Here is a 56,198-nt window from a genome sequence, read left to right on the forward strand (position 1 = left end):
GTTGCACTCACTTCTTCTACATGTAATCTGTGATGGCATTTTAGGTGTGTGTGTGTGTGTGTGTGTGTGTGGTGTGTGTGTGTGTGTGTGTGTGTGTGTGATTTATGAGCACAAATGTGTGTTTACAGATCAGGACAGAGGTTTAATTACAGTCATCAGTGTCACTCTCCAAAGAGGATGTAAGGAAACGTGAGTTTGACCGTTTTCAGCTGTTTGTTTGTTTCGCTGTGTTCGTGTCCACGTCACCGCTCTGCTTCTGAACTCATTTGAAGCTGTGGTTACATTCACACCTCGCTGCTGCCAAAATAAAATATTTCTTTGACTAAAGCACCTCAGCCTCTCTGACTCAGATGGGCTCATTTCATCCTGCTCGTCTTCAGCGTCCGGTCTGTTGCGTCGGATGTTTGACCCACACACAGAAATACCAGTTACATGAATCTAAGAAGTGATGAATAATGAAGTGAAACATGGTTTAAATGTCAGAACTTTTATCTTTTATTTTCATATAAATATTCTTGGTGGTCAGACTCGGTAGAACAAAAACACTGAATGCATGAAGGTTTAAAAACGATGGTGTATGTACAGTTATAAATACTCTAACATATATTCACAGAATGCAAACACACAGAATATATTTTATAAAAACAGCAGATACTCCCCGCTGAGCGTAGAGAGAAACAGCAGTGCATTAATCTGCTCCAAAAGATCCTTTTACTAAAAACTGAATGATTTAGACAAAATCATTCAATAGAGAAAAATAATGTGTAAGGAGCACATGTCTTATGCCTACGTGATGAGTTTAAGGTGTCGTACAGTTTAGATTTAGGGACAAATGAATGAAAACATCGGAGGTGATTTGTCTTTAAATTTTAAAAAGCAAGATTCAAACTCAGAGGTTTAGAAACGAGTTAGCACGTTAGATACGGATTCTAAATAATTCAATATTTTTATGCATTACAGACAAAAGAAGGTTGTCAGTAGTTGAAAAGTGCAAAAACACAAAGTGATGGCAGTAAGTCAGGTCACGCTTTAGGCCTCCTCGATGGGTGGGCTGTTGTAGCAGCCGTTGGGGATGGATGCCAGGATCTCCCTGAGGTTAGCGATGTCTGCCAGGATGGTGTCGATGTCGCGGTTGATCGAGTTGAGCTGACGCATGTGCGCGGCCTCCTGCTCCTCCATGTTTCTGAGTCGGGGGCTCAGATTGCCCTCCACAGCTTTCTTAGCACCAGCCAACGAGTCCTCCAGCTGCTTCACCTTCTTTAAATCCACAGCACTGGACTGGTCTGAGAAAAGAGAGTAGACGCGGTGAGGAAGCAGCTCGTGCTGCCTCAGAAGGGCACTCAGGCCTTTCTGGAGATTGTGAAGCTGACCCCGTTAAAAAGCAACGTCTCCAGGAAAAGAAATCTCCAACAGTTGATTCTGTTTCCCACAAACGCTACGTCCAGATGAACAGAATCAACTTTTGGAGATAAAAAGCAACGCGTTGCAACTTCATAAATAAAACAGGACTTCAGGTTAAACTCCCAAAGTGTGAGTCAGATAAAAAGTGTACGTACTGGTTTTAGCCAGCAGACCCTGGACCTCTCGCAGAGTTTTCTGCACTTCCTCGCTGACCAGCCTGGCGTTGTTGTAAGCTCCACCCGCTCCCAAAGACGCCTGCAGGGGAAACATTTACATCTTTAACCCCGTGTCCATCGTTTTATACGAGTGCGTCTGTGCGTCTGTGACAGGTTACTTCAGTGTGGTCAGTTTACCTCCTGGGCGTCAGCATGCAGGTTTTCAGCTTTCTCCAGCTCGGAGGCCAGATCTCCAACAACGCCTCCCGCCGTTGTTTTCAGGTTAGTCGCCTCTCTGTTCAGTTTGGTAGCTTCTTCCAGTATATTGTCATGAGCCGGCAAAGATGCAAATTCTCCCTGAAGGGTAAAGACAAAAGTCTCCGTTCAACTTAAAAAATAACCAATCAAACACATTTGTTTAAAGAAATTTCACAGAGTCAATTCTACAGCTGCTTTCTTCAACAAACGTAAACTTGTCCCTGACGTCTCGCCTGTTTTATCATTTCCAACATAAAGAATGCGTCATAAAGTAACGCCACAGTATTCATGCTACCTCCAGACCAGTGACCACGTCCCCGAGCTTGTTGATGTTTTCCAGGGCGTTATCATAACTGTCCTGAACATCTCCCAGGATGGACAGCGTTGCATTATTATTGCCAGCAGCCTGCTGGATGGTGGTCTTGATGTCAGGCAGACGCTTGATGGCAGCGTCTGCCTTTGTTTTGCTGCCTGCGATCTGCTGGTCGAAGCCTGAGAAGAAAGAAGAGTGGCATCAGCCTGCCGCTAGAGTTATGGTGGTGAGTGCCGCCCCATCGCTCGGTGAGTGCCGCCCCATCGCTCGGTGAGCCTACCTTTCAGGGTTTTCAGGGCATCTTCTAGCTCATCACTTTTGCTGTTGATGAGTTTGATGGCTCCTTCGGTGTCAGCTTTGGCAACATTGACTCTGTCCACGAGGCCGTTGTACTCCTGCAGCGAGGGATTGAGAACAGAGGTGTTGATTGTTAAAACGTCCAACGTTACAGCAGAAATAAACATGTTTACTGATACTCAAACGATTTTGGTCATTTAGCCATTTCCTCCTTTAACTGGACGACATCTGCTCACCAGAGGTGAATCTGTGACACTTTCGTACCTGCTGGGCAGCTTTGCCGTTGGCCAGCAGGTCCTCAGCGACAGCCTTGTCTCTCAGTATGTCTTGCTGCAGCGCATCAATGCCTGCGAGGTTCTCATCCATCGCCTCTGTCACTCCATCCACCCTGGAACGCATCGCATCAGTCGCCCCCTGTGCATCATGGGAGAACAAAGGAGGTTAGAGACACTGAACAAGTAGATGATAATAAAAAGAAGAATCTGTCCTCTCCAGCCATTACCTGCAGAGATGGGGGGAGGTTTTGCTCCATGTTGGCGATGTCTTTCAACATGCCGTCCGCCATTTTGCTCTCCTCTATGGCATCGCTGCTTAGACGTTTGGCTTGGTTCTCAAAACCCTTCACCTGAGCTGAAGTCTGTTCATACCTGGACACACACAGGTGGCTCCAGTTTAGTCTTTAGGCACCGGGTTTAGATTCTGCTGTCATTAACAAATCTGAAGCGTTTACATGCAAAGTGCACGTAAATCAACAAAGTGGTTGATTCAGAGTCTAAAAGAGTCTTTGTCTCTGAAGCTCAGAGGAGATACTTACATGGTTTTCAGGTCTCCAATCAGCTCTTTCACTTTGTTCTCTCTGTTCATGAGGTTTCTGACCAGAGTCAGACTCTGCTGCGAGTCACTCAGAGCCTTGTTAGCGTTTCTTTCCACAGCGTCTGCGAACGTCTGATGACTGGAAGGCAAAGGCGTCGGCGTTAGAGACGGTGGGTAACATGGACCGGTCTGCGTGGTAGCCAAAAAACGTCTTACTGATTTGTGAAATCAGCACTTACTTGTTAGCCAGGTTGGTAGCCGTCGTCACCAGCGAAGACAGGTCGTTTGAACCCAGCGGAGAGTCGCTCTGAGGTACATCCTGAAAAATAAACAGAGGTTAGACAAGAAAACATCGTTGCCAATTTGTCAGCTTCTGTTTTCCCAAAATTTCTTGTCTTCTCTAAACCTTTGCCTGTTGCCTCTAAATACACGCACACCCAAATACAACACAACCCCTCTAAAATAAAATAATGATTCTGTCAAACACGACGTGTTCATCTCTGCGTCTGTCAGCGTGGAGCCTTACAGCGAACTCGAGGTCAGGTTTGGCCTTCTCCAGCTGGACTTTCATCTCCTCGATCAGCTTCTGGACCTCCCCCACCTTCGTCTTGTACGTCTGTTGCTGCAGTTTGATGTCAGCGGCTGCGTCCTTGATGTTTAGGAGATTCTCCTCCTCGTCCAGCTGCTGCTTGCTGATGAACGACAGGCGGTCCTGCAGCCTCTTCTCCACTTCTGTTACAGACAAACAATAAGAAATCGACTTTATTTTAACCAATGAAACCTTCTCCAGTACATCTGCTATGGAAACCTGAGCGAAACCATTCGGCTGCAGGTCTACTAAGTTCTTCTAAAAACTGCAAGTTCACTTAACCAAGTTATTGAGTAAAAATTTCTTATTAAAGCTTCTACAATGTGGATTTTTATTTTTACCAACTGTAACTGTAACAAACAGCAGCTGACTGATCACTTATAAACATAGGAATTAGTACATTTTCCCATTATACTCACATATTTTACTTTTAACATACAAGAAGTCACAACATGTTCAGCAGTCACAGGTTTAGTTTAGTGTTTGGCAAATTGGTACTGGGTCCTAAAAGCCTTCCGGTGATGGCACAGATAAGGTGCTGTCTTACTTGTGAGTTGCTTGGCGTCTTCCATCATGTCGTCCACCTGCTCCATAGCATCTGTCAGAGCGGCCTCTATCTCCTTGTTATTAGCTGGTTTCAATCCTCCGTCCGTGTCAGAGAACAAAGACTCCAGGTCCCTCAGTTTGGCAGCATAAGCAGCCATCTGAGCCAAAAGGAATACGTTTAGATGCCACAGTGTCTTAATAAGCAGATGAAACTTCAGAGTTTCTATAGGGTGATATTGTGATAATATTGTTTTATTATGATGATCATAAACTGCAAATGTAATATCTCAAAGCCTCAGGTGGTATGATATGGAAAATATAGCATCCACACAGCAGGGGGCGCTCTGTAAAATAAACGTAACACTTTCTGTGTATGACAGCAGGCGCCTGTTACAGGTACCCCACCTTTGCTTTGATGGGGGTGAAACAGGCGGGGCAGCTGGATCGTTGGCACCTCAGACCCTCGAAGCCCGGTCTGCACCGACACTGCCCGGAAGCATCGCATTGCTCGGACTCCGAGTGCTGGACGTCACAGTTACACGCTGACGGGAAAACAGGAAAAAATGTTACTGCTGGATCACATCTGGGAAAACCGTCACAGCACAAAAAGTGTAATTAAAAGGTGCACCAGCAGGGGGCAGCATTCCACCTGTGGGGGTGTTGAGAAGTTTCCAGATGTGGGCCAATGTTTTGTGCTTTAAAGGTCTTTGAAACTTTAATATAAACTAGCTTTGCTCAAATTAATGATCATGTTGTTTTTTAAACTTGGTTCAAATTTAAATTCAATTTTCACTTCACTGTTTTCTGTAACTGATGCTTATTCTGCATATTCATTAAGTAAATGATCAATACAGCACCAAAGAAAAACAAGATTGAGCTTAGCGTTGATCAGCTGATACACTTTAACACATCGAGGTAACCGCAGCCATGTTTAAGCTGTTTTAGCTGCACACAGTTGCTGGGCAGCTGCATGCTGCTTTGCAACCCAACACCACCATCAAAAACCACAATTCTGATGATTTTCTTTGCTGTGAGCTTAAAAGATTATTAAACAGCTTCTCTCTGAGCAGCTCATGAAACTGAAACATGTCAGTTCTGTTTGTAAAAAACTGTTTTACTGCTTTCTGACATCTAAGATTCAATTTTACAGTAAAGAACACAAAGATTTCCCTGCAGATGAAACCCAGAGGTCTACATCAGAAACTCCTCTGACTGTGCGTCGTTCTTACGTTTGCAGGCGTCGGTGGACTGCCTGTGGTAGAAACCTCTCACACAGTCCTCACAGTGCCGTCCCTTCGTGTTGTTCACGCACTTCAGGCATTCGCCGCTGTTGCGGTCGCAGCTTCCCAGCACTCTGACGTCGATGTGACCATTACAGTGGCAGGGTATGCAGGGACGCTGCACACCTCCGGTACCCAGGGGGTCGCCATAATAACCTTCCTGACAAACGTCACAGCGAGGACCTGAGGACAGAGACACACAGTCAGGTTAGAATATTCTAGAATTATTCAAATTCAACTAAAGACGTTTAAGAGCTGAAACAAAACATCAACTAAACATCATGTTGTTGATGTCGTCTCACCAGAGGTTCCTGATGGGCACCTCTCACAGCGAGGCTCCAGAGAACCAGGACCCAGTGAGCAGGACACGCCGTCCGCGCAGGGACACCTCACGCAGGTCTCCGGCCGCCTCGGGTCTCTGTAGAAGCCCTGGGAACAGCTCTGATCCGCGGGCGTCTCATCGGCAGAGTAACAGTCTCCAGTTTGCGGGTCACAGCTGCCTCCTCTGCAGCTGCAGGGCTCACAGGGGCTGAAGGCTCCATCTGCGGGGTCTCTGCGTTTGAAACCGGGCGCACACCGCTGACAGAACTCGCCCTCATGACCCGGCGGGCAGCTGCAGGTGTGCACCCAGCGGGCCGGGACGCCGTCTCCACGCTGCGCAGTCACCAGCTGCACGCTATCGAGGTAGCCACGTCCTGAAAAAAGAAACAACAGCTCATGAAACTGTGTGCGAGAGCCGCTCATCCTTCACTCTTTGTTGTTCTTTTCTTGGATTTTATCTCTTTCTTCTCTGTGGAAGAGAAGGAAAAGGGCTCACCGGTGTCTCCAAACGTGGCTCGGATCTTGATGGCTGTGAGGTTCTGCAGGAGCGTCTGGAACTGCAGGGCGGAGAGCTGAGGCCTCCACTTGCTGCCGGGCCGCTCGTCCAGTCTGTTCAGAAAAAGACAGAAGTTCAAACAATGTTTCAGGAAGACGACGTCTTCTCCCTGCACTGTCCTTCAACATGGAAGCTCATGAACCTCCGAGAAAACAGGAATCATTTTGATGTGTTTCTTCTTATTGCTTTGCTAATATTTGGACTGCAAGTGACTTCTTGACTAAATCAATCCAGATGTGTAGCCAGATGTGCAAACAAGAAAGAATTTGGTATCACGATGACATTAAATCTCATTAAATGTATCAGAGTCTGAGAGAAATTCTGATTCGGCTCATTGCATTCAGCTCCGAAGGTCCATCATAGTTTCACCCACGTGTGCATGAGGAGAGAGGCATGAAGAACATCTGCAGGTCAGACCCCACGTTTATTGGAGCAGTGTTGTTCCACCCACTTTCTCCACATCGCTCATGCAGTAAATCCCTCGTAAACACAGCCAGGTACTAACGGAGTGCCTGAGATTCTTGCTGCGTCTCTACTTGTTGTGATTAACAGCCTCGCCTCAGGAATGTTCACGCCTCAGAGAAGCCTGGCTGTCTGAACCTTTGATAGCTGGGCTGGAAACGTTTTCACATTCCTGCTGGACAAATGATGTCACACAGAGATGCCAGTCACAGTGTAAGTGGGAGCTATTCTGCCTCATCAAAACACGACACCTGATATTTCAGGCCAGTGTTCTCAAACTGCAGAGCTGCTGCAGGCGGCTGGAACAATGCATTAAAGTTCAATGACTTTCACTAACATTCATTTATAGCAGAAACTGAGGAGAAAGCAGCAGTGACAGTCCCACTAATGCCCACCAGGGGCTCCAGCAGTGAGTCCCCACAGACTCCCATCCATCCATTCGCTTCCGCTGATCCTTTTCAGGGTCGCTGGGGGTGCTGGAGCCTATCCCAGCTGTCATAGGGCGAGAGGCGGGGTACACCCTGGACAGGTCGCAGGGCTCCCACAGACTCCCGTGGGAGTTAAGACTTAAGTTTTAAAGTTTGCATTATTGTGGGCGTGGCCTCTTTGACTGACAGGTGGATGGTGACACAGGTGGCTGTAGCTGCTAGCTGGACCTCTGAGCCTTTTTACTCCAATTATCTGACCAATAATAACACCCGACCAATCAAATCTGTTCTCCACGTCATGTTTAGCGCTTCAGACAAAACCATCAAACTTTCAGCGACTTCACACCGTGGATTTTCTGACCTGAAGCTGTAGGTGATCTTCTGACCACAGGGGACCACAGATCGCAGGTCACCCAGAGAGGCAGCGACTCTTAAGCCGCCACCTTCCAGGATCACGTCGTTGACGGACGGGTATCGGACGCCGCGGTCCAAACGCAGCGAGAAGGAGAGGTTCTGGCCGTAACTCAGCAGCTGGTTCCCGAGGTAAGAGTCTGTGAGAAAGGAGAACATCAGTCATGACAGGAATGAAAAGAAAGACAAAGAAGTGTGGGTGGGGCTATGCTGTTAGAAGAGGTGGGGCTTGACTCACCTGGGGCATACAGGTAAACCGGCAGGCTGTTTTTGGAGATCACCTCCACGTCCTGGTGTTTCGGTGACCAGCGGAAGTGAGTATCGGCTGGAGTCTCACCTTGCATCGTCCCCACCTTCCAGTCCTCCACACCTGAAGCACACCAGAGTCTGTCACCTCACTTATTGTGCACTTTTACTTTGAAATGTAGGAAATGTTAGGGTTCTTTTATTATGAAGGTAACGAAGGAGAAAGGTTTACCGGTGGTGAAGGTGGAGGTGATTTTGTGGACCGAGTAACCGGATCGTGCTGAACATCGGCTGCTGTGGCCGTAACAGAAACACGGCAGAGTCAGACTCTCAGATTCCTGCCTGGGCTGACGGCTGAAAACGCAAGAAACAACAGGAAGTGAGCCATGTACTATCAAAATAAGACAGGAGAATATTTCTGTGAACTAAAAACTGAAAAATAATGCAAAGAAGGCTGTGGAAGAAGTGGGCTGTTTAAAACTGCTCAGATGTGTTTGTATTCATCTGAAGCACATAAAGTACTTAAAGCTACTTAAAAACCTGTAATGGAAAGATGGAAGCCAAGCACTGAAATCAATAGAAAAGAGCTGTGGGCTGAAGTTAAGGACTGAAAACTGTAAAGTGACTGAAGACAGAATTCAATGTAAACATTTTTTAACTGCAGTTACAAAACCATTCATCAAATAAAAGACACCAAATGTAAGCAATGACATGCATTAAAGTGCACTGAAGGTGTTGAGAATTGAAGCATATGAGGTAACATTTGTCTCTCACCTTTGGGGGCAGCCGTCAGCTCCGATTGGTCCGTTGGGGCAGCGGTCACATTTGTCTCCTGTGACGCCTTCTTTACAGCTGCAGCGCCCCGTGCTGTCACATGACTTGCTGACAGAACCTGAGGAAAAACAAGCCCGGGCAGAACAACTCAAGTAAACGATGACATCGGTTCGTCGTCAGCCCCAAGTGGCCATTAAAGGAACTGCAGCTTCATTTTTCCACAGCAATGAGTTAACACATTGAAGCAAAAACGTTCAGCCTCTCATGTTTGGAAACTGTGTTTTATGAGACCGGGAAAGTAAATGTGTCGTCTCTAAAGACGTGCCAGGAACACAGAAAGGTTCAGACAGTTTTGATGAGGCATGTTTGAGGTGTAGTTTTCGTTTCCAATAAAAACATAATGAACTTACAGGATATGTGGAGGATTGTATCGATCTGATCTGGTGCCAGCGTTGGTACTGATACTATGGATATTTGAATTGATCCTCCCACCTCTGCTCTCTGGTTTGTACGTCTAACATTTTCCACACATAAGGGTTTTGTGAGACTTGCACTCACCTGTAGGGTTGCAGCGGCAGGGCGAGCAGCTCTGTCCCGCCCCCTGCAGGTAGAAGCCATCCTTGCAGCGCTCGCAGTTGCGGCCTTCCGTGTTTCCCTGACAGTCGACGCAGTGTAAACCCAACGCGTCGTGCAGGCAGTACTGAGATCTCCCATTGCACTCACAACGCATTATCGCTGCATGAGAAAGTAAGAGGTCAAAGGTCAAGTTTATTTTGATTTCTTTTAAATGATTTTTTGTACAATAACTGTTTGTAGATGCACTTCCATGTATTTTTGTGGCTTCACAGGTGTTGGACTGGTGCTTTTCCAGTCTGACCACAGGAAGTGCTTGCATTATTGTAAGGACTGTGGGAGGAAGCTGGCTGTTTACATTTCAGTTGTGCACTTTCTTCTGTTCTCCACTTTCCCTCCAGCTTGCATGTGAATTACTTGTTTTGTTCGTATTGTGATGGTGAAAGAAAAGAAGGCACATCCACAAGCTTCCTGAGCTTTAATCTAACAAACAGCAGCATTAGAGATGTTTACAGAGTGTGAAGCGTTTCATATGGTTTGTGGTTTGTTCTGAAATCCCAGCAAGAGCCTGCACACAAATCATCACAATCTGACCAGCCCCGCCCAAAAAGCCAGCACCTCAGCCCCTTCTGTGTGCAGCGAGCTCACCGGGATCACGGCTCAGAAAAGCAGCCCTGAAAAGACTTGCACCCGCTCCTTTAAAGCTTTGATTGAAACTGAGGGAGAGTTTCAACAGGCTGCTGCTTGTTCCTGCTGTTGGCAGAGAGGGCCGATCTCCCCCGCAGTGAATGCAGCAACAGCAGTTTGTGGTAAACCAGAGCAATGATGAAAAAAGTGAATCACAAGGCAGCCTGCAGCCTGCAGGGGCAGCCTGGTACAGAGCAACATTTCATGATTTTATTATTGCACCCTTTGCAGTGACCATCCTGGCAATGCAGCAGAAAGGGGACGACCACCAAACTGTTCTCATCCAGGAGGATATGATGTCACTGCAGCCACAGGATATGATGTCACTGCAGCTAATAAGCTGCCGCAGATCTTTTTCTGTGTGTTTTGGGTCTGTTTGGTGTTTGTGTGTTAAGCTGTGCCACTGAAGCATTATTGCATCAATATTTGCACAACACACGTGCGAACGTTCGCCCCTGACCGACATCAGGGCGATCGGGAGTCTGACCGACAGCTGGGATCAAGTTACAGAAACCAGGTTTACCAAGTGACCATGAAGGCCAGAGATTTCCCTCAAACTTCAACTCGGACTCGCAGACTATCTCCTGTGTGTCAGCGTCAATAAGCCACGCTTCTCTCTGTTGTTCTGCCAGGAGAATCCGAGCTGATGCAACTGTGGCACCAGCTGTTTACTCAGGTGAGGTGACCTCAGTCACAAACATCTCGAGCCGCTGGACTTAATCAGCATGAAGTTTGGAGGCAGAGGAAATGTTTCATGTCCCTGTGTTACTGTCCTGAGCTCAACGTGAACCTCACACAGCTGATGAGGAAAAACTCATTTTAAACAGGGTTTTGGGGTTTTTTGAAAGTGTGTTGAGAAAATATCCCCCAGCGATCGGTGGCAGAGGGCTGCCCCCTCCCAGGTTCTGTTGGACGTCTCCTCTTGTTCCTTCCCAGCGTCACCAAGTGCTGCTCATAGGGTGTGTCTGACTTTGGGGGTTTTCTTGAACACGTCCTGTCCTGGCAGGAACATTTTAACCTCACTGTGATGTTTTTTCTCCCCGTATGAATCTGAATACCTCGACAGTGACTGTAATCAATTTCTTCTTTGATGTAAGCGCTCAGAGGGAGGCTGAGGTGTGTTTGTCTGACTGTCAGATTCAGCAGACGTGAACTGCTCGTTCTCTACAGTTCAGAGTGCATCACACTGACTCACTCTCTTATAACACTTATTGTTCACCTGATTGCCTCCGGCAGCGGTGAGCTTAGGTGTTGTGTCTCTCATTGGACAGTTTCCAACTTGTGCGCCTCTAAATATTCAGCCTAAAGAAACATTTTCTCTCCAAAGGGAACGTGTTCACTGTGTCATAACTCTGCTTTCTTTTCCCCGGAGGAATGAAAAACAACAAAGACACACCTAGAGACGGTTCTTCTTACATCACAGTGTCAACTCCGAATCTGGTTTCATCTTTAATCTGAGGTTAATGCTTTAACAAATAAAAGACTAAAGCACCGTCTGTGCTGTGAGCACTGACTCATGTCATGATTCAGCTGATAAAACACTGCACATGTCAAACGTCTGCACTTGGTGATGCTTTTTTAAGCTTTGAACCAGTTTGTAGAAAAGTGCACTGCCTCCCACCTTTAAGTTGTTTTTTGGGGAATAATTTAACTGCGTTTTTGCTCCTGCGGGTGATGACGTGGTTTTCATCACCAGTCACTCGCAGTCTGTCCTGTATTGAGCACTGACTCAGCAGCAGTAAAGGCCAAACAGCCCAATATAATAAAAATAATCACTGCTTATCAATAAATCAGAAAATAAAGAGCTGCATGTATCTTGATGAACAATGCAGGTTTTACATTTCTCTCATTTTGGGTAAATAAAACGCCACAAAACGCAGTATTTTTACAGCAAAGCCGGTAAAACTGAGATATTTCCATGTTTCCTTAACCCGGCTACTTACTAACTATCTATCTATCTATCTATCTATGGTCTCGTCTCAGCGTATGAGGCTGGATTCTTTTCTTCAGCACATCAGTAAAAGTTCAGCAGATAATAATTTCTCTCCCTGAGGGGCAGGCGGTTCTCCTCTGACAGCTCAGGTTCTCGTGAGCCTCACCCATGGGTGTCTCCCTTTTTCCACCAGCTAGTCTTTGTTATCTTTTAAGACAAATTTGAAAAATGAAATGATCCTAATGAAAAGTTATAGAAAGCCTTCCTGTTCTGACTCGTCTGTGTGAACGGGTTTGTTAAGCTGCATGTTGTTGTTCTTTTACTTTCTTTAAACGTTTTATTTTGTCCTGAAGTCACAGCTTTATAGTCACAGCTTTATAGTCACAGCTTTATAGTCACAGCTTTATAGTCACAGCTTTCTCGTAATTTAAGGATCAGCCTTCGTGTCTATTTAAACTTCTTTAGTGAGATTTCTTAATTCAGCTGTTTGTGTCTTATTGTTAATCAAATCTGAGGAGCAGTTTACTTAAAATGATTCAGGAATCGTACTTCTGGGCTCTGCTGTGTTTCCTCTGACTCATCGCTGAAGCTTTATCTGATCTGCAGCTGTCCCAGCAGCTTCGTGTCTGCACCGGCAGACTTTCAGACACGAGTGACATGAATATGAATAACTCACAGTCTTATCTCATATTATCTTCACACACTTCATTAATATCACAGCTGCCTCCCCTCTGTGATTTTCTTTGATTCCTTTGTTTGTGCGCTGAACACATTTTTCAATAATTAACAAAATCACCAGACTGAGCCTTTAAAACAAACATATTAAATCCACAGCAATAAATACTGTACTACCTCTGAAATCAGTATTTAATGATTATTGTTATTATAAAATGAGGATCAATACGTCGTTTTTTAACGTCCCATCTTACCGACCTATGTTTGTCGTCTTGATTTCATGACGTTGTTGTTGCCTCTCCTAAACATTACCACAGCTATTAGCAGGCTGAGCTCAGGTATGTTGGTTAGAGTTTAAAGAAGAGAGTTAAAGGATCTTAATGTCTTTCAGCATCTTGCTGATAGCAGTAACAGAAGAAGCCGAGCCACTTACAGTAGTATCTGTAGGTCGCCCGGACGGCGCAGACAGCAAACAGAAGCCCGCAGAGTGAAATCCATCCATTCCTCATGTTGTGTGAATCCTGAAATCAGATCCGAAAGCTGCAGCTGATGGAAAACTCCTGCACAGCTCCTCAGAGTGATGCTTTTTAACTCCTCTCCTGCTGCAGGTCCGTACACGCTGCACGTACAGGCCACACTTATTCACGTGTGATTCACAAAACACACACGTCAGTCAGAGGATATGACGGCTCCAGTGTGTGTGTGTGTGTGTGTGTGTGTGTGTGTGTGTGTGTTGTAACAGTGTGAGCCGTTGTCCTGGAGCTTCACATTTGCATTTGTACAACACAAAGACGTCTCACAGGACGGAGAATTAAAAATCAGATTTCTGTGAATGAAGTGAATCTGCGCTCTGTTCCAGATGTGGAAAACATGACAGATGTTTCCTGAACATGAACTCTGCATGCAGCTGCTGAGAGTTCAGATTAAACCAGCAACAGTGCAGAGGCTGACCATTCACAGCAGCAGTCATGTCAGAGGGTTTTACAATCTAATGTGTGGACCTTAGAGAAAACACAAAGCCCTGTGACTGACCTGTCCAGGTGTGCCCCACCTCGGCCTACTGCGGCTGGGATGGACCCTGACTGGCAGAAGCAGAAGAAAATAGACAGGTGGCGTCCCCCACGGCTCAGTTTTAGGCCCGGTTTATGTTTTTGATTTCACCAGTCAGCAATATTCCTGTTATCATTACATTTAACACTGCATTATTACATCGATCCTATAATTATTATTATTAACTTTTAAATAACCAGGGAGTGAAACGCAGACACCAGCTTTAACCAGTGTTTCTTATTTTGGTTGATTCCTCTCTGGACTTTCTTTTATTTATTTCAAGGATCATTTATTGAATTTTGACCTTTAGTTTCTGAACTTAAAATAAATCGTTCCATTGTGCTTGGATTAATGCGCGTTTTACGGTATGTAGCGGAGGTGGCTGATATCCAGAAATCCTACCAGTGGCTGGACAAAGCTGGACTGAAAGACAGCACAGAGGCACTAATCATGGCAGCACAAGAACAAGCTCTGAGTACAAGATCCATAGAGGCTGGGGTCTATCACACCAGGCAAGACCCCAGGTGCAGGCTGTGTAAAGATGCCCCAGAGACAATCCAGCACATAACAGCAGGGTGCAAGATGCTAGCAGGCAGGGCATACATGGAACGCCATAACCAAGTGGCCGGCATAGTGTACAGGAACATCTGTGCGGAGTATAACCTGGAAGTCCCGAGGTCAAAATGGGAGATGCCCCCAAGGGTGGTGGAGAATGACCGAGCTAAGATCCTGTGGGACTTCCAGATACAGACGGACAAATGGTGGTGGCTAACCAACCGGACATAGTGGTGGTAGACAAACAGAAGAAGACGGCCGTAGTGATCGATGTAGCGGTTCCGAATGACAGCAATATCAGGAAGAAGGAACACGAGAAGCTGGAGAAATACCAAGGGCTCAGAGAAGAGCTGGAGAGGATGTGGAGGGTGAAGGTAACGGTGGTCCCCGTGGTAATCGGAGCACTAGGTGCAGTCGAGTGGATCCAGCAGATCCAGTTTGTAACATCTCTTTATTACTATAATCATTGTGATCAGTTAGTTAAAAGACTAGTTGGGATTATATAAGGAATTTGAATATTTTTAATACAACTTAACAAAGTTTATGTTAAAGCTTAGCATAACTTAAATGTGATAATTCATGTTAAACCATGTGGGAAGCTTACATAAAGCACATACAAATATGTATAAAATTAATTCTATATAATATATGAAAGATATCACATTAAAGAAAATCTGAGTACTAATATTAAATATTTACTGTTTAAAGTATGTTTGAAACAGTAAATATGAGGTCATCTATCAAAGTTGTGGAATAGTTCTGATGAGGAATCGAGATTTTTCCAAGAGGAAAAATATTTTTTGTTCTTTCCTTTTAATTAAACTGTTTACTGTAGTTATTATCGCCGTGGTGCGTTCAGGGAGATATAAAAGGTTCAGGATGTGCTCGGGGTTAGAGTTTTATTCAAAAACCAAAGACAGCCACAGACGTTTATTTGCAGTCGCCACAGATTAAAGCACATTTCACCTCCTGCTGAGTTTGGAGCAAACACAGTGTTTGTGTTTTGTGTTGTGGAGCCCTGACTCTCGCCTGCAGGCACGTTTTCTCCTCCTCCTGCTGCTCAGGTAGTTTCCATGTGTAAGATGTGTCCTGAGGCTGCAGGTGAGCCAGCAGACACACCCTGAGCCTCAGACACACACTTACTCACACACACACATTATGATCCATCACACACACCCTGCCTGCTTACACACAGAGTCGCACCCAGTTTGACTGTGTTGCCGTACCAACACACCTTAACACACACACACATTTAGTTTATTGAGTCATAATAAATCTTCAGTGCAGATTTTATCGCCAAGTTTGTGAAGAAATTGCAAAACTTTCTGGTTTGATTTCAGCGCTGGTTAAAAAATCTAAACAAGAAGCTGAACTCAGTTAAAGAATCTCCTGGTTTAAAGCAAATACTCTAAATATTATTATTATAAACTGTGAAGTCTCTTCTGTTGGAACAAATTAATCATCAGATGTGATCACGCAGTTTGTTGCTTTGCTGTTAATGTCTGAACAGCTACAATTTCTGTAGTTAAATGCAGAAAGTTTCAATGTCCTGAACCAAATGACTCAGTTTTGTCTTTACGATGTGAAAATACTATTTTAGTTTCCTCTTTTTCTGCCTCAGATGCCCTAAATTAAATCAAGTTCCCACTGAAAATCCATTTGTTTCCTCAAAAAAAGAACATAAAACACTCTAAGAGATGCAGGTAGGGCTGTTAGATCATTTTCTACTATTGTTTTCAGGTGATCTATAAATCTTATTGAGCTCGGTCCTTCAGGTGCTTCAGGTTAAATATCTGGTGCCTTCAGGAGAGGAGCTCAGGTTAACACAGACTGATGGATGACAGAAGTTTTATTTAAAGTCTGTCATGTACAAGAAACATCATCTTTAAAACACTCCAGATCAGCTGGTTTCACGGGAGTTAATGCCTGAATACAAAAAAATATCAATTCGGTATATTTTATCTATTCTGTTCTATTTTTTATTCTATTCTGTTCTTTTATACTTTTCTAATACTTATACTAAATATAAACTAAAGGTTTATAATGGCCTGGCTTTAAAACTTTCACTGTTTTGATCATTTATACTTAACAGGCATTTATAACTATGGAGCTCAAATCTGTTTTGCTGGTGTAAAGATGACTGACCAAAGTGTTCATGAAAAGAGGAACATGGAGCACAGCTTTCGTGTATTCTCTCCACTGTGTTAGAACAATAAAGGCAAAAAAAGATAGTAAAAAAAGAAGAAGAAGAAACAGAACTTGATGGAGGCCGATTCTCCCTCCGGCCTGAGGGGGCGCTGAAGCACCGGGAGTTACGTTTATTTTTAACCGAAAGTGAAGCGTAACCGGAGGAAGCCAACGCTGATAGTCTGCCGGCGCTTAGCTGCTGAAGTGTGGAGCAGCTTTTGCAATTTTCTGCCCTGGCTGTAAGTACAAATACTTCGGATTATTTTCCCCCGCATTTCTTCTTAATTTAATCATATTTTTTTGCGACGCGATGTGAGTTGAACTTCCGGTGATAAGTAGCTAGCAGGGGCCTAACGTTAGCCTGCAGTCACGCATTTATCAGAAACTAATTTTTATATAAATTGTACTGAAAGTTTAAAGATAAGTGACTTAAATTCGTGATTATAAGTCATCAATTTAATTTTACACTTTGAGGCTAATGTTAAATGCTAGCCAAACATTACAGAGTTGAATCTAATGAATGCTAACAGTGTTTTATGAAATCCAGCCCACAGTAAAAACAACCCGCTGTGCTAATGACGCTGTTATCGTTTGTATCCAGAATCACCGCAGACAGCGGGATTTATCCTAGCGGTGGGCAGTAAATGCATCCATCAAGACTGGGTTTGAGTTACTTCATTTAATTTGCATATTTATGTTGAGTAAAGTGATCCGTACAGCCATGTTTACATAAGTGAGTCACTATCAAAGATCCGTTTGTGTTCAGGCAAGACCAAAGTTCATCTTAAAAGGTGGTAAGCAGACAGCAGCAAGGCTTCTACCAGAGTTTGGCCAGTTAGTTATTGCAGTAATTTCTTAGATGTGATATTATCCGTCCTCAGTTCAGCAACATTTACTGACTTTCATCCCTCTGTGACTCCAAACCAAATGATTCACAGTAAGTGCCAGATCTAAGCTAAATATCAAGGAGTTTGACAGCAGTTTGTTTCTCAGATTAACTGGTCCACGGAAGAGAAGGACCCTCCTGTCAGTCCACCATGGCAGACATCAAGAACTTCCTGTACGCCTGGTGTGGGAAAAAGAAGCTGACTCCAAACTACGACAACGACATCCGAGCAGCGGGCAACAAAAACAGGCAGAAGTTTATGTGTGAGGTGAGCGTTCATTCTGACATCAGGGGGTTTCACTCGGTGAGGTTTTTGTTAACCTTACACCGTACTCCCTGCAGGTCCGAGTCGATAGCTTCAACTACATTGGGATGGGAAACTCCACCAATAAGAAGGACGCGCAGACCAACGCCGCCCGCGATTTTGTCAACTATCTGGTCCGAATCGGAGAGATGAACGCAGCAGAGGTCCCGGCCCTCGGGGTCAGGAAGCCGTTCCTGTTTTTCCTTCTGTTTTTTTCTGTAGAGATAAAAACTGATTGTTTCTCTCACTTTGTCTTTTTTTAAATGAGTAAGTACGTTTTCTGCCATCAGGCGAGCGCTCCCATCGCAGATCAACCTGATGCAGCTGCAGATGCTGGCTTTGGAAACCTCCCTTCTAGCGGTCCTCTACCACCTCACCTGGTAGTGAAAGCTGAGCAAGGTACCGGCAGCATGGTGGCTTTAACGACTCCAAACATCACAAGTTCTTACTTTAATGTGGTGAGGCGGGTCGGATTAAACGGGTTCAGATATTCAGCCGGCTTCTTTCTGCTTCTCCTTCTTTATTGTTCTCAGGGGACAGCAGCGTCAGTGGGCCGGTTCCAGGAGTGACCGGACTGGGTTACGCAGGAGCAGGAAACTCGGGTTGGGGCAGAGGAGGAAGTGACGGAGGAGCTCAGTGGGACCGAGGAGCCAACCTGAAGGAGTATTACGCCAAGAGAGACGAACAGGAAGCGCAGGCGGTACAAGATAATTCCAAATTACAGTGCAGTGAAAAGCATTGGTGATGTTAACATTAAGCTCCTTAACAGGAAGTAAGCTGCTCCTAAGTTACAGTCGTCCCCTAAGCTCAAATCTGAACCAGAACCTTGGACAGATTTACTAAACTTGGAACAACCAGCCAAGTTTACACTCCGAGGACTCTGCTTTCATGAAGAAAACTGGCACTCGGGGAATACGTTTCTACTTTTATTTTTAAACTTTGGCCATTAATAATATGCAGATGCATCATTAGAACCAGAATGAGTTCCCTTATTTGTTCTTCAGGTTTGATTTCTCTCCCTCGCTAAACGAACTCCCGCCTGTGTTTTTGTTTGCAGACTCTGGAGTCGGAGGAAGTGGATCTGAACGCTAACCTTCACGGAAACTGGACTCTGGAGAACGCCAAGGCCCGTCTGAACCAGTTCTTCCAGAAGGAGAAAACCAGTGCTGAGTATAAATACAGCCAAGTGGGACCGGACCACAACAGGTCTGGAATCTCAGAGCTTTTAGACCGGCTGGAAATTCTAAACCAGATCCAGTCTGAGGGGTCACAGCTGGAGCCGAAACAAACGCTGATGGTGTGACTGTGATTTTAATGAGCTTCAGCTGCTTAATAATTCTCTTTAGCTGAAGAAAAATCAGAAGTATTTCCTAAAAGCAACTGTGATTTTGACCAAAGGACTTGATTTCTCCATTTGAAGAGATTGATTGAATCTCTGCTGGAAGTGTTTGTCTTTTGTTTCCCTTCAGTTTGGATTTGGTTTGGAGTTCACAGCCGACCTTCAGCCACACACCTGTTTTATCTTGCATGTTCAGACATTCAGTTTCTGATTGTACTGATACGTTCTGATAAACGCTGCTTATTTTAGTCATTCAGCTCACAGATTCTACATAAATGTATCAAATCCATTGGAAATACAATAATGGCAAAGATTGGCCCCGCCCCCAAAGAGCCGCTCGGCAACCAGACTGGGAAACACGAACTAATCATATTTTTGGCCTGAGCTACAGCAAAGCTTTACAACAGCTTTAGTTGTTTTCTCAGTAAAGATGGCGACGAATGAACTTAACATGGCGTTTCTTCAGTGTTGTGGGAGGAGTCAGAGATGGTGGCATCTCTAGACTGAGCTGTTGTGGAACTTTGTGCATGTGCAGGAGACGTGTGAGGGTGTAAGCTGAAAGTGTTGATCAACAGGGTGGGGGCGGGGCTTCGGCACAATAATCGAAGCTCCGCCCGGAGAGCGAGCGCTGTCCTTGAAGTGACGGGTGGTAACGCTCAGAAGCGCCTTGAGCCGACTGTTGTTGTCATTTGGCGCTTTATAATAAAATTGAATTGAATCTTCTTTGTAAAAAAATAAAAAAATTGCCAGTTTATGTAAAACGAGACTTGGAATTTCTGATTATTCTAAAATAATTTCCTCCAAAGAGCAGCGCGAGGGTTTTACAGGACGTGTTGATTTTATGTCCTCCCCTTCTTCTCCTGCTGTTTCTTTCTGTTTCCTCTTGTTTTCATCTCCTGCTTCCTTTTGATCTTTTTACATCTTTCTCTTTATTCCTGCTGCCGTCTCAGTTCTCCTGTTATTTTCCTCGTTGAATGAAATTCTTAAAGGTTATATTCTCTTTCAGCACGCACCAGCTGGGTCTCAGCTCAGCCGTCATCGTATTCCCAGACACCTGTAAACACGTCTTCTTTGTCTTCGTGCACATAAATGTGTGACAGTAGCCTGAATATGACCCAGCTGGTGTGTGTCGCGCTGCAGAGCTGACGTGTGTTGGTTGGTGGTTGATGTTCAGGACGTTCCTGTGTGTTTTCTGCTGGACTTGCTGTAAACCCAGAGACCTCCAGAGTGTGTCGGCTACACCAGAGAGCTCTCACTGTTCGAACTGAGCGCAGACACCAGCTAACTCGCACTGAAACAAGAACAACTAGAATAACTAGAACCTGAGCCCGACAAACCCAGACTGGTTTGAGTTGATGAATTGTTGTAATGTGAGAAATGAGCTGTGATAAATGTCAGCTGGTGAATTGGGCAGGAGGTTACTTTCAGAGGCTGGAGTGAGTTTCCTGCTCCATCAAAGAACACCGAGGTGATGCCAGAACTCACAACCACACCAAAGGAAGACATGGGACAGTGTTTAGGTGCACTAAAGCTGTCCCATGGGTGCAGCTCAGGGCTTGGTGGAGTCTGGTTGTGATTTCTGGTGTCGCTGTTCACCGCAGGGCAGAGCGCAGCCAGGAGAATCAAAGCTGTTGATTGGTCTTTAAAAATCCCAAAGTCTGGCAGAAAAACATGCAGGCTTCCTCCTGAGAGTGCAGCAGGTGAGTTCAGCTCCTAAGTCTACGTGCAGTTTGATGCTTTTGTTCTAGAAACAAGGAGTGGAAGCCGTGACGTTTGTCTTTGTGTCTGCAGGAGCTTCATAGCAGAGATGCAGCTTTTTGTGAAGCAGCTCGGCAGAAGTAAGACTCCAGAACATTTCCTATTAAATGCTGAAGTTGTTTTAGATGATCAGCAGTGAAAGAGGTCAGAACAGGACGCAGAGAGAGCGCTACAAACCAAAATGGCAACCACACCGGACTCTGTGCGAGCGTGCCCGAGAAGAATTTGATTTTTAGTAACCTGTTCTCGGATTAACACTGGATGGAAAAGTTGCAGAAATTGTGATAAATGTGATCAGAAACCATGAAACACCAGTTGCTTTCTGTTGTTCGTGTGAGTCAAACGTTGCCGGGTTTGCTCTGCAGGGATCACGGCTCGAGAGCACGGCTCCAACAAGAAGCTGGCGGCTCAATCGTGCGCTCTGTCTCTGGTGCGACAGCTGTATCACCTGGGAGTCATCGAGGCGTACTCCGGGGTCACCAAGAAGAAGGAGGGAGAAACTGTACGTTTAAAAACAGGCAGAGACTGAACGACACATCACGCAGCTCGTTTTTAAAACAGGATTTTGTTATTTTGGCACAGTTGGAGGCGTTTGAGGTCAACGTGTCCCCAGACCTACAGCAGCAGCTGGCCTGTGTGGTCCAGGAGCTCGGAGTCAGCGTCCCCCCACCGGTGAGTCGCATGAAAGCGTTCGCACTTGCTGTTCAGTGTCTGTCAATCGAACCCACCCTTCAAAGGCAGCACGTAGCAAATAAAGCAGTGTGCTGTGACGAATCTGAAGTCTGTCGCGCTGATGTTCGTGGACGTACGCATGAAACCAGTGAAACACTCTTCAGTGCACCGGACTGCAGATGTGATGTGGTGATGCTCTTCAAAGCAAACTGTCATCGTCAGAATAAACGGAGCGTTTACATTCGATTCAGTAACATGAAGGTTTTTATGTTCCAGCCTGCAGACCCCAGCAGCCCGGTGTCTCTGGTTCAGGGGAAGCTGGCGTACTTCGAGCCGTCACAGAGGCAGACCGGAGCCGGAGTCGTCCCCTGGTCGCCGCCTCAGGTCAACTGGAACCCCTGGACCAGCAGCAACATCGACGAGGGGCCGCTGGCCTACGTGAGTCTCACGAACCCTGAAACCCTAAAGTAGGATCAGTTTGTGGCTCGTTGATCTTTATTAGCAGGTATTCAGAAATCATGTTATTAATTCGAGTCCCACAGGCTGTGCAGACACTCGGTGTCTTACAGTCATCAGAGTCGTGCAGCTCTTCCCTCTGTGCTTTGTTTTCCTGACAAAACTCTGATTTCTAAATCGGAGCGAGTCGTGGTGAAAGCCTTCCGTAAAGACCCCCGTTCTAACCCCTTCAGTGCCCTCCGGAGCAGATCAGCGGCGACCTGCACGACGAGCTGCAGTACCAGCTGGAGCATGATGAAAACCTGCAGAAGGTCAGTCTCCTTTACCTTTACGTCTGCGTTGATGAAAGCGTGCCGTGAGACTTAACGATGCTGTCGTTCAGATCCTGATGGAGCGCGAGCAGCTGCCCGTCAAACAGTTTGAGGAAGAGATCATGGCGGCCATCGACAAAAGCCCTGTGGTGATCATCAGAGGAGCGACGGGCTGCGGTAAAACCACTCAGGTCCCTCAGTACATCCTGGACCGCTTCATCAAGGGGGGCCGAGCATCGGACTGCAACATCGTGGTCACGCAGGTAACGCCGAGGCGTCCTTTCACCCGCCTCGTTTACCTGAGAGCTTACAGCCTGTCTTCTGTATTGTTGATCAAGCAAACATTAAGCGGCTTTAAGCTTACTTCATTGCAGTTTGAGGTCTGATCCGTGTTTGAGCTCCGTGTGCTCCGTAAACCTCCGCACAGCAGCCCTGACCTTCTTCTCTGCAGCCCAGAAGGATCAGCGCCGTGTCCGTGGCTGAGAGGGTCGCCTTTGAGAGAGCAGAGGATCTTGGGAAAAGCTGTGGCTACAGTGTCCGATTTGAGTCCGTCCTGCCTCGACCCCACGCCAGCATCCTCTTCTGCACCGTCGGTATGGAAGCCACTGTGCTGCTGCCTCAGCAACTAAGCAGCGAAGCCATGGTTACTTCGCTGGGCGGGGGAAGCGATTTGGCGGTCCGGCCGTGTAGATCTGAGTGTTTTCTGTGTTTCAGGTGTTCTTCTGCGGAAGCTGGAAGCAGGAATCAGAGGCATCAGTCACGTCATCGTCGATGAGATCCACGAGAGAGACATCAACGTGAGTTTGTTTGTTCGCTGATTTTTAGGGACTCACTGAGCCAAAAACACCCGGAGGGTTCTGTCCATGTGTCTGACCCTCTGTGTGTCCGTGCAGACGGACTTCCTCATGGTGGTCCTCAGAGACGTGGTCCAGGCATACCCGGACGTGCGCATCATCCTCATGTCGGCCACCATCGACACCACCATGTTCAGAGAGTACTTCTTCAGCTGCCCCGTCATTGAGGTGTTTGGACGCACCTTCCCTGTCCAAGGTACCTCCGACTCACCGGCCTCACCTGTGTGTGGAAACATTAAAATGATGATTGTCTGTGGACTTTCCTGTAATATAAACTGAGGATAAGCACTCATACAAGTGTTTGGTGACCCGTTAGCCGGGAGGTTTGGGTGTAATGGTGAGCGTGGTGCGTCCTGCAGGTTTTAGATCTCACCCTGGGTCAACACACCTGAATCAAATGATGAGTTGATGACCAGGCCTCTAGAGAACTTCAGGACATGCTGAGGAGGTCATTTAGCCATTTAAATCAGCTGTGTTGGATGAAGGACATCTTAAACCTGCAGGACACCGGCCCTCGAGGCCTGGAGGTCCCCTGCCCTAAACTGTTTAAGCCAATAATCAGTGTGGTAAACAGTTATTGTTATATCAGCGGGTTTGAAAAAACTCTTCCTTGTTTTCAGAGTATTTCCTGGAGGACTCCATCCAGATGACAAAGTTTGTGCCTCCACCGATGGACCGAAAGAAGAAAGACAAAGACGAGGAGGGAGGAGACGACGACGTGAGAAACGTTTTTAAAATTCTTCTGCACTGTGACGAACGTCAGAATTACATGTGATTGCAAAACGTTTCTCCCCAGACTAACTGTAATGTGATCTGCGGGCCGGAGTATACGCCGGAGACGAAGCATTCGATGTCTCAGATCAATGAGAAGGAAACGTCCTTCGAGCTGGTGGAGGCGCTTCTGAAGTACATCGAGACGCTGCAGGTGGCCGGCGCCGTGCTCGTCTTCCTGCCCGGCTGGAACCTCATCTACTCCATGCAGAGACACCTGGAGAGCAACCCCACACTTCGGTACGCCGTCACACCACACAACACCAATAACGCCTTAAGTGGAGAGTCACTGCTGTGGGGACTGTTGACCGAAACACTCCCCCTGACACTGCAGTGGAAAGCAAGAGACTTCTTGGATCTTGGTTTTTAGCTGGTGTTGTGTAGCGTTGTTGCTCATCGTGCGAGAGCACTGTGAAAAATCTGGTATGCTGTGCTTTTCAGGAAGCAACCGGTACCGAATCCTGCCGCTGCACTCTCAGATACCTCGAGAGGAGCAGAGGAGGGTGTTTGAACCGGTTCCTGATGACATCAGAAAGGTCAGTGACAGGAATACATAAAAGCTTCATCCTAAATTTAACTTGTGGAATTCAAACCGTTTCAACGATGACCGACGTGGATGAGATGAAGTGTGTCTGATATGTGCTACATGCACTGAGCATGTCTGAACCACACGCTGACGTTTCAGGTCATCCTGTCCACCAACATCGCCGAGACGAGCATCACCATCAACGATGTCGTCTACGTCATCGACTCCTGCAAGTAAGTGTCGCTGCGCTCACAGGTGTAGTTTCTCTTCCTGAGGTCAGCGTCTGAGCGGGTTAGGGGTTAAAGGTCGCACTGTTTGCTGTGCTAACAGGCAGAAAGTGAAGCTGTTCACCTCCCACAACAATATGACCAACTACGCCACCGTCTGGGCCTCCAAGACCAACCTGGAGCAGAGGAAAGGTCGAGCCGGCAGAGTCCGACCGGGGTTCTGCTTCCACCTCTGCAGCCGCGCTCGATTCGACAAGTAAGGCGCGTTGATCCTCCGGCACGCCGCGGGCTGCAGCGTTTGGGTGTTAACATCTGTCTCTGTGTGGCTGTGCAGGTTGGAGACTCACATGACTCCAGAGATCTTCAGAACTCCGCTGCATGAAATCGCCCTGAGCATCAAACTGCTGAGACTCGGAGGCATCGGCCACTTCCTGTCTAAGGCTATCGAGCCACCGCCACTGGACCCGGTCATTGAGGCCGAACACACCTTGAAAGGTACGAAAGGCCTGGTCTGAAGGGAAACGGACTATCGGGGCTGCTGGGAACTTAGTTCTGTGTGTCTTGGTTTGTCCTCTCACAGATCTGACGCTCTGATTTATAGATTTTTAAATGATCAGCCCTGCTGTGGCCTGTTTTTATGCCTGTGTTGGGGTTCTATGCCCTTTGGTCTGATTCTTGTCTGTACTTCATAAAGTTGACATGTTATGTTTTGTTTTTGAAGATCCTTTTTTTGCCGTCAGTTTCCACATGAATTATTTTCACTGTAATCTCCGTGTTTGTTGCAGAGCTGGACGCTCTGGACTCCAACGACGAGCTGACCCCTCTGGGGCGGATTCTGGCTCGGCTGCCGATCGAACCTCGGCTGGGGAAGATGATGATCATGGGCTGCATCTTCCAGTCAGTTTTCCGTCTCTCTGCTGATTTTCTGATTCTCTCAGCGTCCCGTCTTTAAATGAAATTCTCATTTTCGTGTTTCCCTCCAGCGTCGGCGATGCGATGTGCACCATCTCGGCCGCCTCCTGTTTCCCAGAGCCTTTCATCAACGAGGGGAAGCGTCTCGGCTTCGTGCACAGAAACTTTGCTGGCAGTCGTTTCTCGGATCACGTGGCGCTGCTGTCCGTGTTCCAGGCCTGGGACGACGTCAGGTCTGTGCCGCGTGCTCTTACAAATGAATAGCTAAATCAGAAAAATGGTAAACTTCACATGTAGAGCGGTAAAGTTACAAAAGACCTCTGCAACACGAGTGACAGGAGGTGTCGTTTTCTCCCTGAAACGTCTCGTTTGTGAACACTTGTTGTTCTGCTCAGGATTAACGGAGAGGAGGCGGAGAGTCGCTTCTGTGACCACAAACGTCTCAACATGTCGACTCTGAGGATGACCTGGGAGGCCAAAGTCCCAGCTGAAGGAGATCCTGGTGAACTCTGGATTTCCTGAAGGTACCCGAACGCACCATCCTGACACACAAAGCTGATTGAACCGGCCGGGAGCTCACCTGCACTTTCGTTTCCCTCAGAGTGTCTCATGACGCAGATGTTCAACACGGTGGGGCCGGACAACAACCTGGACGTGGTGGTCTCTCTGCTGACCTTCGGCTCGTACCCCAACGTCTGCTACCACAAAGAGAAGAGGAAGATCCTGACCACCGAGGGGCGCAACGCCCTCATCCACAAATCCTCCGTCAACTGTCCCTTCAGCAGCCACGACATGATCTACCCGTCGCCGTTCTTCGTCTTCGGCGAGAAGGTGAAACCCAAAACTGCCACGTTCACCTTTTAACATGAATATTATTGCTTTTGTGTAAATTAACAACAGCAGGTGGTTTTTTCTGTAGGTTTTCTTCACTAAATAAATTTTAGATGAATTTACGGCCCTCGCAGCATCACAGCCAACATTTCTCTCGGGTGGGGACGTTTCTGTTTTCAGATCCGAACCAGAGCGATCTCGGCTAAAGGGATGACTCTGGTCAGTCCTCTGCAGCTGCTGCTGTTCGCCTGCAAGAAGGTGACCTCTAACGGAGAGATCGTGGAGCTCGACGACTGGTGAGTGACCGACCGACCTGCAGCTCGTCAGCACTCTCACTCACTTCCTGTTTCCTCTGAGGCACTGCGATTCGCTCTCCTCTCAGTGACCTTTCACTTTAATGATGGCAGGATCAAACTGACGATTGCTCACAAGGTGGCGGGGAACATCCTGGCTCTGCGGGCCGCCCTGGAGGCGGTGGTGGTGGAGGTGACCAAAGACCCGGAGTACATCAGACAGATGGACCAAACCAACGAGCGGCTCCTGAACGTCATCAGACACGTCTCCAAACCGTCGGCGGCCGGGCTCAACATGATGGCCACCAACCAGAGGTAACGGACGTCCTCAGACAGGAAACGCAGCCTGCCTGTTTCCTTTTTCCACATGAATGAAGGAACGTTTTAGTTCATCCTTTCAAATCGCAGATTTTTCTCCCTCTATGATGAAACTTTGATGTTTTGATCTTCTTTGGGTCTCTGCTTCATCCTGTTATTACTCACATCGCCTCTGAAAACAAACTTTAGACCTTCAAACATCTCATCTCCTCTGTTTGTGTGTCTGTGCAGGATGGGAGACGGTCCACGACCTCCGAAGATGCCGCGTTTTGAGGGAGGAGGCGGCGGCAGAGGTTACCAAGGAGGAGGAGGCTACAGGGGAGGATATGGAGGAGGGGAGGAGGGGGATACAGAGGAGGTGGAGGATATGGAGGAGGAGGAGATACAGGGGTGGTGGAGGATATGGGAGGATAAGGAGGAGGCGGTGGTTATGGTGGAGGAGGAGGTGGTTATAGGGGAGGCGGAGGTGGAGGAGGAGGTGGTTACAGAGGAGGTGGTGAGGATACAGAGGCGGCGGCGGGTACAGAGGAGGATACTAACCTTAAAAATCAGTCGCCTCGTCTTCTTCTTTCGTTTATTTGTAAAAGAATTAATGTGAAATCGAGCGCCGCAGTTAAAATGATGTTTGACTGGAACCTGCTGATGTTGGTTTTTATGGTCTGTGAATGAAAACGTCTCAATAAATCTGTCCTGTTCCTTCATCGCGTTGGCTCATTCTTCCTCTTCACACATTGAAAGTCTGAAGATCCAACTCATCAGGATTAGTTTGAGTTTAAACTTAAAATTAAAAATCCCACAAGTTTGGACTCGTGTCAAACAGAAGTTATTGCTTAAAGAGTGTCCACAAAATAAAAGCAGAAACTATTTTAATAATGCAGGTTAACTTAAAAAGGTTCTGGCTGTGAGGGCCCAGCAGGAGGCGCTGTCTCACGCTTTCTTTTTTCTAAATACTTCTGTTTTTTTAAATACATGAAGGTACAAAAGTAAAATACAGATTTTAAAAATACTTTTTTGTTAAATAAACATGAGGATAGATTAAAATTGACCACAATTAAATCACCCCACCACAGACCCATCCACCTGCAGGAGGACTGACCTGGATGGGGTGGCATCACCTCCCCGTGGGCAGGGACCCTCAGGACCCTCGGCTCCCCGTGGGCAGGGACCCTCGGCTGTTGATATGTGCTAGACATCTTCATACTCATCTCAGTCTCCTGAGAGGAGCTGGGCAGGGGTGGGTGTATGTTGGGTTTTTCTCTGATGGATAAGACCCGTCCTTTTCTTTGGCCACCTCTCGTAGCTTCTCAGTACAGTCATGGCCAAAGTTTTGAGAATGACACAAATATTTGATATATGAAGTAGAGCTGCACAGGGGCGGATCTAGAAGGGTGGCATGGGGTGGCAAAATGATCCCTTGCCACCCCAGTTTTGCATATGACAGTGTTGTTTATTAAAATAAGACAGCATTAACATTTTGAGCGTAGTTACAGTCAGCAGTGAATATAAATGCTAAAACTGAATATATTGCATAGTGTTCCCCCCCCACCCCCTGCACAGTAACAAATGGTTCAGCCCATAGCAGGACCGGCTTTTTTCTTGTTTTCAGTAGCAAGCGATGCTTATGATCGTGCCAGAGCACATTCTGAACAACACCATGGAATTTCGCTTTTTACACAGGTGGGTGGATGTTACACTCTGGAAATGGAAGGAAGGTGAGTGTTATTAACCCTCTGTGGTCCACGGACACGCTGCACCTCCAGATCACATGACTGATGTAAGCTGACACAGCAACAAGCTGCAGCCACGCTGAGTCTCTGTTTCAGCCACATTGAAAGTTCGGACTTCAAAGTTTTTAAATTTTAATTACAGGCCAGTAAATCCAGAGTTATGATAATATATAAGCCACGCTTTTTTCTAAATACTGTGGTCACGTTTGTGTGTGTGTTTGTGTTTTAAGCGTTTTCTAAGGAAAGTGCGAAAACCCTCTTTCCTATCGGTGGAAAAATGCACCATGTCGCCCAATTTAAAAAACAAAAGTCAACATGTGGGATTTGGTTGTTTAGGAAGAGGGAAAACTTTTGGGGGTGACGGTAACGGCAGCGAGACAGAGCGAGCGAGAGAGAGAGTTTAGATGTGGCAGATTTGTGACGTTTAGTGTGGAGTGTATACTTAGTGTGTTGTGTTGTGTAGTCGTTGTTTTGTTTTGTGTCACAAAGGCACATTTGCAATATAAACACTGTCACTGAGTAGAAAACCAGCGGAGTGATACAGCTGCTGTTGTCAGGCCTGCAGGTTTATCCCTGAGCTGTTCTGTCTTTTGGTGGACAAGCTTGTTTTACAGGCACACATCATTTGTTGGGGCATCTTATTGCGAAACCTGATTGTTCTCTCACTTTAGTTTTAGTAATATTTTTAAATTCTTATACAAAATGAAAAAAAAAAACGGCAGGTGTATTGGCTGCATTTTTAGATAATAGCTGTATATGTTTACAAAATGTACATTTTATATTTGCATTTCAAGTTATAAACATTTGCTCAACATGTCTGTGGGTTTTTGTTTAGAGTAAAAAAAAAATACTACTAGGATTTTAAGTTCTTTGTGTGATTTCAGATCAGTAATACTAATGCAGTATGTCAGTCAAAACAACTAAATTCAGTTGAGCTGAAAAGATACCAAACAAGGCAACGGGGGGGAAAAATTTAACAATTTGAGGGTGAAATACAAACGTAAACTCAAAAGGAGTCAAAAATGGCCGGTTGTATTTCAGACCTCAGTGGGTTGATCCAACAAATCAAGAAAAATTAGGTTTAAATTTTTGTTCATGACAGTGCAGATTTCTGACATTTTGTGTAATTTAAGCTGTAAACTTGCATTTGTAAATGAAGCGCCCCATGTTGTGTAGCTTTCTGGATTTTATACTTATTGGGCTACATATTTATTTATTATACAGGCTGTACAGTACGTAGCATCAAAACTCACGTTTTATGTAACTAAATTGTTTAATTATGTGGGCTACAGACAATAATTAAGTTATATGACGTGTATGCTTACTGTATTTGGATTATTTTAACCATATATAACCACCTGCATATGTGTAAGAAAAAAAGGGCTTCGATTTTGCCACCCCATTTGATTTCTTTGCCACCCTGATGCCACCAGAAAATTTCTCTAGATCCGCCCCTGCGGTGATTGTCCTTTGTCTTCGTCCGGGAGGGCAGGCAGTACCACCAGCCTCGCCACAGGTCGGGTGAAGGTCCAGTCCTTCACCTTGATGTCAGCAGACGTGATGTGCCCTTCGGGACTGGGGTGGACTTTGGAGATGCGACCCACGAGCCAGGAAGCGCGAGGCAGCTGAGGATCTACGATCATCACCACCAAACCTTCTGTGACATTTGCGGGGGATGACCGCCATTTCTGCTGAAGCTGCAGGTTGCGAAGGTACAGCCGGATGAATCGAGACCAGAAGTGGTCAGCCAGCACCTGGGAGTGCTTCCACCTCCGGCGACTCAGGAGCTCTTCTCTGGGGTAAGCCACTTGAGGAAGTGCTCCATCAGGCCGCCCCATCAGAAAGCAGTTGGGGGTCACTGGATCAGGATCACTGATGTCAGACGGGACATAACCTAGTGGTTTGGAGTTCAAGATGCCCTCCACCTCCACAAGGACCGTGCGGAGGACCTCTTCCAGAAGGGGTTGGGATCCTACTGTAGTGTAGAGTGCCGTCTTGACAGACCTAATCTCCCGCTCCCACACTCCCCCGAAATGAGGAGCCGCTGGTGGATTGAAGTGGAAGACAATCTTATGGGGAGCCAGGAGCTTCTGCAGGTCAGAGGTCATGGCTGCAAAAGCTGCTTGGAGTTCTCTGGCCCTGGATGACGCAGGCGACTGTCGACGTCCTGGATGAACAGGCGGGTGACTGGATGTGTTGGATCCCAAACTAAAGGATGGGAGCTGGTAAAGGCGAGATCTTCAGAGCGGCGAAAACGTCCACCTACACGGATGACCTCATTCTCGTGGTCGAACTCAGGGGATAGTGCAAGGAAACGACTGCTGCGACTGATAGATTTCCCCTGCTTAAGGAGTCGATAATTCTCAGGGAAGCTCTCCTGTTGAGCTTCTCTCAGGACGTGCATCTCTGCTCGAATATAGTCATAAGCCGATGAAGTTCCACCGCCTTTGGCCGCCCCATGCAACTGCGTAATAGCAGCTTCCAGCAGCTGTGTCCAGGTGTCATATTTGCTGAAGTTCGAGGTGGTGGGGTCAAAGGTGGTAGAAACTCCACGAAAGGTCTCTTTACGGAGCTCAGATGGGCCTGGAGGCTCAGCCAGGGTGCCACTTGGCTCTGGAGGCCACTGTTCTGGACCTAGGAGCAGGAAAGGAGGCCCTTGACTCCATCTGTTGGGTCTGGTCAGCTCGGGAAGGGACTTCCCACGGGTTATATCATCCGCAGGGTTCTGGGCTGAATCCACATAACACCAGGTGTGCGAGTGAGTTACTTCGTGGATCTCAGCCACGTGGGTACCGACGAAGACCTTGAAGTCGACCAACTTCTCTATCTCCGCCCAGTAGATCTTAACTCGTTCTGGATATTTCTGGAGCCTTCTCTCCACACTTGTCAAACTGGGAACGACAGTGTTAGGGCTAGCTTTAAGGTGTGGCATGTTCTGGCGGCGAAGGAGGGGGGTGGCATAACGTTGGATGCCCTCGACTTCTACACGAACTGTCTTCTGCTCTAGCAGGCTAACTGCATAGTTGTCTTCTCTTGAAAGGGTAACCACCTTGCCTTCTGGCACCGGGACAACATCTACCTGCCATAACTTCTCTACATGTTTGAGTAGCTCACTCACCTGGGGAGGAATGGCGGTCGTGAAGAGGCACTGTTGTGGCAGCGAAGAGGAACCTACAGTGGGGCAAAAAAGTATTTAGCCAGCCACCGATTGTGCAAGTTCCCCCACCTAAAATGATGACAGAGGTCAGTAATTTGCACCAGAGGTACACTTCAACTGTGAGAGACAGAATGTGAAAAAAAAATCCATGAATCCACATGGTAGGATTTGTAAAGAATTTATTGGTAAATCAGGGTGGAAAATAAGTATTTGGTCAATAACAAAAATACAACTCAATACTTTGTAACATAACCTTTGTTGGCAATAACAGAGGTCAAACGTTTACTATAGGTCTTTACCAGGTTTGCACACACAGTAGCTGGTATTTTGGCCCATTCCTCCATGCAGATCTTCTCGAGAGCAGTGATGTTTTGGGGCTGTCGCCGAGCAACACGGACCTTCAACTCCCGCCACAGATTTTCTATGGGGTTGAGGTCTGGAGACTGGCTAGGCCACTCCAGGACTTTCAAATGCTTCTTACGGAGCCACTCCTTTGTTGCCCGGGCGGTGTGTTTTGGATCATTGTCATGTTGGAAGACCCAGCCTCGTTTCATCTTCAAAGTTCTCACTGATGGAAGGAGGTTTTGGCTCAAAATCTCACGATACATGGCCCCATTCATTCTGTCCTTAACACGGATCAGTCGTCCTGTCCCCTTGGCAGAAAAACAGCCCCATAGCATGATGTTTCCACCCCCATGCTTCACAGTAGGTATGGTGTTCTTGGGATGCAACTCAGTATTCTTCTTCCTCCAAACACGACGAGTTGAGTTTATACCAAAAAGTTCTACTTTGGTTTCATCTGACCACATGACATTCTCCCAATCCTCTGCTGTATCATCCATGTGCTCTCTGGCAAACTTCAGACGGGCCTGGACATGCACTGGCTTCAGCAGCGGAACACGTCTGGCACTGCGGGATTTGATTCCCTGCCGTTGTAGTGTGTTACTGATGGTGACCTTTGTTACTTTGGTCCCAGCTCTCTGCAGGTCATTCACCAGGTCCCCCCGTGTGGTTCTGGGATCTTTGCTCACCGTTCTCATGATCATTTTGACCCCACGGGATGAGATCTTGCGTGGAGCCCCAGATCGAGGGAGATTATCAGTGGTCTTGTATGTCTTCCATTTTCTGATGATTGCTCCCACAGTTGATTTTTTCACACCAAGCTGCTTTCCTATTGTAGATTCACTCTTCCCAGTCTGGTGCAGGTCTACAATACTTTTCCTGGTGTCCTTCGAAAGCTCTTTGGTCTTGGCCATGGCGGAGTTTGGAGTCTGACTGTTTGAGGCTGTGGACAGGTGTCTTTTATACAGATGATGAGTTCAAACAGGTGCCATTCATACAGGTAACGAGTGGGGGACAGAAAAGCGTCTTACAGAAGACGTTACAGGTCTGTGAGAGCCAGAGATTTTCCTTGTTTGAGGTGACCAAATACTTATTTTCCACCCTGATTTACGAATAAATTCTTTACAAATCCTACCATGTGGATTCATGGATTTTTTTTTTTTTCACATTCTGTCTCTCACAGTTGAAGTGTACCTCTGGTGCAAATTACTGACCTCTGTCATCATTTTCAGTGGGGGAACTTGCACAATCGGTGGCTGACTAAATACTTTTTTTGCCCCACTGTACTGACCTTACTTTGAGTTTGATTCCATAAAAAGTGACAAAAACATTAGTGTCCGCTGTGCGTGGGAAGAAAACTTCTTTTTACAGCGAAAAAAAACCCCTAAACTTCCAACAAGCACCGAGTAGCTACGACGTAATGGGAAACTCACAGAGAAACTCGCGGATTCTTCCACTGACCGCGGCACACCTGCACCAGGGTAACCCTCCGCCTACCCCACTCATGCTTTTACAGGTGAAAATAGAGCAACAGGACCGCTAGTGTTTGACTTTATTTATTTTCTGCTGTGTTTTACTTGCATCTATTTGAAAGACTGAGTGTAAACACAAAATATTTTATTTTATGTGCTGGAATGTGCAGAAAATAGGTTTCAATGTTAAACTAATTTCTTCCAGTCAGAGAATGTTGCAGATAATTAAATGTTTACTTGATGCATAAAGTTAAAAGATTAAAACTAATAAAACAAGTTTTAAAAAGAGACTTTTCCATTTGATTACATTTTGTATGATGATTATGTAGAAAAAGTAGAATTGGGCTGAAAGATCTATCACTTTATCACCTGTTCAGGTTGTAAATCGTGTTTTTAAAAAGTAACTAAGTAATTAATTACTTTTGAAAATAAGTAATCAGTAAAGTAACGGGATTACTTTGTTGGGGAAGTAATCAGTAATTAGTTACTGATTACTTTTTTCAAGTAACTTGACCAATACTGGAAATCACGCAGCGTGTTGGTGCCTTGAAAGCTAAGCACAAATGAATAGTTTGAAAAGGTAACTTCACAGCTTAATACAGAAAACTGACAGGTTCAGCAGATTTGGACAAGTGAGAAAAATGTTGGAAATGTTTGAACGGAGTGTTTTTTAATCTGTTGAGTCGCATGAATCACCAGCAGAGGGCGCTGTCTCACTTACATCGTCTGGGTTTTTATATACTTGGACCAAAAAAAGAGAGTTTTAAAAAAGAGCGAGAGGCATGGGGACAGATGTTGAGGTAAAATAAATGCTGATTAAAATTAAATGTATAAATAAATTCGTTCACTCACGGGCGGTTTACTAACGCCACCCTGCTGTTGCCTGATTGGACCTCGTTTACCTTCAGAGTCTTCACGGCTCTGACTCAACGTGGAGCTGCAAACATTCCTCTGATTCTGGTCTGATATGACGTAATCATGACATCATCACGCAGCTGCTGCAGCTTTGTCTTCCCATCCAGATGCTCGGTTTGTGCTTCAGAAGGTCTCTACGTGCCTAAATGCACTGAGCTGCCACGTGATTGGCTGATTAGATATCTGCAGGTGTGCCTAATAAAGTGGCCAGCGACTTTATTTTTGGCAAATAATTTATATATTTGTCTTTAGTCAGTTTATTTCACCTGTATATATATTTTCATTTTTTCTGCTTTATTTATGAATTTACTGGCACTATGACGTCATATCAGGACCACCAATAAAAATGTTCATTAGAAAATATTCATCCCAGGATAGTTTAAAAAATCCAGGATTAAACTTTCAGAAAATTCCACATTTTTTATGTAGAATAATCCACAAATGATTATGACACCACAGACTGCAGTAAACACAGCGCTGTTTGAACAACACACAAGTGTTGTGTGTTGTACGACTTATGGTCTCTGCAGCTGAACTGGAAAAACTCATTCATGCATTTAGATTCCTGTAATTCCCTGTTCACCAGCTTGGATCAGTCATCTCTGTCTCGCCTCCAGGTGATACAAAACGCAGCAGCCAGCCCACGAACTCGTTCTAGCTCCCGTCTTATATTCTTTACTTTGGCTCCCAATAGATTCTAGAATTCGTTTTAAAATTCTTGTTTTAACATACAGAGCACTAAACGGCCCCAGATTATTCATCCGAGCTTCTTACAAAATACGCTGCTCGTCGTCCACGCGCACAGACGCAGAGTCTGTTGGTTGTTCCTCGAACACGACCGAAGCGGGCAGAGCCTTTCAGTCTGTGCACCACGGCTGTGGAACAGTTTACCATCACTCTACGTTTGGTTGACTCCGTGGATTCTTTGAAAAAGCAGTTAAAACTTTTCAGAATCAGAATCAGAATCAGAAACTTTATTGTCATTGTCATGAGAACAACGAAATTAAGAATGGTCCCCGATCATTGCATCATCCCTAGCAATATCAAAATATAAATAAAACAATAAAATTCAATAAATAAAATAGATAGAATACTTAAAATACTAATAAGATATAACAGTAAAACATTCACATACATTCCCACACACATGCTTCAGGCCGTGCATAGATTAACACAAGAGTGGTGTGATGGACATTTTTTTGTAGTATTCAGATGTGTTATTGCAGTTGGATAACAGCTGTGTTTGAGTCTATTAGTCCTTGCTCTGATTGCCCTGTACCGTCTGCCTGAGGGCAACAGTTCGAACAGGGAGTGGCCAGGATGTGAGGTGTCTTTTATGATGTTTTGGGCCTTTTTAAAACAGTGGGCGTTGTGTAGAACTTCCAGTGTGGGGAGAGGGCAGCCAGTGATCTTTTGGGCGGTGTTAATGATCCCTTGGAGTGCTTTCCTCTGAGCCCCTGTGCAGCTAGTGTACCAGATGCATATGCAGTAAGTTAGAACACTCTCAATGGTGGCTCTGTAGAAGGACACCAGCAGTCTCTGTGTGATGTTATTCCTCCTGAGAATTCTCAGGAAGTACAGTCTCTGTTGGGCCTTTTTCAGCAGCTCGGAGGGTTCACACTCCAGGAAAGGTTCTCCTCTATATTGACTCCCAGGAAGCGGAAGCTTGCCACCCTTTCTACACAGTCCCCATTTATGAATAGTGGTTGGATCTCTGCCTTTTTCCTTCTGAAGTCTATTATGAGTTCTTTGGTTTTTGAAGTGTTGAGGAGGAGGTTATTGGCCTTACACCATGACGTCAGCTGCTCCACCTCGTCTCTGTACGTAGACTCGTCTCCCTTGGAAATGAGCCCCACCACTGTGGTGTCATCTGCAAATTTCACAAAGATGTTGCTGTGGTGGCGAGGAGTGCAGTCGTGTGTGTAGAGAGAGTAGAGCAGTGGACTGAGCACACAGCCCTGGGGTGAGCCAGTGCTGAGACTCAGGGCTGAGGATGTGTGATGGCCAACTCTGACTCTCTGTCTACGGCCCGAGAGGAAGCTGTTGATCCACATGCAGGTGCTGTATGGAAGCCCCAGGTCTTGTAGCTTGGCCACCAGTTTGTGTGGAAGGATGGTGTTAAAAGCTGAGCAGTAATCCACGAAGAGCATCCGCACATAGCTACCATGCTCTTCCAGGTGAGTTAATGCAGCATGGAGTGCTGTGGCTACAGCGTCTTCCGTGGACCGGTTTGCTCTGTAGGCAAACTGGTGTGGATCCAGGCTGCGGGGCAGGGCTGCTGTGATGTGTCTGCGGACCAGCTTCTCAAAGCATTTCATTACCACTGGGGTGAGTGCCACCGGTCTGTAGTCATTCAGGCCGGTGATGTGGGGCTTCTTAGGCAAGGGGACTATGGTGGAGGACTTCAGGCAGAGTGGGACAGTCGCCTGTGCGAGGGATTTGTTGAAAATCCTGGTGAAGATCCCAGCCAGCTGTCCTGCACAATCCCTCAATATTCGATCTGGCACACCATCAGGACCCGCCGCCTTCCTCGGGTTAACAGCCTGCAGCATGCGTCTCACCTCGTGCTCTTCCAGGGTGAGGGTGGTGCTGCTATGGGTGGCGTGTTGCTGCTGTGGCTCCAATACCTCCGGTACCCTGGTCTCAAAGCGGGCAAAGAAGATATTCAGCTCCTCTGCCAGCTCCAGGTCACCGTCCGCAGCTCCGAGATTGATCTTATAGTTGGTTAGGTGCTGGATGCCTTGCCACACCTGCCGGCTGGTATTACTCTTCAAATGGTCCTCGATCCTCCTCCTATAGTCCCCCTTTGCCTCTCTGATGCCTCTCTTCAGGTTGGATCGGGCTGTGGTGTAGTAATCCCTGTTGCCAGACCTGAACGCAATGTTCCTCTCCTTCAGCAGCTGCCTGACCTCCCGGGTCATCCAGGGCTTTTGGTTGGGATAACGCAAATCTCAAAGTTCCTCTAATCTCAGAGTGCCAGTCATGCTGCACCAACTCCACTGATACAAGTCGCAGTTTAAGGTTCGGTGGTTTTCCTTTAGACGTGGCTCTGTGCTGAACACGTGAACTAAATGTGCAAAAGGTCCTGTCTGAGACAAGGACGGGGCGCAGGTCCCTGAGAGGGTCTGCAGTGGAAATGTGCCACAGCAGCTGGGAGAAGCTCTCTGTGTTTCTGTTTCTGTGGTGATGACTGTGACTGCGTTAGACATCACCTCAAACATCCAGAAACATGCAGAAGAGTCAAAAACGACCTTTTATTGGAGCTCGCTCAGAGCCTGAAGCAGGAAGTCTGGATTAACTTCTCTGAGTGGGGTTTAGGCTTTGTTGTTAAAGCTTACACAAAGTCTGGATCTGGATTGTTAACACAAACCTCTGGTGTCTGACGTCTGTGTTCTTGTCTTTAAATAAGTGAAGATGTTCCTTCTATTAAAAATAATAAAATCTCACCTTCACCGGAAAACACCTGGGAATGTTTAGAGAAGGCCCACTCCCCCTCACCCACCCACCCCAGGACACACAGACTTAATGTCCGCCCGTGTTGATGAATAAGTGAAATTGTTAAGATGAAGAAGAGAGGTCAGGTGATCTGCTGTTCGTCAGACTCGTGTTTGACCTGAATATAAGACTTCACGCCCCAAGGACCTCAACAGCTACAGGCCGGTGGCTCTGACATCCCACCTGATGAAGACCCTGGAGCGGTTGGTCCTGGCTCAGCTTCGGCGCCTAATAAGCTCATCACTGGACCCACTTCAGTTTGCCTACCAGCCTGGCATTGGAGCGGATGATGCCGTCATTCACCTCCTACATCGTTCCCTCGCTCACCTGGAGACCGCTGGAAGCACTGTGAGAATCATGTTCTTTGATTTCTCCAGTGCCTTCAACACCATTCTTCCCTCGGTTCTAAAGGACAAGCTGGTGAACTCTGGAGTGGACCATCACCTCACTACCTGGATCCTGGACTACCTCACCGACCGACCACAGTATGTGAGGACTCAGGGCTGTGTGTCGGACAGGGTCGTCTGCAGTACGGGGGCCCCACAGGGAACGGTTCTGGCTCCGTTCCTCTTCACCATCTACACTGCAGACTTCTCCCACAATTCCACCCAGTGCTTCCTGCAGAAGTTCTCTGATGACTCTGCAATAGTCGGCCTCATCACTGATGGGGACGACAAGGAGTACAGAGGTCTGACCCAAGACTTTGTGGACTGGTGCCAGCTGAACTACCTCCAGATCAACGCCAGTAAAACCAAGGAGCTGGTGGTAGACTTCCGCAGGCACAAGCATTCTCCACTGCAACCACTGAACATCCAAGGTATGGACATTGAGGCTGTGGACAGCTACAGGTACCTTGGTGTTCATCTGAACAACAGACTGGACTGGACTCATAACTCAGGCGCCCTCTACAGGAAAGGGCAGAGCAGGCTGTACCTGCTGCGGAGACTCAGGTCGTTTGGAGTGGAGGGCCCACTCCTGAAGACCTTCTATGACTCTGTGGTGGCTTCTGCTATCTTTTATGGTGTGGTCTGCTGGGGCGGCAGCATCTCTGCTGGGGACAGGAAGAGACTGAACAGGGTGATCCGAAGGGCCAGCTCTGTTCTAGGATGCCCTCTGGACCCAGTGGAGGTGGTGAGTGACAGGAGAACGGCGGCTAAGCTGTCATCCCTGATGGACAACATCTCCCACCCCATGCAGCAGACTGTGACAGCACTGAGCAACTCCTTCAGTGGGAGACTGCGGCACCCACGGTGTGGGACGGAGAGATTTCGCAGGTCTTTCCTCCCCACTGCTGTCAGACTCCATAATAAAGACTTTAACTGATCAAGCACACACATCCATACATGTGCAATAATACTAAGTGCAATAATCCTTTCTGTCATCGTTGTATTTTTACTCAGTTGTATATAGTATTTGTATTTGTATTCTATTTTTATCTTATTGTATATTTATTTTATTTTATTCTACTGTATATAGTATTTTATTTTATTCTATTCTGTACAGTTGTGTACTGTATTTATTCTTATTGTATTCTAATTTTTGCCTCATAACTTTTGCACTGTCCACTTCCTGCTGTGACAAAACAAATTTCCCACGTGTGGGACTAATAAAGGTTATCTTATCTTATTTAACTCTTTACTCTGTTCTTAGCGCTTCAAAGTTGCTCTTTGGGTCAGATAAGCGCGTTTTTATTGTAAATGCTGAAATGATTTCATGTCCACCGCCTTTTCTGGGTCTTTTTCACCTGCGGGACGTGTGCAGGTGAAAAAGTGGCTCGCGCTGTGATTTCCGAGGATTTTTCTGCAGTTTTGTGACGGAAGTGGCGGAGGGTCCTCTGCGCCTCGGAGCTGCGCAGTAGCGCACTGGGTGTAGTCTGGACTCTCGTCTTTTCCTGCTGGAGTTTGTTGCATGGCGGCGGCGGACACAAAGAGCTGAGGCCGAGCGCAGACCCGCACACCCCCACACAGTACACAGCACAGCCGGACACGAGCTGCGGAGGCGGCCGGGACGGAGACACCCGCCCTACGCTTCAGTCGCTGCCCGGAGACGGTTCATGTCGGTAACCGGGGAGTTTCTGCAAACTCTGAAAAGTTGAAGGAGAGTTCGCGAGGGAGCCGCGCGCAGTCTTCTGATCGTGAGGGAGGACGGAGGGGGCAGGAAAAATGCCGAGTGTGATCCGGGCTCTGGTGGCTCTGAGCTGGGCGGCGGCGCTGTGCGTGCGCGCTGCCATGGACGAGTGCTCGGACGAGCGGGACCGGCCGCAGCGCTGCATGCCCGAGTTCGTCAACGCTGCCTTCAACGTGACGGTGGTGGCCACCAATACCTGCGGCTCTCCGCCCGAGGAGTACTGCGTGCAGACCGGCGCCACCGGGGTCACCAAGTCGTGCCACATCTGCGACGCCCGGGACCCGCGGAACCACCACGGCGCCGCGTACCTGACCGACTACAACAACCAGCAGGACACTACCTGGTGGCAGAGCCAGACCATGCTGGCGGGGATTCAGTACCCGAACTCCATCAACCTCACCCTGCACCTCGGTAAGACCCCGAACACCTCTCGCGCTCACCTCCGCTCCGAACCTCCTTTAAGAAACTCCACATTTAAGCTTTTCTTTCCTCCCCGCTGAAAACAGCTGCACAAACCAACACAGACACAAATGTTTACGCATCTGGATAAGTCAGTCTTTCATTCGGCTTACAGTCAAAACACTCAAACCACACAGTCTTACACGGAATCCCATATTTAGTGTTGCGAGTTTCTGCGCTTTAGGTCCGAGGGCAGCTCAGTGAGCTCTGTGTGTGTGTTTGGAGAAGTGTTTGTTTCACGAATTGAATGCACGTCCTCACATTCCAAAGCAGATGGAAAATCTGCGGTGGAAGCAAACTGGATGGAAAAGTTAAAGTAGTGTAATTTTCTATGGAGTCTGGCTGGGAAATAAAGAAGTTGCGAAACTCTGGAGGAGATTGATTACCTGATATGGCTTCAAACAGTCAGAAACAAGAGAGGCATACGTGACCACCGTGTACTCAAACTTTCTACTCAGTCTGACCCCCTGCACGCTCCTCTCCGCTGAGCCGAACCCCCCTAAAAATGTAAATTTCGTGTTTCTTTCTTTTCTGTTAAAACTGCCACACGAAACGACACAAACACACATCTGCGGGTCCCTCAGTCAGCACATCAAAGCACTCTCTGTTTAATAGAATTACACTATAAACTTGGCGCTTCTGCTCTAAGTGCAGCGCGCTGAACAGCTGTGAGAGGTGGAAAGGCTCCGGGAACATTTAAATCTGTGGAATTTTCTACGGAGTCTGGTGAGACTTTCTTCAACAGGAGAGAAGACTGTTTTCTGGCAGTATGACGTCAAACAGGGTCAGAGATGACATTCTACTTGTATTTACTTGAGTTCTATTTTTTAAGATGGCGCTGGAATCAGGTGTGTGTGTGTGTGTGTGTGTGTGTGTGTGTGTGTGTGTTTGGGGGGGTCGCAGCTATTTTCTGACCTGACTGAAAGCAGGTGGAGCTCGTGCTGGGTCTCCATCACGTCTGTGCCATTTGCTCGCTCATGGTTTGAGTTGGCAGCTCGGTGTCCCAGCCGCCTCTGAACGCACCACCAGCACTGGCTTCAGTTGTTGGTGTTTATGATTCTCAGACATGCTCAGGGTCTATTTTGACCTCTTTCAGCCGCATCTCCTGCTTCCCCCGGGAATATTCATCCTCCCTGTTTAAACAGGATGACGTAAATAAACTGCAGCTGAGCTCTTGCAGCTCATGAGCTCAGTCATTTATGCATCGCTGCGTTTCTTCTGCATCAGCCCTCCTTCAGTCTGCGTGCGCTTCAATGTTGGCATATTTTCAAGCTAGATGAAAAAGTTTAACCCTGAAGAGCATTTTTTTCTGATTTGACAGGAAGTATGCACCAACTGTGAGGTGCAGGAGAACGCTCCCAGCTGCCTCCTGTCGCTGCTGTGCGTCTGAATGTGAAGTGAAAGGTTTGGGTTGAGCTGTTGTAAGATCTGTCAGGATGATCTGTGTCTGCTGGAAGTCGTCTCAGTCTTCCTGACTCGGCCTTTTAAAAATACCTGTCTATTTCTGCCGCCTGAGGCCTCCTCTGTTTTTAACAGTGCTCCACATTCCTGAGGCCTTCGGTCATGCCGTTGCTTGGAGCTGAGCTGGGCTCTTTGTGGCCTCAGGTGCTGCTGCCTTAATTACACGCCGCCTTCTCTCGGCCCGCGGCGCTGCGTGATCGGAGCTCTGCTGCTTTCAGGTGTGTGAAGTCATTGTGGCACAGATCGGTGCAGTCCAGGGATCCATGTAAAGAAAGCAGGCAGTGAGCACCTGAGTGCCCCCAGCTGAGCCTCCAGGGTGTTACTGAGGAGTCTCGAAGAAGTTGTGAAGGTCGGCGTGCTGCTGGTTGACGGACACATGAGTCCACGAGCGCACCGGCGTGCACGTCTGTTAACCAGGGGTGTCCAACTCCAGGCCTCGGGGGCCGGTGTCCTGCAGGTTTTAGATCTCACCCTGGGTCAACACACCTGAATCACATCCGGCCCTCGAGGCCTGGAGTTCGACACACATCTGCTTCCAGCACCTTCCACAGAGAGTCCCGTCTCCACCTACACCATCAGCAGCTGGTGGTGCTGGTCACTCCTCTGCTCGAGACGCCCTCAGCAGTCGGAGATCCGGTTCACGTGGCGCTGCATCGAGGACCAGTCAGTCAGTCAGTGCTCGCGCTCTGCCGCGGTCCCGCCCGAACCTCAGGACGCGCTGACGGTTCTCAGGTTTTAATCTCTCAGGAAGTCATCGCGTGGCTGTTTGTTGATGGTTGAACAGCTCGTTGAGTTTCCTGAACGCAGAGTGAAGAGGTCATTTCCTGCTGATCCGATCTCCTAAATACAATCGTTTCTCACAGGAAGCTCAGACGGAGCAGAGGAACTGTCCGAGTCATCTCTGCTCAACGTTACGAGTGCGAGTCTTCACTTCAGCTTTGGCTGTAACACAGAATCAGGTCCTTCATGTTCATGCTGAGAGCAGGTTTGATGCTTCACTTTATGGAGCGTGATATTAAAGGTTCAGGAAGAGTCAGCTGAATGTCTGCAGTAACATCACTCCTAATCTTCTTACCGAAGCCTGTAAAGAGCGCGTGAACGACGTCAGGTGCTGCTTCGTTGAGCTGTTTCACAGGTGGAGCAAATTTAAGTGAATGAGCTTCAATTTGTGCAAAAGTGAAATCTGAGCAGAGGATTAGAAATCAGCTCGTGCTGTAACGCAGGCGGTGAAGACGCAGGCGAGTGCTCGCAGCGCGCTCGTGTTTCATCTCTAAACCTGCGAATGAGTTTAAAGTGTGCGGATGATAAAGCTGCAGCTTAATCTCAGGAAACCCGTGTGTGCGTGAGTGTGTGTGGGGATTCTTTGATGTGCTGCAGTGCGTCTGCAGCGGGAAAGCGACATGTCCCGACTCGATGAGGGTGACATGAAAGACCCACAAAGAGGAACACCCCGTGCAGATGGATGCAGAGGGGCCCCTCATTTATCTGGATTCACCAGCACGAGGACTTCACAGGACAGGCTGACGGCAAATGTTTGATGTAGAATTAACCAAAAATTGAATGAAGTCTGGTCAAAGAAGAGCTTTGTGGGTTTCTGTAACAGACTGAGGGAGAAACGTTTCGGTTCTTCACGTTTTGATTAAACGAACTTTATCACGTCTGTCTGAGTTTGTTCAGTACACGATGACCTAACGTACACGAAGGCTCCTCCTCCAAACCCTCCACATTCCTCTGCTGTGAAGAGCTGAATATTAATGTGACCCTCCCCCTCCCCCGCCTCCACCGCCACATCGGAAACTTCCTTCTAGCTGAAACCAAACCGGCTTCCAGCTATTATTGAAACAACATTTACTGAATGTCTGAGGTTTCAAGTGTCGGTTGGCTTTTGGTGTCACTCGCTGTCGCTTCTTCTTCTGTGGTTATTGTGGTGGCAGAGATTGGTGGTTACCATGGCGAGATGAGCAGCGCTGTTTTAGAAAAGCTTTTCTGAGCCTGGAGTGAAAGTTTCAGTGTAGGTCTCATTTATCGCAGACCCTCTGAAACCGCGTGCCGTCACCTGTCGGGCGCTTCAGGAGAAAAATGGGCGACGCGGTCCACGATGGCTGTGATTGGCCTGTTCAGTACCGCTGTTTCCTCCTGGGCGCTCCCTGTGTGTACCCGGCATAAGTGTGGAAGGTGCGTCGCGGTGCCCAGAGCAGGTGAGGAGGCCAGGAAGTCAGACACAGGAAGGGTGTAAAGAATCCTGTCAAAATAAAAGCGCGTGTGCGACTAAATTCTGTGGCTGTGATTTGGAGCCAGGTGATGGGTGCATCAGAGAATCTGAGACACCAGCTCTGGTGTCCCACCTCCACTTCTTCCCACCATTGATCCCCCCCCCCACCCACCCAAAAAAAACCCCAACTGTTAGTTCAGTAAATGCAGTTTGTTACATTCATAATGACTCATCTGTTCTGACGTTTTCGGGGTTGTGGGAGCAGCAGATATGCAGACCTCCCCGGCCACCTCCTCCAGCTGCTCTGAGGGGATGCTGAGGCGGTCCTAACCAGCCGAGAAATAAAATCTGTCTCCCGGGTCCGATTCCTGGACGTGAGACGCCTCACCCAGGATGCCGAACCACCCCAGCTCTTTCACACTGCAGACCAAACATCCAGATGTTGGGAGTTGGCTGCGTTTTGGATCTGATGATCCTCGGCTGAACATGACGATGATGATGATCGCTCCACAGCAGCTGATGTGTGAGGCGTCTGTTCGCTGTGAGTCAGAGAGCAGTGCACTGTGGGAAAACCCACAGCGCCATCAAAAGACGTTTTTCTTCCTCTGGAGTGTCCAGCTGTTGCAAATCATACCAGGCTGGGGCTGAGTGAGGGGGAGGGGGGCATTGTTTGGCGTCTCAGGAATGAGCGCAGCGTGGGAAACTGGGATGTGGAGCAATTACGAGAGCTGCACAGCTGGACGATGGCTGCTGGCTCATTGCAGCTGATGAGAGAGACCTCCAGCCCAAAGCCACCCTTAACCCTCCACTACCTTTAAATTTCCCCTCTGGTCCCTCTGGTCTGACGGCCTCGTGGCAGACGTCGGCCTGAGGCGTTTAAACCCCCGTCAGGTGTTTCTTCAGAGTCACAGGTTAAGTTTAAATCTTCCTCCTGCTTCTGAAGATTCCCGAGTTTTTCCATCTTTTGATGAATTCACTGATGTTCGGCGTCCATGTTCAGACTTCAAAGAGACGCTCGGGTACTGAAGCGAGTAACGGACCCCTCCCCAGACGGTCGGAGCGAGGCCAGCCGTTTGCATGTGACGCTCAGGCCGCTGGTCTTAAAGGAAACTCGCTTTCTTTAACTTACCGTATTTCCCGGACTACAAAGCGCACCTGAATATTAGCCGCACAAGCTAAAATCAGGGGAAAATCCTGTTTTGTACATACATTAGCCGCACCTGACTAAAAGCCGCAGGTGTTTCAATGTCGACTTATCATATGTAAGAGAATATGCACAAAGGGAATTGTCAGGAAAGAGATGGCTGTTTGGAGACATCACTTTTATTAATATTGTGAAAAACAAGTTATGGGTACATATTTGCACATGTAGTACATAACAGTAACCTGCAGCACACCAGAAAAATAGATTCGGACTACCTTTTAGGCTCAGGTGCAGTGACACGGCTTTAACAAGAAGAAAAGTCAGTCATTCACCATCTTTCTCTTCTTCCTGCGCACTAAAACCACCAAAGTCCTCTTCTCCAATGTCGGAAACGAACAGGCTCAGGATGGCTTCGTCATCCACTCTTCTTCTCTCCTTCGTTGTCACTTTCAAAACCAAAGAAATCCTCGTTGTCAGTGTCAGAGTCGAACACCCTCAGAAGGGCCGTGGCGGTGTCCTCCTCTCCATCATGCAGCAGTCCAGCCCTTCAAAATCCGTTGGTGATCGTGGATGTTTTCACACTTTTCCACGCTGTCAGAATCCACCGGTGGAGTTGGGCATAACTTGCTTTTCGCAAGTTTATCTCCGCTCGTCATCCACGCCTCCCACTGAACGCGTAGCGCTACTTTGAAGTTTGTTTTTCGCGCTACTTCGTACGGCACTACGTTGCCTGGCGGACGGACATGTGACTAACATACCACTCTTGAACCCCGATCCTTCCGCCAGGCAACGTAGTGCCGTACAACAGCGGAACAAACAAAACAAATCGTCTTACGATATCACAAAAATCATGGACAATCTATAGAAAAGCCGCACCTGACTAAAAGCCGCAGGGTTCAAAGCTTGTGCAAAAAGTAGCGGCTTATAGCCCGACAATTACGGTAATCCCAAAGAGTTTGGATCTTTGAAGCGAAGCTTGATCTGCTGCTGTGGACGAGGTCAGCGGTGAAGCGCAGTTCAGCCGTCTGGTGTTTTTACCTCTTCCTGTTTGAATAACAGCCTTTACACACTGAAGCCTTCGCGTCGCTCTGCGTGGAAGCTGCAGGTGCCTCTATTGGGTTGATGTTTGTGCTGCGAGCCTCTCAGGCTCAACTGTTTCAGCTAAAATGAGTGTTTTTCTCCCTGAAGTCTGGTTGGACTGCAGAGATGGTCATCTGAAGACCTTATGACCTCCAACAGCAGAACTTTACCATCCTTTGTGTTAAACATGTTCTTGAAGTTTAGTTTTCACAGTTAAATGAGATGTTGAATCATTTGTGAGCTTTGGGTGGTGAAGTTGCAGAGCTCAGACAATAAAAAAACTCATTAAAAATGCTCCAACAGCACAAACACGCTGCAGAGGTCCAGTTCTGGTGAAGCTAGCAGACAGCTAGCAGCTACAGCCGCCTGTGTCGCCATTTACCTGTCAGTCAAACAGGCCACGCCCCTAAGAATCCAAACTTTAAGCCCTGATCCTGTTTAAACAGATGGGTTTCATAGAGTTGTCACATCTACAGCTGAGTCTGTGGCCACCGACGCGCTGCTGGAGCCTCTGGTGGACGGCACAGGAACTGCAGTTTCTGTCAGGTGGATTAAAGCCAACGCTGGCTGTAATCCAGGTGAGTTTGAAACTTTAGAGGATAAATAATCGGCAGAGACGGCGGTCAAAAAGGAAGCGAGTCTGCGAGGTTGAAAGGCGAGGCGTTTAGGGCCCATCTGATATCTCGTAACCTTGGAGCTTAAAGCCGAAGCGCCGACGTCTCGGGCTGAAAGTCAAGGTGACTCGTCTGCTGCAGATAAGACGGGAAAACATTTCCCCTCAGAGGGAAGCGGCAGCTGAGAGGCTTCCACACTGAAAGTGTCTTTAATCAGGTTTTTATGGGACGTGGTTTCAAACCTCGGGGCTGTAATCACGTGATCGCCTCCTCGCACCGTTTCTGTTTGGGGGAGTGATTGACTTTTATTATTCTGGAAAGCAACAGTTGCAGTATTGAAGTCGCAGTTGGCTGTCAGCTGTGTTTATTATTCTGGATGTGATTTCCAGCCGGGCGGTGTAGCGACACAGTTGGTGCTCTCAGTCAAACGGCTTCTCTTCCCATTGGCCGGGCCGCCTGCTCGACTGGCGTTTGTCCAGATTCACGTTGCTCGTACGAGACAAAAGAAAAGCTTCAGTGTGAGAAGCAGGAAGAAAAATCAATGTGAGCATCCACAGGATTATCGAATCTGGCCACCTCTGACCTCTGACCTCTCAGAGGTGGGTCAGCTTTGTCTGTCCATAGTTTGAAACAAATACCTGAATATTTGAATTCTGCTGCCGTCCTTCTATAACAGAACAACACGAGTTTCTGCTCCGTGATGTTCGGACGTGGTGTGATGTCATATCCACGTGCGTGACCCCCGCACATTCACCTGCAGCGTTTCATTGGTCGGGACAAACATGGAGGAGCAGCTGCGCGCTGAGGAAGCTTTACCCACCGTGTGTCTGAAAGCCTCATTCACACCGTTTCTACGTCTCCACAGTTTAAAGGTCAAAGTGGGCTGGCTGTGTGACAGGAAGCACTGGCTGACATTCGGGTCCGTGACGCCGTCCTTCGCCGTGTGTTTTCTTCTGCATTCATTAACAGAAAGTCTTTTAGCTGCTCTTAAATCGCCTGCCGAGCAGCTGCTCTGACGACTCCGGACGGATTAATCAAAGTCTGGAGCCCGAGGCGCCGTCTCGCGCTGCCTGATATGAGTCACCTCGAGCCGGCTGCTGCCTCAGATCGCATTAAGAAACCGCACTTCCTCCTCTTCCTCGGCAGCGTCACCCTCAGCTCTGAACCGTCAGTCATCTCAGGAATTCAGACTTTTCCTCAGACCTAAACAGTCTGGGATGAGCTCCCATCCCCCTCCATCAAAGACAGGATGAATCCTATCAGGAGATCAGAGGCAGGAGGCCTCGGCTCCTCCAAACCCACAAACCTCCGCTCTGCTTTCTAACGTGGAGGAGGCGGCGGTGTTGGGGGAGGGGCCGGCGTCTCAGCCGCCTGTGACAGAAACTTGGTTTATGCTGCGTTTATGCCCAAATATCAATATTTTAATAGAAACCTGCGGCCGCTCGATCGGACTCGCCTCAGCTGAGGTCGGGCGTCCTGAGGACGTTTTGGTGTCACAGATATGATGATGATGATGATGATGTTTGGATGTTTAGCCCTCTGTGATTCCCGCTCTTTTCTCAGAGACGGTGGGACAGACTCTGAGCCCGTGGGCTCTCCTGATTGGCTCATTCGTCTGTAACTTTTCTCTGAAACAGTTTCTGTGAATACATAAAATCCATCTGCTTGCATGTAACACGCCGCAGAGGGCGACCTGGCCGCAGAGGGCGACCTGGCCGCAGAGGGCGACCTGGCCGCAGAGGGCGACCTGGCCGCAGAGGGCGACTTGGCCGCAGAGGGCGACCTGGCCGCAGAGGGCGACTTGGCCGCAGAGGGCGACTTGGCCGCAGAGGGCGACCTGGCCGCAGAGGGCGACCTGGCCGCAGAGGGCGACCTGGCCGCAGAGGGCGACCTGGCCGCAGAGGGCGACTTGGCCGCTGAGCCCAGCGAGCTGTGAAACTGTCGTGTAAATGGTTAAAAGGAAATGTTGGTGCAGAACAAGAAACTGGGCCCTGTGGGTGGGTGTGGGGTGGCGGGGGGTTGGTCTAATGAAGGTGAAGCAGCCGACACAAACAAACAGACTGAACTATTTGTTCATCCAGCTTTCAGCTCCAGGGCCTGAAATTCAGATATTCCAAAGTTGGGGGAATTCCCCTTATTGCTTCCCACAGAGGGAGTTTGTATATGATCCAGCCTGCAGGTTTCCATCACCCTCTTCCTCCCTCGGGGTGTTTTGCTGTGATTTCTGCTCTGTCTGCGTTTTCTCTCGTCTCCGCGGTCGATCTGCTCCTGCCGTCACCTCAGGTTGTCGTTGGCCGTCAGAGGATCCTGAGGATTCTCGCTCACCGGCACTGCTGATCAGTATCCTGCAGTCCTGCAGGCCGTGACTGTGAGCAGCAACTTCAGCGTGCAAACTGTTAAATTGAGTGCGATGTGTGAACACCAGAAGCTGCGCTCGCTCTCTGGATCTGTTTCATTCATTTTATTTGCGTATAAACGTCCACAGGTCTCCCTGATCTCTGAGAATCAGCCGCGTTTGCTTTGACGTGCTCGTGGACTTTGAGAATTCACTCATTACTTCACCACAGTGAGTCTGGATGTCTTAATCCTGAAAAGTTGAAATTTCCAGGCTTGTTTCCAGCTGCTGAAGCGTCTTTATTTACCCCCCCCCCCCCCCCCCTTCACTCCCTCCATCCTCCCCCCACAACAAACGCCGTCCTTTTCTTCTCCTGCTGTTTGTTCACTCATCGCGCTTCACTTTAGAGTACAAACTCCACATTCTTGTTGCTGTGCGCTAATTAAAAGGCCTGCGGTGCGTTCAGGGTCACTGCGGGACTTCTGTACCAGCGCGAGTCCAGTCCTGTCCCAAACACTGAGGCGGCCGTGCGTCGCAAACGAATTCTTTTTCCTTTTTATTCTTAGTTTGTTCGATTGATGTGCTTTGAGTTGCAGACTGTGGGGGTTTGTTTTGATTCATCACATGTCTCTCTATAGTTAAATAAGTGTATGAGAAGCTGAAGCAAAGGGAACATTTCTCTGTTCAGCCCACAATTCTGCCGACCAATCAGGTTTGAGCTGGCTGCAGGAAGTTCTCCCTTGATGTCGATTGTTTTGACCCTCTGCATGAATTGAAAGGGATCTGTTCAGGAGGCGGGGCCTTAATAGCGCGTAGCTGCCATCGTCGTGTACAGTCTGTGACCTGAACGATGGTCGGTGTGCGACGTCGTCTGCGGCGTGTACGAGCTCGTCGGTGCATTTATTCTTCCTGTCACCTCCTAAACTGTGGAAGCTGCGACAGGCTGTTATTAAAATCACATCTGGATCAAACCTCCGGCGTGACGCCAGGCGCGCACAGGAAGTTAGAGCTGTAATTACAGCTTCACGTCGGATACTTTCCACCGGAGACGAGCTGATGAGAGTTTATAGGAGCTGCAGATTTACCTGTTTCACTGCACGTGAACATAACAACGAGCAGCAGCTGATTTATTGCTGCAGCTCGGTGGTCGTTCCTGCGTCTGAAGCAGCTTTAATCTCCGATTGTTTCTCTCGTCCTAGATCCAGGAATGAAGCGCGTTTGTTATTTCATGGAGTCGTCGTTTTCCCGGCAGGTTTTCCGCTGCATGACTTGATTTTAGCAGCTGGTGATTCCAGACGTGTCATTGAATGCACCGTGACTTTGTGAAACTTGGATTTTTGTTGCGTTTAGTTTCATCTGCTCACCTGAAACCTCAGGATGTCCTTAAAACTCAACGTCACAGATCACCTCTTTGGTCCTTTAACTTCCGTTATCTCCCATCACGTGAAGTTTCCGCCTTTCTTCCCGCCGTCAGATTAGAAATGGGAATAAATGCGCTCATGTTGGCTCAGACTAAACAAACCGAGATCAGATAAAGCGAGCGGGTTCAGAGTGGAGGCTGAAAGAAGGGAAGATGTCTGTTCTCTTATCGTGTTTCTTTAAAGGATTAGACAGGAAGCGCAGACACACGAGGGGAATCGGGACAGACGCATCTTCTCTCCTCTTTTCTTCCATCTTCTTCTTTTATCTTTGTCATCACGCTTTGACCTGAGCTTGAATGCCTCCAATCTGGGGGAAAATCTGCTGGTCCTAAAATGCAAAGTATGCCAGAAGCTGGTGAGTTTCAGATATTTTGTGCTGAAATCTCTTGTCATCAAAAAAGGTGAGAAATGTGAAAAGACGTTTGTGTCTCGGTGATAGAAAGCTTTGCTGCTGATGACCCGGTTTGTGTTGAGCTTCAGCTCTGAGTCTGTGGACAGAGGAGGTCCTCTCAGATGGAGATGGCTCCTGCATCGCGCTGACAGATGGTCTCAGCTGTTCGTGCTGAGTTTGCTTCTTGTGCCTGATGGATAAGCATCTCTCCTTTGGCTTCGTCTGCCTGAAGCACACTGTTCCTGAAGTCTTTGACCTTTAACCTGTTCACTGAGGCCTGCAGAGTCTGAGAGCTGTTGGGTTTTCTGCTCTGACCTTGGGCTGAATTCCCTGGGAGTCCACTCCCCAAAGATGGGGTCATTAACACGAACCCGAATGCTTCAAAACCTCTGCTTGCACAGAGCTGCTTAAACTTTATGCACATCAGTGAATCAATGCATTAGCTTAGCAGCACCGAGCTGCTCCGTAATCCCTCGTTCCTGTAGAAGAAATAAAAATGTGCAGATTTTCTCAGGAGTGCATGTTTTCCTCGTTTTCACTGATTCTGGCAGGTTCATCAAACCGTTCATCGTCGGTGGCCCTTAACTTTCTGGTTCCCCTCAGCCGCATCATAACGTCTCTTTTCAACACTCACTCACTCACTCACTCACTCACTCACACACTCTCTCTCTCTCTCTCTCTCTCTCTCTCTCTCTCTCTCTCTCTCTCTCTCTCTCTCTCTCATGTACCTGGTTGGTCAGAGGGCCCGGTGGCACCAGTGTCCAGTGTGTGGATGAGCGCTATATAAATACAGGCCATTTACCTGAGTGAACACGCAGGTGCACCAAACCTCTGAAAAGCCTTCAGACGTTATTCGATTATTTCAGTCGTCATTTTGATGCTGATGTGAAACTTTGCGTAGCCGACCTCTTTAAATCGTGTTTTTCTTGCATGGACTCTGGTCTGGTTACAGTTATAACTTCCAGTCCTGTCAGAAAACTTTGACCTTTGACCTGACTGTAAACTGACTTAAAGTGCTTCCTCCTGTGGGAAGACGAGCTGCTGTGGGAATTCAGCAGGATGGGAAAAGGCTCTGAGGGAAGCGGCTTGTGACCTCGGAGGAAACTGAGCCGGAGTTTGTTAAAGCAGCGGGGGGAGGCTGGGCAGGGGGCCCGGTGGGCCCGGTCCTGCTCAGACTCTGAGGCTGCGTCCACACTAGCGTTTTCAGAGTCGTGCGTGCACATTGCAACGGCCCAAACGCTTACGTTCCAGTCCTGCAAAAGCAAGTGAGAGTTGAAGAATCTGCAGGAAAGCTCTCTGGAGCATGTGCAGACTGATTCATCTTTTTTAGGGCTGTCAAAATTGAGAGTAATCAAAACGACTGTAATGCCTCTGCTGTCTTTGTTTAACTGGTTTTAATCGTTTTAGAAAGTCTGCGCTTTCGAGCGTCCACACTGTGACGGGACAGCTCCGTTTTGAAATGTATGCGTTCTTGTGAGCGTTTGTCCTTGAGGAAAACGCCGTCTCAGCGTGGACGGGAGGCCAGAACGATGCGTTTTCTAATGAAACCACATTAGTGTGGACTTAGCCTGAGATTTGCTTTGCAGGAAGTGATTCAGCGCCCCAGGGAGAGCAGGGAGCCCGGGGGAGGGGGGGTTTCTCTTATTATAGACGGCGTGGAGTCTGTGAACAAGTAGAGATGCATTACAGGGACAAGCAGATGCATGCAGGGTAATTTTAGCCCTGCTGCCTGGGAGGAGGGGGCAGATAGCGAGGGAGAGTAAAACGTTATCAAAGCAGGTTGAGGGTAAACACGCGAGCTGACTGTGTCCCGGGAAACGCGATCGTCGGCTGTTTGTTCATGTTTCTTCCACTCGAGTGGCGTAATTACACGGCTGATGGAGAGGCGGTCCCTCGCCCCTCCAGCTCGAACCCCGGCTGTGGAAACATCAGGTCTGTGGAACTCCGGGTCACAGGGAAAGAGCTGCAGCTGATGGGAAACCTCTGTCGCCAGTGGGCGTGGCCAAAAGTGAAAAGTGGATGGAAATTATTCCAACACAAAAAACAATCAGTGTAATTTAATATGGCAGGATGTTGAGCTGTGCACGCATTCGGTCATCTTCTCCTCAGCGTCCTCGGTGTGACCACGCGGACCCGTAATCTCCTGGGATTAGATTACAGCGTCTCGTCTTCACTCACAGCTGAAGATAACATTCCTAACATCACAAAGTCAAACATTAAAACTAATGTAAGCTGTTTAAGTTCTGCGTTTGCTCCATGTGACCATTTTGCACAGTTTACTGATGGCGGTGTCGTCACAGCAGCACGTGTATTTGTGAGTAACGAGGCGGACGGTTCAGACGTGGCGCGTTCACGCCCTGGTTGTGACGCCGCTGCTCGGCCGGCGCTCTGGCTCGCCGTGCAGCTGCTGGGCGGGTGTTGTTGTCCTGACGCGTCCCCGCTGAGGCCTGGGCCGTCGTCTTCTGTAAACAGCGGCCCGGCTTTTGTTTCCAGGCTCCGTGTTTGCGCAGGCAGAGCTGAAGCTTAATTTAATCTTTGATCAGCTCTCAGAGACGATCTCAGCAGGATATGAGTTTTTTTTAATAATCCCCTCCTTTGTTCAGATGAGCAGATAGTAGCTGAGCGTCCTCGGGCGCTCTGAGCTCATTCGCTCATTGTTCTGCTTGTTTACGTCTCGACTGATGTGGTTTTTATATGAAGGCGAGCTGCAGCAGATTTCCAGATGTTTTCTCTCCCCTGTGCTCTCCTGACAGAACACGATGTTCTCGATTAATCCCGCCGACGTGCGTTGGAGTGTTTGAGCTTCGTGTCCAGCTGCTCTCCTCTGACACCAGTAAACCTGACAGGAGCCAGGCGGCGTTTGGCGAAGCGAGACTGGCGCATCAATAAAAACAAAATGAAAAGGCTTCGGTGAAGCGGCGGCAGCTGTGTGGAGACTGAAATCTCCCTCACATCCAGTTTTATTTTCTTTGGTTCAAAGTGAAGCTCACTCGGTGACATCATGTCTCCGGGTCCTCTCGTCTTCAGAGGATTATTAAAGCGAGATTAAACACTCGATGGCCTTCATGTTGGCGTCTCGCTCTTTCTGTTTATTACACCTGAATTAACAGAAGAATCTTCGATGCTTTGTTTTCCTTTCCAGTCACAGCCGATCTGATCTGCTCATTTCCAGCTCTGTGGTTTTTGCTCCCGAGCTCTCCTGAAGCCGCTTTGCATGAGCAAAGTTCAAAATAATCCTTCTTTATCTTAATCCGGACATCAGCACAGTCTCTCTCCGCCCCTGGGAAGCAGTGGTTGTGTGGGTGTGGCTTGTTTCTGCAGGCTCTCTGTTCTCAGGTCACGGTTGAGTTTTGGTTCTTCTCATCTGAAAGGCTTCCTCAGAGTCAGCCCTTTCCACCTTGACCACTCGTGACGGTGGGATTGGACGACTCGCAAACATGTCCTGATGTGTCAGGATCACCTGCAAGGCGATGACCTCACGAAGGTTAAATACCCGGGACCCCGTCAGGTCTTCACAACCTGTGCACAGGTTTTAATCCTCTCCCCATGTTTGGCACCAAACTCTGTGACGTCAGGTTCGGCTCCCTGCAGCTGTGAACTCTTTGTCGGGGTTGTTGGTGGTGCTGTAGGTGGGGGTGGTGTTGGGGGTGGGACGCCCTGCTGGGACTCTTAGTCTGTGGTAACGAGGGCCGCTGCTGTTTGTTCCTGACGTCCCGGTGTGGTGACACCTCCGGGCGGGGCGCCCGCTTCTTTGGTGGTCCTGCTGCCAAATCCTCCCCAAACACCCTCCTGTTAGGAGGTGGAGGTGGTGGAGGAGGGGGAGGGGCGCCCTCTGATTAGATCGCAGCTTCTTCACTGATGGGAATCTGCTGGTTATTTCTGGCTCTCGGGGAGGGGGGGCTGCCGAGCTCGTGAAGAAGAAAAGGCTGCATTTTGTCATGACGTCCTGAGGAGGAGCCGATTGTTCCTGTTCTGCAAACATCGTGAGCGGAATCGTTTTGGTTTTTACGCATTTAAAGAAGAAATAGGAGACAAACGAGTGAGAAAAGAAACGAGTTCCAGCTCGTCTGTTTGCTGCTGAACTTTTAACTTTTAAGGATTAAATTCAGATTTTTTCTTCCAGCTTTTGGGGAAAAAACTCACTTTTTACTTTATAAGATATCTGAAGGTGGAAACTGATCTGCTCTTCAGACAAGCTGAACTCGCAGCTTCAAACTCATAAAGGAAACTGGATCAAACTCTTCATCAGTCATTTCGGGTCTTTTCACATTAAGAGCGCGTTGCAGCGCTCACTGAATGATGACAGGGCTTCTTCTCAGCCATTAAAAACAATCATTGCCTCCCACCTTCACTCCCTTCCTGCTGCCCTCCCCCTCAAACACTTAATTGGAAATCCCCCCTCTGAGACACACACACTCACACACTCTCTCTCGTTTTGATACCTTAGTGAGGACATCCATCCATGCTTCTCCCAGCCGCCCAGCCTAACCCTTAGGAGGTGGTTGTGTTTAGGGTAACTGTAACACTAAACCACAGTCTGTCTCTTTTGTCCTCACAAGTGACGTTTGGTCCCCACAAAGATGTATAAACAGGTGCACACACACACAGGAGTCCGTCCTTCCATCCTGACCTTTGCAGACTTTGTTCGTGTCGTTCTGCAGCTGCGTCTCACAGACGGACGCACAGCTAGAAGGTCAGCCTGCTTTCCAAATGTAGGCTCAAAGGACACTTTTCATCTGCTCTAAGTCTACGCCGACACGAGCTTTCACAGTTTACCCACAATGCACTTGATGTGTTCTCCATTAGAGTCAGAAACGTCCAGGCCTCTGCTCCTCTGTGTCAGGCTGAAGCTCAAAGCTGAGCGATGAGGAGAGTGTG

At 47.8% G+C, this 56,198-nt stretch overlaps 1 protein-coding gene and 1 pseudogene across 2 annotated transcripts; one reads left to right on the plus strand and one right to left on the minus strand.

Moving 5' to 3' along the window:
• Positions 1-972: 972 nt before the first annotated feature.
• On the minus strand, positions 973-13,298 carry LOC146552729 (laminin subunit gamma-2-like). Its single transcript, XM_085254975.1, has 21 exons — positions 13,152-13,298; positions 9,409-9,585; positions 8,851-8,968; positions 8,309-8,430; positions 8,069-8,200; positions 7,781-7,970; positions 6,470-6,582; positions 5,955-6,347; positions 5,602-5,835; positions 4,778-4,914; positions 4,374-4,530; positions 3,764-3,969; positions 3,477-3,556; positions 3,239-3,376; positions 2,927-3,071; positions 2,689-2,838; positions 2,408-2,522; positions 2,110-2,306; positions 1,755-1,913; positions 1,557-1,656; positions 973-1,283 (listed from the first exon to the last, which is right to left on the minus strand). The coding sequence occupies exons 1-21, from the start codon at positions 13,225-13,227 to the stop codon at positions 1,030-1,032; spliced, it is 3,393 nt and encodes a 1,130-aa protein (XP_085111101.1). The 5' UTR covers positions 13,228-13,298; the 3' UTR covers positions 973-1,029.
• A 3,316-nt stretch (positions 13,299-16,614) lies between these two features.
• On the plus strand, positions 16,615-27,538 carry LOC146552730 (ATP-dependent RNA helicase A protein-like; annotated as a pseudogene). Its single transcript, XR_014889543.1, has 28 exons — positions 16,615-16,749; positions 17,504-17,664; positions 17,739-17,879; positions 17,991-18,099; positions 18,234-18,400; positions 18,758-18,906; positions 20,831-20,877; positions 21,163-21,299; positions 21,380-21,469; positions 21,746-21,907; positions 22,159-22,236; positions 22,308-22,499; positions 22,688-22,829; positions 22,951-23,033; positions 23,130-23,286; positions 23,711-23,808; positions 23,887-24,101; positions 24,303-24,397; positions 24,547-24,620; positions 24,718-24,870; positions 24,949-25,109; positions 25,400-25,511; positions 25,598-25,759; positions 25,922-26,050; positions 26,128-26,357; positions 26,538-26,653; positions 26,765-26,965; positions 27,200-27,538. The product of XR_014889543.1 is annotated as an ATP-dependent RNA helicase A protein-like (transcript).
• The last annotated feature ends 28,660 nt before the right edge of the window (positions 27,539-56,198 follow it).

The sequence above is a fragment of the Mchenga conophoros genome, linkage group LG18 (assembly GCF_057382185.1).
Source record: "Mchenga conophoros isolate Kocher_MC1m ecotype Shallow Benthic linkage group LG18, M_conophoros_male_GT1.1, whole genome shotgun sequence".
NCBI classification, from domain to species: domain Eukaryota; kingdom Metazoa; phylum Chordata; class Actinopteri; order Cichliformes; family Cichlidae; genus Mchenga; species Mchenga conophoros.

Coding starts and splice junctions, on each gene's coding strand:
- LOC146552729 (XM_085254975.1), bottom strand. CDS start 13,227: ATGAGGAATGGATGGATTTCACTCTGCGGGCTTCTGTTTGCTGTCTGC. Junction 8,201..8,308: donor CACCTCCACCTTCACCACCG/GTAAACCTTTCT, acceptor GGTGTGCTTCAG/GTGTGGAGGACTGGAAGGTG. Junction 4,531..4,777: donor TCACCCCCATCAAAGCAAAG/GTGGGGTACCTG, acceptor CTTTTGGCTCAG/ATGGCTGCTTATGCTGCCAA.